This window comes from Ictalurus punctatus, chromosome 27 (assembly GCF_001660625.3).
Source record: "Ictalurus punctatus breed USDA103 chromosome 27, Coco_2.0, whole genome shotgun sequence".
In the NCBI taxonomy this organism is placed as follows: Eukaryota; Metazoa; Chordata; class Actinopteri; order Siluriformes; family Ictaluridae; genus Ictalurus; species Ictalurus punctatus.
Window position 1 is genome coordinate 9,383,028 of NC_030442.2, and position 72,089 is coordinate 9,455,116.

At 38.7% G+C, this 72,089-nt stretch overlaps 4 protein-coding genes across 5 annotated transcripts in view; all 4 read left to right on the forward strand.

Moving 5' to 3' along the window:
- The first annotated feature begins 4,890 nt into the window (after positions 1-4,890).
- hrasb (HRas proto-oncogene, GTPase b) lies at positions 4,891-14,365 on the forward strand. Of its 2 annotated transcripts, none has more exons than XM_017459178.3 (6): positions 4,891-5,171; positions 11,519-11,652; positions 11,777-11,955; positions 12,033-12,192; positions 12,386-12,509; positions 13,146-14,365. In XM_017459178.3, exons 2-5 carry the CDS (start codon positions 11,542-11,544, stop codon positions 12,503-12,505), a joined length of 570 nt encoding a protein of 189 aa, XP_017314667.1. In that variant the 5' UTR covers positions 4,891-5,171; positions 11,519-11,541; the 3' UTR covers positions 12,506-12,509; positions 13,146-14,365. The 2 variants fall into 2 exon arrangements, with proteins under 2 accessions (XP_017314667.1, XP_017314668.1); XM_017459179.3 differs by lacking the exon at positions 4,891-5,171 and adding an exon at positions 5,232-5,430.
- Positions 14,366-14,596: 231 nt separating this feature from the next.
- LOC108259581 (uncharacterized) lies at positions 14,597-21,027 on the forward strand. The gene is made up of 7 exons (XM_017459177.2): positions 14,597-16,530; positions 16,625-16,712; positions 17,813-17,878; positions 18,346-18,509; positions 18,672-18,798; positions 19,680-19,822; positions 19,973-21,027. Exons 1-7 carry the CDS (start codon positions 16,489-16,491, stop codon positions 20,699-20,701), a joined length of 1,359 nt encoding a protein of 452 aa, XP_017314666.1. The 5' UTR covers positions 14,597-16,488; the 3' UTR covers positions 20,702-21,027.
- Positions 21,028-23,694: 2,667 nt separating this feature from the next.
- On the forward strand, positions 23,695-31,870 carry tsg101b (tumor susceptibility 101b). The gene is given in 10 exon segments (NM_001201066.1): positions 23,695-23,828; positions 23,923-24,010; positions 24,437-24,502; positions 25,746-25,909; positions 26,161-26,287; positions 26,482-26,542; positions 26,634-26,722; positions 26,813-27,015; positions 27,868-28,107; positions 31,680-31,870. Coding segments are annotated over 10 exon segments (1,170 nt in total). The 5' UTR covers positions 23,695-23,786; the 3' UTR covers positions 31,770-31,870.
- A 14,444-nt stretch (positions 31,871-46,314) lies between these two features.
- brsk2b (BR serine/threonine kinase 2b) overlaps positions 46,315-72,089 on the forward strand; it is a 177,622-nt gene continuing 151,847 nt past the window's right edge. Inside the window, exons 1-3 of the mRNA XM_053676633.1 lie at positions 46,315-46,430; positions 47,231-47,318; positions 47,795-48,060. Coding sequence (XP_053532608.1) covers positions 47,272-47,318; positions 47,795-48,060 — 313 coding nt within the window. The 5' untranslated portion in view covers positions 46,315-46,430; positions 47,231-47,271. The remainder of the gene's footprint in view (positions 46,431-47,230; positions 47,319-47,794; positions 48,061-72,089) is intronic.

The window sequence follows — 72,089 nt, forward strand, 5'->3', positions numbered from 1 at the left end:
TTCAGTAAGCGCTTTATCCTGGTCAGAGTCATGGCAGATCCAGAGCCTATCCCGGTAACACTGCGTGTGAGACAGGAATTCCCCCTTTTTGGCACACCAGTACATCACAAGGCAACATACACACGCCCTCACACACACACACATTCTTACCTAAGGGCAATTTAGCAAAGCCAACCACCTACTACCAGGTTTTTGGGGGGGAGGAAACCGGCAGAAACCCATGAAATTCTGCCAAGATATAAACTCAGGCTCAGGATCAAACCAGAGACTCTGGAGTTGTGAAGCTCACTGCACCTCCATATTAAGGAAATTACAATTTTAAATACAATACATATGCGATACTACACTATATGCGGTATGCTATAGCGTACATCCTTTGTATTATTTTTAAAACAGGGTACCTTCTATACATTATCTCTGTATCTGTTTTCTCATTCTATCTTTATCCAACTGCTCTTAACTCCATTTGGCTTAGTGGTCCGCACGCTTGCCCCCCGGGGGTTGGGGATTTGGTGCCCGAACGTGCATGTGCAGTGCTTGCATGCACTCCCTTCACAGCAAAATCATCAGTGTTGATTTAACACCCACAGTGTTGAATTCACACGCTACAGTGTTTATATAAGTCCATTGGACTCATATAAACACTCTGGGTGTTAATTCAACACTAGGGATTTTATTGTGTGTGCTTCAGGGGTTTTCTCCAGGTACTCCGGGGTCCTCCCCCAGTCCAATGTAGGCTGATTAGCATCTCTGTTGACTGGAGTGTATGTGAGATTGTGCCATGTGATGGGTTGTCCTCCACCTTGTGCCGAAGTCCCCTGGGATAGGCTCCAGGCTCCCCACAATCCTGTGTAGAATAAGTGGTAAAGAAAATGGATGGATAGATAGATGATTATTTGTTACTTGCTTACTGTTAGTCTTTGTGAATGACCTTGAGTTGGAGAACTTGTTGTTGTTATTATTATTATTACTTTTACTGTATATTACTATTAAGATGTGAAAAGCATGTTCCCTTTGTCCATTAAAAAAGAGGAGCAGTTTTCTCAGAACAAATCATTTAATAATTACACACTGCTGTAGTATTTGATGTTCTTTAAAATAGTCTTTTGAAAAATTATATGATGCAGGCTACTGAATGCTGTGATATTTGGCGGCGCACTTATACTGTAATTTTCTAGTTCCACTAATAAAATATAGAAAAGGTTTTCCTGATTTTGTGTCAGAAGTGATCATTTCACTTGTATTTGATTGTATGCTGTGGACGGAGAGCTAATATACTACTCAAGCCTGATAATAAACTTCTACAGTGCTGACCTAGGAAGAAATCTGAGTCTGCTGTGGTTCAAAAGAGACTTGTTTCCTGTTTGGCCATAAAAATGTGTACTGCTGCACTCTACTGGAAGTCTGTGTACCATGCAACTGGGTCTTTATGATTTATTAAAAATGCATATATATATATATATATATATATATATATATATATATATATATATATATATATATATATATATATATATATATATATATATATACTTTGTACACACATGTAAAATAATAAATCTTAATTGAGCACATTACTGCAGTGCTGAGCTGGCTTTATAAGGAAAATATGTTTACATTCTCAGTAGCCCTTTAGTACCTTTATTCATTCGATATATAATTGTTCATATTTATATTTTATATATTATCATCACTTGGAGCACCTATGACTGGAGCAACTACTTTACATGATTGGCTTAAAGGACAGAAATACTCCTCTGATAAGCTTTTCAAAGGTAGCAGTGTTTAATTCAGCCAGTAAATAACTGTTTTTAAGTAAAATGAAGTGATCATTTCATGCATGAATGGTTTCGGAGTGAACATTAGTGAAGGCCAGAAGAGATGCAGCTCTGAGCTGTTGAGTTTGGGCGTGGGCTGCAGCAGTAGAGACAGGGTTGCCAGATTGGGTGTTTTACCCTATGTTCTGTATATTTTCTATGGCCTCAGGCAGGATAATACAAAAGTACAATAATACAATACGAAAATACCAATTAACAGTGGGTGTGAGAATATCTATTTGAAGGTAAAGCAGAGTGAATAAAATAAACAAAGAGAATCATATCCAGAGCTGCACATGAATTAATATTTATTTTCTCGCTTACTTATGTGATTTATTCAGCAAAATGATAAGAGCAGATAGACACTGTTACAGATTGCTGATATACTGAACCTGTTGGTAGTTACACATGGAGGTATTTAGGATAACTTGAGAGTCGTTAATATTAGGCCCTATTGTTTCAGTGTGGTTTTCCCACTAGTGCATTGTAAGAGTAAGCGTTCTGTGTGCTCGGTCTTCAGTTCATGGGGTTTATTGCATTATATTGAATTCAGAACATGGTAAAAAAAAAAATTTTTTTAAAAAGACAATCCAGGAACAATGCAATGAAGCAGTCACCTAATCACACTTCTCCACTGAACAGCATGGCTCAACAAGGCTTGACAGAAAATGTGAACCCAGGCGTATCCTGGCCAAGTGCGTGTCACGTTCCCACATAACACACATTACTCACATAGCTACCTGTGAAAGTAGGAGGAGTTTCTATGGAGTTTCTCTGCCTGTAGGTCATAGAGCTTTTCTACAGTTCAGTGTGGTAAGGCTTGGCAAATTGCCCATAATCCTCCATTTCTACCATCAAGCAAGCCATGCAATACTATATTACATGTGCCATTTTGAATCTAGTTACCCTTTTTGCCAGGTACTACACTCGCCAAGGGACATGCAGACAGAGTTAAAATATTGCAGACCATTGATTGAACACAGTCATCATCCAGATTAATGTCAAAGTCTGTCCACTCTGAGGCCATCTTGGCAGCCCTCCCAGGTGGATATTTTCAGTCATAAAAGACTGGTATTTTTATATAGCTGAATATCAAATGTCTTTCTACACCATTTGAGGGCACTAAGTAGGGCATTCAGCTTCATGTTATGCCCAAACAAAGCGAATAGGAAGCAGTTTGGGTTCTGCCCCAAGTAGAAGATGGAGGGTTTTGGATCAAGGGGAAGAAATGTAACATACACCTAAACAGTTAAATGAAAATGCTACTGTGGCTAAAAATAATAGTATAAAACATTAAATTGGCATTTAAAACTGTTTAAATTATTAACATTGTTGGCCACCAAAAAAAAGGACTTTTGAAAATAGTGGGCAACTTTTCAGATGCTACACTAGAAAATGTTTGTTCTCATAGCAAAGCAATCCCAGCTAGAGACATTAATCAGGATGATTCTGTGACAATATTTTGATCAGTCTGCACTATGGTCTGTACTATTTTTAGCTTCACTGTTCCAGCTTGGTGCACATGGCACCTGTTGCACAGTTAAGAAACTTGCTACCAAGAATCTTTGTATGTGACAAGTAAAACTAAAACCTTGAATGTTAAATGAAGAACGTCAACCATATTCTGCACACGTACCTAATTATGGCACAGCTCTCTTGGTGGTAGAAAAGCAACAACAAGGAGGATTTTGGGTAGGATTTTGAGCTGAGCTGAACTGTACTGGTGAATAAATGTTGCTATATGAATTGGGAAAGCAAAATGTGCACTCGGCTAGGTTACACATAGCACTGGGTTTGCATTTTTGTCAAGCTGTGGTGGGCCAGTGGAGAAGCACTGTAAATTCAGCACAGATACAACACAAATCACTTGGCAGTGGATATATTACATCAACCTGGAGGATCATGGGTAATTTGATGAGTCATAACACGCCGTCTGGTGGAAAGAGTGCTATAAGTCAGAATCCCTTTTCAGATATGTGGGAAGGATCCAACAGAAAATTGCAAATGTGAAAAGGATATTGTGTTACATAGTGATGATATTTTTTCTGGTGCTTAAGGGAAAGGAAAGTATTGTACGATATTGTTTATGGTGGTGTAGTAATTAAGGTTTCACTGTCTGACACAGTGAGAACATGTGAAACTCCATACACTCAGTAACCCAGGACTGTGTTATTCTTGTTGTTGTTGTTGTTGTTATTGTTGTCCACCCATCCATCCATCCATCCATGTTCTATGCTGCTTATCCTACACAGGGTTGCAGGGAGCCTGGAGCTTATCCCAGGGGTCTCAGGGCACATAAGGCGGGGGACACCCTGGACAGGGTGCCAACCAATCGCAGGACACAATCACACACACATTCACACACCCATTCACACACTACCGACAATCTTGAAATGACAGTCAGCCTACAACGTTTTGACTTTTGGACTGGGAAAGGAAACTGGAGTACACAGAGGAAACACCAGAAGCACTGGGAAAACATGCAAACTCTACACACACAGGGTGAAGGTGGGATTTGAATCCCCCAACCCCAGAGGTGAGAGGCATTATTATTATTATTATTATTATTATTATTATTATTCATCCATCCATTTTCTGTACTGCTTATCCTACATAGGGTCTCAGAGTTTATCCCAGAGGACTTGGGGCACAATGTGGGGGACACCCTGGATGGGCTGCCAACCCATCACAGGGCATAATTGCACACACACTCACATACGCATTCACACAGTATGGACAATTTGGAAATGCCAATCAGCCTACAACGCATGTCTTTGGACTGGAGGAGGAAACCTGAGTACCCATAGGAAACCCTGTAAGCACTGGGAGAACATGCAAACTTCACGCACACAGGGAGAAGACAGAATTTGAACCCCAACCTCAGAGGTACAAGACAGTATTATTATTATTATTATTATTGTTGTTGTTGTTTTTATTGTTATTATTATCATTTTGCCAGCATGATGGATTTTTTGTCTTTTGACCGCTAGTGATAGGTCAGAACACCCCATCAAACAGACCCGCCCTCGCTGTAAACCATTCTTCTCTATTGCTTTTCCTTCAATCTGGCAACCCCTCTGTGTTAACGGTAGATTCGAACCTGGGCGGCAGCGCTCTGTAGTGCAGCCACGGCACAGCGACTACTTCATTTCAAACGCACAATATCTTCCTGGCGTTTATTTATTTTATTGTTTCGTTCCAGTCACGGTGGTATTCTTGACATAAACCAAGCCGTGTTTTTTTTTTTTTTTTTTTTTAAATTATATTCCCCCAGCTGTGGACTCGAAACCTGAAAAAAAGAGAGAAAACATCTCGGTGTGTCGACGGCAAACAACAAGCCGGGACTGGTGTTGTGTAAGTAGTGCAACCGAGATGGCATTTTATTCTGTGTTTAATTAGTTGTATTTGCGTTATAACGACATACATCTTGTTTCTTGTTTTTAACCGAACGGGTTTTGGGATAATGGAGAAAACAAAGGAGTTAACCAAATCAGTGCTGACAGGCTGAATAGCTGTATCCTGTTTGGATTCATGGCTCAAAACAGCAGCAGTGTGGATCCAGAACATTTAGCTCGTCTGCTACATTCATGACCGTTTAACTCCCTGATAAGAGGTTTGTTTGTAAGCTACAGCCATTAGAGCCCAGAACATGAGGCTCATAGTTGTTTCCTTATTTGAAGATATGATTTAATAAGTGATATTTTGGTAAGTCTCGAGCAGTGTGTGAGTATCTTCCAGATGTGTGTGCGGTGTTTACACGGCCTCAGTGAGAGATCAATACAGAGTGATGTCATTCACTGCGGCCTCGCGCCCATCACTGCTGCAGGCTCAGAGCCATCAACACCACGAGGCCTACTGCATCGCTTCTTTTAACACAATCTTACCATAAAATAACATCAAACAGCGCATGTGTTGTTCAAATTGCAGTGCAAACTCGGACAACACCCTCATTTTGCCTCGAACGTCTCGTGCGCGTCTCTTCTGTACAAACTGTTTGTTATTCGAGGGTAACGCCCAGTTATAAACAAACAAACAAACAAGAAAACAAACAAGACAATAGTACTACAGTAGGGGTGCTCAAACTTTCTGCAAGGCAAAGGACCCTTGTGAAATTACTGTAAGATCAATTTAATGGACACCCCCCCCCCCCCCCCCCCAAAAAAAAAAAAAAAAAAAAAAAAAAAAAAACATGCAGCTATACAAATATTTGCCTAAATATTAAAAACATGTACAGTTTATTAAATGGCTATATATTTGAGCCGTAGAGATTTGTGTTGCTGATTTTATCCAGCGTCCGAACTGACATTATGTAAAGGTTTTATTTGTTTTTGAGTTCCTGAGTTTTGGATTAAACTTGTTTAATTCAAGTGATCTGACCAGCCGTTACTAACTGCAAGTCCGTGTGAAATCGGAATGACTCAAACTAAAATGTGGCTTTTAGTGTGAATGTTAGCCTTTGGGTTGTTTATAAGCTAGTGTGCTCAAACAGTGACAAAATTTGCATGTAGATATATGTTTAAATAGAATTGCATAGAAGAGGTATGTTTTCAAAATGTACAGTCTCTCTCTACCACCAATACGGATCAACGTTCTGCACTTCAGCGTCTCATCAGATTTGTGTGTGTACATTGGATTAAAAATAGGTTTGTGATCCCAACACACTCATGTGCAATAGTGACACCCATCCTGATGGAATTAATTCCTTGAAGAATTACAAGAATCAAATTGTTTGAAGACTTGAAGTTTCTCTAGTTGAAGACTCGAGTCTTCCTGGTCAGACGGTTGATTTAATTCTCTGTTATAGCAGCTCTGACAGTAGTGCTGCCGTAATTCAAATCATAGATTTATATTAACGCACTCATTCTAATATGTTATTGTTGTAGATGTGATAACGTAACTGCTCGCAGGAACTACTCTGCATCGTTAGTGTTTTAAACATTAAATGTAACTCTAAATAGGTCAAAAGTATTTGTTGGCAAAATTGATGTTGATTCCCTGCACCATGCCCTGTCGTGGTTTATTCCTTACATAACTGAGTAATAATGTGTGCACATTGCTTTATACCTGGTCTAAACTTATGACTTAATTTGATTTCTTGATGTTTTATGCTGTGAATGCTTGTTCTGTTGATGGACACGGTAACAATCTTGAATGTGAACACAGGACATAAGTTCTTTTGCGGTCTGCCACCGTCTCCGATGTTTTGCATAACTTGTAAAAAAAAAAAAAAAAAAAAAAAAAAAGCTTGCAAACATGTAGAGCTCTGAGTGTTGTATAAAGTTGTACTGGTGCATCCCAGTATATAGTGGATTCTTTGGTTTAAAAAATGAATAATAATAAGGTGCTTATGATTCATAGTATTTAATTTGTATTGTGTGCATTTCACTGCTGGATTATATAACAATATATATACCACAATAAGACATTTTCATAAGAGATTTTTTTTTAACAAACTTTTTTAAATAACCTCATTTCATAATTTTTTAAAGATACTAAGATGGTCAAATTTCAACTAAAAAATAAATAAATGAGAATTCACAAATCACATTTTTAATCAATGAAATTGACGCAAAATCAGAGACACTCTGCAGTATTCGGAGGAGTTTTTCAAAACTACCGCCGATTTTCCACAGATTCAGGCCAATACATGTCGGGATGTCATCACAACACGCATTCAGCCAAAGCTCTCTCTTCGATTCATGAGCCTCGTACGTGAGTACTGCAAAGGGTCTCATTTACCAACAAACTTCACTGCAAAGGACCGTGCAAACCAATTTTGCGATTTCGCCGATTCAGGTAGTTTTCCGCAAAAAAAGCGCGATATCCTGTATGGAGTGAATAAGAAGTCGAGTGACGGATGCTGTATAAAATGCCGTATTAGTTTTTTTTATACCACTCACTCTATTGATTGATTTTCTATAACAACAGGTGACGGTTATTTAACATTTAGACTCGGATGACGGTGCTTTGTAACGGTCAGTAAGTTTTCTGACATGGGAGTGTGTTCAGGACAGGAGTTTGTGCCTTGTGGTTTCTCAGTATTGTGACAAGCTGTGTTTCTGTACTCTTATTAACTTTGAGAGAGAGAGAGAGAGAAAGGGGGGCTGGTGAGGGATTGAATATTTATAGCTGTTATATTCCATAACGGAGGTTGTAAAAAGAACTATCTTGCTGACATTCTACAACATTAAATGTAACTGTAAGCTGATTAAAAAAAATTTTTTTGCTTATCATCCTTTAATTAATAAAAAATGGCAAAAAAACACATCTATACAGTCACACTAACCTGTCATTACTTATTTTCCTATAACAGCATACCCTATTGTGTTTTATCCTTTACATATTATAGCGCTTAAGCACAACGTCTCGAATATTTGACGTAAAGTGCAGTGAAGTGACAATAAATGCAACTGTCGAGTTAAACAAAACTGTGTTTTGAATATCACCGCATATCATAACCATTTATTGGTAAATGGAATAAATAGAATGAAGAGCTGTTTTCGATTATGTATGGAGCTTCTTTGTCTTGATAGAATGAAAGTTGATGTTTGCTGCATCAGCAAAACAGCAGCAAGACCTTCTGGAAGGTGTTGAGTGAGGCTGATTGTATGCACAGAACTGGCTCTTCCGGGAGCATGAGCTACTAATAGATCACTGGCAGGGTTTGACAGGGAAAACCCTGTCACTGATTCTAGGCGAGTTTCACCCGGCTGCCAAAATAGCTTTCTTTTTTTGCTGCATGTACGTCACCACACAAAAGGTTGTCTCATTTGTCATGGCAACAAAAGGCACGGTGGCTGGTTGCCATGCGCTGTTCCGGTAGAGTTGGCTGCGGGAAAGTAGAGAGTGTTCACTTTTAATGGAGGGCAAGGAGGTTTAAACTCGCTGCAGCATGCTGTTGTGTCATTAATTATTTGTGAACTGACCAGAATTGATGAGGACAAACCTTTGATTTCTAGTGTAGTATTCTCAACCACTGCCACTTTAGTTTTAATAGCCATTACACATAAAAATCAACATTTAAAAACATTTTAGCACAGTTTATGATCAGGAAAAAAAAATTGTTTGTAGGTGTTGTTACTAGTCAGGTCAGGGTTTCCTAAAAGCATGGCAGGTATGGCAGCATCGTTATCTGATAGATCAAGCATAGTATCGCAAACCCGACGTATAGCATTCACTAGAATTCGTTGCAGTTTGGCAAAAACTACCATTTAACTGATATTGCAAACAACCAACACAGACCTTTCCCCATAGCTTGTTAGCAAACACATGCAAATATGTCCTTTACTCACCACTAACTGCTACAAACTAAACATTTTAAATACTTTTTAAAGACTGGATGCTGTGGCCTTTTTTCAATACAATGACAAAGCGCTCACTGTGTCACTCTGGTGAAAAAGTATACTTTCCTCATCATACAGAATTGTGGTGAGCCAGTCAACTCACAGCCTTTAAGATTCTGATTCTTGTAGGCAGAGAAGTGCACAAAAGATATTAAGTGTCTGAGACTAGTGTAAGCATGACATTGAACACTCTCTCTCACACAGTTAGGATGGTCTTAACTTTATAAAAGCTTATAGGAAACGTGGCCCAGACCGATCTCTTGAGATGTCTGGGTGTGGCATAGTATTTTTCTGAGCATGCTTGATCGACGTCCCTCTTTCCAAGTCTCTCAGCCCACTGCATCACACAAACAGAATGAAACACAACAGCGAAGTGGAGGGAATTCACACTGTTCAAACTGACGTGTACAAACATGCCGAATTATAGAGTTGGGCTATGCTTGCTATGTTTGCATTCACTCCCTAGGTTGTTTAGACTTGAAGTGACCATTCAAGGGATGCGTGCATATTCTTGAGCTCCAGATTTATTGGCACTCTTGGTAAAGGTGGTTTAAAAAAGTTTATGGGAACAAATAAAACATTCCTAGTAATTGATATGAACAAAGTATAAAAGAAGCAAGCTTCGAATCCTGTTTTACTTTAGTGTTTAGGAACTCTTAAACAGTAATCAATGACTTCCTGTTTCACTGCGGTATAAATATGAGGTGACACAAAAGCTAAATCCCCTTCCATCAACATGGATGATTAGAGATTAGAGAATACACAAATGAAACGAGACAAAATTGTGTTGACCTTCATAAATCAGATGATGGATATCCTCTGTTAGGATAATAAGTTTAAAACAACCCGCGGTTTAATGAGCCGGCCTATAACAGGATGCAAGTGTGTTTTGTGCCAACACACAGTGAGTAGGAGGGGTAGAGAGGCAAAAAAAATTCTCCAAGTATTACCTTTAATTTCTAGAAGATGGGAGCATTTGGGATCACCAACTCTCCAGATGGACCCCACATCCATACTAAAAATCTGGTAGTCATGCCAGAAGAAAGCTTTTTTTATTATTATTATTATTATTATTATTATTGTTATTAAATCATCACAAACTTAGGAGCCTGGAGAATGCTAGATACTAGCACTAAGATGATGTTATGGGGCTGTTTTTTCTCCAAAGACCATGTGAACCTTGTTAGGATACAGGGTATCATGGACTACATGAAGTACCAGGAAATTATAAATAAAAAGCTTTCTGCCTCTGCCAAGAAGCTACAACTTGGTTGTGATTTGATTATACAATGATCCAAAACATGTGCCTAAATCCACACAAAAAATGGTTCAGTGACCAAAGTGTCAAATTTTTGATCTAGCCCTCCCTATCCCCTGACCTAAACCACATTGAAACCCTGTAAGGTGAGCTAAAGAGGAGATGAGAAATGACCTAGGACCATGGATGATCTGGAGCGCTTCTGTGTTGAGGAGTGTTCTCAGATGTGTCCTTGCTGTGTATTCTTCAGTCTGTTCAAGCACTATAAGAGGAGACTCAGTGCTGATATGCTGGCAAAAGAAGATTGGCACAAAAAAGTACTAAATGCAGGTCTACCAATACCTTTTCTTTTTTTATATTTTATATTTTGCTCATATTTTCAATGTGCAGTTAGGCGAATTAACCACAAAAGAACACTCCTCTATTTACCAACAGTGCCAAATAATTCTGCAGCTGACTATGTTGGAGGGACGAGCGGCATCAGAAGCTTATGAAGCTTATGTACAGTTTACTCAGGATCAGCCATGTCCACTTTACACTGAAAGGCGAGAAAGTTTGACAAAGTATGTGTAGAAGTCAGGAAGTTATTCACACTTTTTAGCACATGTTGTCACCCACAAGTGCAGCACAATCCTGATAAGAAGTCAGTTGGCTAGTCTCAGAGACTTTAAGCATAGGGTATGCCCTTGTCAGCATTTCATTATGATAAAGTGAGCTATACATGTGACATGATGTGTGTTTGCTTGCTAGCTTCAAAGCTCAAATGATAGCTAGGGTTTAAAACTGGGTTTGTCTCTCGGTGCAAAGAACAAGCTAACTAACATAGATTAGGTAGCTAACTAATGCAAGCTATATAAGATTTCTGACTTTGTTGGCTAGCTTAAATAAACCATGGAACATTCTTTGCCAGTGAATTAGCAAAACTCTTTACCAAACTATGATTATATCGGAATAATAAAAAGGAGATTATATTTGAATGATCGCATAATGTATGACCATGTGTGTTGAATATTGTGAAATATCATGTGACTTATTATCATACATGCCTGTTAGTCACATTAGTGTATTCTAATTGATACCCTTTCGCTTTCTATTTTCAGATTGTATTGTGATCATTGCGACGATGACGGAGTACAAATTGGTGGTGGTTGGTGCTGGTGGTGTGGGCAAGAGTGCGCTCACAATTCAACTGATCCAGAACCACTTTGTTGATGAGTATGACCCTACTATTGAAGTAAGACTCAACCCAACTGCAGTGTTTTTCCAATAATAATGTCTGTCTTGCAGATGTAATAATGTAATGTCTAGGAAACATTTGGTACGTGTAGTTCATTAAATGTTCTGTTTTCCTTTCTCAGGACTCCTACAGAAAACAGGTGGTGATTGATGGCGAGACGTGTCTGCTGGACATTCTGGACACCGCTGGTCAGGAGGAGTACAGCGCCATGAGGGACCAATACATGAGGACAGGAGAGGGATTCCTCTGTGTCTTCGCCATCAACAACACTAAGTCATTTGAGGACATCCACCAGTACAGGTTAGTGTATACCACACTATATTTACTCAACATCAGACTTTTACTTCCTAGCTTGATTTGGCTGATCTACTTCACAGGGAACAGATCAAAAGGGTAAAAGATTCAGATGATGTGCCCATGGTGCTTGTGGGTAATAAATGTGACCTACCAGCTCGTACAGTGGACACAAGACAAGCCCAGGAACTGGCTCGCAGTTATGGCATCCCTTATATTGAAACATCTGCCAAGACAAGACAGGTCGGGAACATTTATGAAGTGATTATACTGTACATACAGTGTTTCAGCATGACCGCACAACTTTGACACGGTGTATATATAATTAACTTTGAAGAAAGATGTTTATTCGGCACCAGAAAATTGTGTAAGACCGTCAACAACATCATACCTTTTTAGGATGTGTTAATGTACCGTATACTGGTTTACTGTGCAGGGAGTGGAGGACGCGTTCTACACACTGGTGCGTGAAATCAGGCAGCACAAGCTCAGAAAGCTGAATCCACCAGATGACAACGGCCAAGACTGCATGAACTGCCGCTGTGTCGTGTCGTGACCAAGTAAGTGCCCTTAAATTTACAGTTGCACTGTGAATGACGTCCACTGCGATTACAGTTACATTTCATCACTGTGTGTGTGTGTGTATATATATGTGTGTGTATGTATATATATATATATATATATATATATAATATATTATTAGGAGATGATTAGCAGTATATTGGTAAATAATTGTAAATTAGTTATAGCATTAATGGTTTGTTGATCAGTACTGGTATAGGCAGCATTATTAAAATGGAAGGATTGTTTGGCTATGAAATAAATAAGTGTGAATGCTTAGCTGTAGTATATTACGGGCCATTACTTTATTGTTTTTTTCCAAGTTCTCACTGGCCAAATGAAATGAGGCTGTAGCTCTTGTGCTTTGCACTTTGTGCTCTGGTGCAGCTGTAGATAGATGGATAGATAAACAGATTGACAGATGATTTTTTGTTTTTCATGAAGAATGATAGTGTGTGCTTATTTGAACTGTTCTTTAGGTATGTCAATAATTTTTATCGTTTGAGTGGAAAATTCCTTTGAATCCGTGCATGTATGCACGTGTGTGTGTGTGTGTGTGTGTGTGTGTGTGTGTGTGTGTGAAACAATTTGCCTAAAGCAGTTAATGACGAGGTGTCAATGTTCTCATTTCTCAGGTTGCTTGTATAAAATGGAAGAGACTTTTGGAGCGGCTGTACCGCTCCAACACTGCGATGCCTCCACAGGTGTTAGAGGTTTTTACAGACTGTATAAAAGGAAACCCTTAACATTGGCACAAGTGGATTGACTCTCCACATTCGTTTGCTGAGGGACATCTCTGACTCTGGCCTCCACTGGCGAAAATTTACCTCAAAGACTAGTCTCAACACTGGGTTTGCTTGGGTTGTGTTAAGGACTGCCACACTAAAATATGTTATCCCTAATAAAACACTATCTACTCTGAACTGGAAACAATAACCTTGCCTATCACCTCATCAGCTTTGGACTTTTGACCAACATACAGGAGGAATGTAGAATTATTATTGTACTTTGATTTGTGAACATAATGCTTAGATTAGCAAATGTAATGTGGAGGGGGGGGGGATTACAACTTGTATGCCATTTCTGGAGAAGGGCCTAACTCGATATAATGTACATAATTACTGACCTCTTTCAGCAAAATACTTCACTGTTCCAGTGCAATAGTTCATAGTGTTGATCAAGGTACAGTGATAAGGGAACACACTGCTTGGACATCATTGATTTGCACATGGCATAAGACTGTATTTTAATTGTGAGGCCACATTTCATAAGTGATCCTCTTTTTCCTCTTTTATCTGTTGGTCTCTATTTAAATAACAATGAAAATGTAGGATTCTAACACCAAACATTTGACAAGTTTTGTCTGCTTTGTGTTCATTTGTGCTTTTATGGAGCATTAATACATGGTGCCTGTAGGTTATTTTATTTCACAGAGGGCAGACTCTAACTGAATTGCACATACTGCAACCTTCAAAGCCTAAAGCACTTATATTTCTGCCCATCACTGTGCTTTATTGCTGCTCAGGGCACAGGGTTCAGACAGTGTGGTTTGGTTTGGAGTCTCTTGTCTTATTGTGAATGGTTTGACTTCTGATGGTTATGTTCTTTCTACTTATATGAGTGTTTAGAAAGGAAAATGAAGTGCTGATGTTACCAATTCAAGTGCTGAAACATTAAAATCAGTGGTCTTTTAGGGATTACTGTGATATTGCATTGTGTTATAATATCTTTTTATTTTAATCTCGATGTACATTGAAGAGAGAGCCAACTGCTTAGTAAGATGTAAAGTTAATTGATAAATTCACTAGCAACAAAAGTGCAGTAATGATTAACAGCTACTCTATTCAATCCTGAATGTTTTCCTTTCTTTTCTGTCGAATTAATAGGTGATGAAAGTTATAACACTGCTGAAATATTAGATATTATGATTCACGTCCTAGTTGGATTGGTTTTAAACTTTAAACATTTTCCCCATAAGGTAATAATAATGATTTAATGGCTTCTGGACTTCACTCGTTCTTGAGTTGTTCTATCTTAATGAAATATCTCCCCGTTCTGCTGAACTAGGAGGTAAAAAAAAAAATTTATATATGAGTGCTTTGTTTCCTTGCAGACCTGAAGTGCAGAATCTAGGCAGTTAGGTTCCAAAAATGTGAATAACAGAAGTCCTCTAGGTCCATTGAAACAATATTAAACTGCAGTTTATTACGACAAAGACATCCAGACTTCTGTATGAAGCATTTGAACCCTATTAGAAAACCATCAGATGTGTCTATAATCAGTCAGGGGATACTCAACTGTAGTATTTACCTTACACTTACTAAATATTACAAACCACCAAAAACTCAGTGGCCTGTAATGGTTTCCAAGATTTTTCCAACATTGAAATTATGTTAACATAAAATAATTTCATTGCTACAAATGCTAATATCTGCTATTTAAACAACCGGTGGCTTTTACAGTGCTACAAGAAAAATCTCTCCAAAATGTAGCAATATAATGAACGGCGTCTGGACCATTTCATGACATTGGATAGTTATCTGGTTAGTAAGTTCAAGAAGTCACACAGTTATGCTGAAATGCACATATATTTGATATGACTGACCATTAGTTGTGTATTGTGAATATTTTCTCTTTAAATACTTCAATAATCATTCCAGTGGTGCAGAGTCAGTTTACTTGATACCAATTCTGTTGAATGGAACACAATTGCTAAATCTTAAATGATTCATATTGTAACCATTTTTACACTCTTATTGCAGTGGGGTATGGGAAGCATAACATGGAGGTCTGTGAGGTTTTTTTTTTTTTTTAGTGGTGTCACAACCCATTATTATCGAAGTTATTATATTTATCATGTAGGTGTTAGTTATTAGCTGAATTGATCAGTCACTTGAATTTCCAGTTGAATGAGTTTAATTCAAACCCTAATAACTCAAAAACAAGTATGAATACTACTGTATAGCATAAATATTATAGTACTATATTATAAATAGTAAAAAAATAAATATAATACTGTAAATAATGTGTTCAGGAATAAAAAGCTGTATGATGGAGTTGCTGGAATTTATTTTACAGTTCAGAGTCCCTATCTCCAAAAAGTTGAGAATTTCTGCTTTATTGTTATTAAGTAAAGACAAGATAGTTGGGACTGTGAGCTTGAAAATAGCTTCTTTTTTTTTTTAAATCTTATTTCATTTATTAATTTTTTGGCAGACACTAAACACTTCTCTGGGTCATGGTATTAATGATCATATTTAGTTGTAAGTTAAATTATTTACCTGTCATTACATATTTGTGGAATAATTTATGTGGAATATTTATGGACCTCTACAATTCCTATTCAAACAGCACCATTTTTTTTTAATGTCTAAATGATTTGTGCATTGGGTCTAAACATCTAAGTAGCTCTTGATCTCGAAGAGGTCTGCTGCTAGTTGGTTAATTTTATTGACTCAAAGCAAATTTGTTCTCAAAAAGCGTGTGCTGTCTCCACAAACAAACTTTCAACACAAAAATATATACATTTAGAAGACGTAATGAACTGTTTGTGTACAATTTATATTCAGTTTAGTTTAAATTATCTTTAAACAATATCAATAATAACAAACACTGTACATTTTTTCTCATTTGTTGAAGAGATAAAAGTGTGAAATAATCCAGAGGCATATTATTTATTTAGTTATTTACTTACTTAGCTACTTGTCTATTTTTCTTAGACTATAATGAGGAACCATTCACAGTATAACTACATGTTTCTACCACAAGCACTGACTATAGGTTATACTATATAAGTTTTTGCAGTGGAGACCTGTCTTGTTGATCATTAGTCATCTGACTGGAGATAACACAGGACTTCCTCATTGAGAGACTCTGGATGTCAGTGAGCATGTGCAGTGTCATAGAGAAAGTAAAACTGAATGGTGACTTGTTTTATCGGGTTGGAAATGAAATAAATGTATTCTGTTTATTAAAATCATGGCTGTAAACGAAAATGCTCTCTGGAAAATGCTGGCTAAGGTATTTAATGTTGTGTTCGTGAAACTCTTTCGAAGTGTGTTCCTGTTATTATTTTCCATTTGTTAAAACTGAAAGGTTTCTTTTTCTTGTTTAGAGTTATAAATACAGAGACCTGACCATTAGGGATGTCACTAATGTGACAAATCAGTACAAGGACCTGAAGACTGTGATGGACATTTATGGTAAGTTTAAGATACTGATTAGTAGTTTTAAGTAAGATTAGGCTAGTTATGGCGGTGAGAAACTATGTAAACTATGAGACAGGTTATATTTAACCCTTGTGCGTCATTAAAAAAGTTACACATATAGTTACACATATCCATAGAGGACAAAAATGTCCATGTCCAAAAACTGTCATAGAAATATTCTATATTAATTTTATGCTCCACTTTTACTGATGTCGGTTTCTTTTACCAGCATCAGTTCTAATCATAATTACCAAACATTCATTTATTTTCAGAATTGTGATCCTTTAAATGCTGGTTTGTTTATATAATGCCACAGATGTTATTTTATGAAAAAAATATATATATAAATGCTAAGCAGAATTATTTTTTCATTATTGCAGTCTTTGATATGTCAATGATTAACAACAACATTAATTTTGATGCATTCATATTTTTATGCAGTGTCAGATTTTAAAAAAAAAAAAAAATTGATTTCCAGTACACTATAATTTATTTCTTTCAAACGGTTCACACACAAAATTTTCAGTACACACATACAATTCTGATTTCCATACATACACACACAATTATACTGTAGCTGCATCATATATATATTTTTTTATATATATATATACACACACTGCATGTCAAATTATGTCATTATTTAATACACTATTAAACTACATTGTATTTTAAAACCAATTTTTTTCTAGAAAAAAAAGACGTTTCTAGAAGATCTGCATTTAATTCATGAGTGGAATGATATTCCAGCAAACTTTTCTGTTAGTCTTCCTCTGAACAGTGACTTCAGTGTGAAATAAATATAAATGTAAATATAATTTTTTGTAACATCATCAAAAGACAGAATTTTTGCTTTTATGTAAGCATATTTATGCATGTTTAATTAGCCAAAGCCTCGTTTGCATAAAAAAATGATTTCTTTTTTAAAACGTTACAAAAAATAGAAATAGAAAAATCCTTTGGCAAAGGTTGATTCACCTATAGTGACATGCCTTAAAAGAATTTACAGCATTAGGTAAAAGCAGATGTACAGTACATATTTATTTTTGGTTGTGGCTGATTTCTTTTCTGTCTTACAACACAACTTTTCACAGTGTTCAACGATGGCAACAACAGAGAGTTACTGAGTCTTACAGGAACTGTACCAGTGAACTTTAAAGGTGAGGAAAACAAGAACGTACACATGACCTGATGGTTACATGAGCCCCTACAGTCATTTAATAAATCATTGTCATGTTAAATGAACACGTAGAGGTCTGTGTCCACTTAAGCCCATATATATATATATATATATATATATATATATATATATATATATATATATATATCCATTTAAAAGTGGCTGATTTTGATGCGAGTGTACAATGCATAACTAGTTGGATTTGATTTATTTTACAATCCAATTCACTGGCACATTTTATATGTGAAAGCGTATGATGTGTACTGGCTTGCATGCGAACATACCGCATATCTTGTCTTAACGCGCACTGTCATCACATTACTGAGAGCTTGAAAATGGAATAAGTGGGTTCTATGCAACTATGGAAAGTCATGGGTTCTGTTGTAGTCGTTGGTGAATGTTTGGCTTGGCACTTTTTCTTCACCTTTGCTTGTTTTCATTTTTTAGGAACTGTATACAACATTCCCATTTGCCTGTGGCTGCTAGACACCTATCCATACAATCCTCCCATCTGCTTTGTCAAGCCCACCAGTGCCATGATGATCAAAACAGGGAAACATGTCGATGCCAATGGAAAAATCTACCTCCCGTATTTGCATGAATGGAAATATGTAAGTTGGTTAATTTTACACATAGGCAAGTTTTTTTTAAACTTTCTTTCATGCTTTACCAAGGTGATATGATTCCATTGTCATTTTAAAGGATCCACTTTTCATGCAGGAGTTAATTATCTTTTTTTATTTTATTTTTTTGTTGTTTTTCTGTTGGTTTAGCTGGAGTCAGATTTGTTTGGGCTGATCCAGGTGATGATTGTGGTTTTTGGAGAAGAGCCACCAGTTTTTGCCAGGCCCACCACACAGACGGCTTATCCAGGATTCCAAGCTGCTGGTCCACCTAACGGTGTGTTGAGATTTTTACTGTTGATTTGAAGCAGGTAAGGCTCATACAGGCAGTTTAAAACTCTTTTAAAATTCTGTTGTTTGCTTTTTTTCATTTTCCTTTATTTTATAAGCAGGGCAGTGTTTTCTGATCTAATTTGTGTATTGCAATAGATTTCTGGACATGTTTGAGTTTTTTTCTCCCATTTAACATGTTACTTACTATTAGAGGGCCAAGCACCCTATTGTTATTATACCTTTTCTTATTAGGGGACCAAAGACCGAAGGTGCATAGGCACCCTATTCTTACCTTCTTCTGGCTAGGCAGCCCATAGTACCATCTGGTAAAAAGCACACTGATTGGGGAGGGTCTAAGCTGCATTCTGACCAAATCTGGGCCAAGTGCTGCCAATACCGCTACGATCAGGTCAAATTTGGGCCTAAATTGGAAGTATGTTTTTGGTCATAACTTTGGAACCATGTCAAAAGCCAGGCATCCCTGGATTCCCTGGGTCGAGACAAGTTCAATGCACCCTATGGTAGTTAGTCAAAAAATATATATTTTTTCGCTACTCCTACTAACTTGTCTAATCATCACCAGATTTGGCACACATCATCGTCAGAGTAAAATAAATATTGAATACTCTTATATGTTGAATGTTGAATGTAAATTGTTTGTACAAAAGTAACAATGGCATGCTTAAAAATTATTACATCTAACTGCCATTTCTGCTACCCCTTCTCCAAATTTTGTCCAGTCTTCACCAAATTTGGCTCACATCATCCTGAGACCTATCTGAACAAACTTATTAAAAAGGAATATTGATATTCAAAACTGCTCTTCTGTAAGGGACTGGCAAATGCGTGAAGCTACAAATCATTCTTGAATCTCTTTGCCTGTAGCTATGGCTCAAAACAGCTCCGATATCCAGGTTAAAAAGACATCGGGGCTTCAGGAGACAGAACCGACGTTTCAGCCAGAAGAGGGACATGAGAACCACGAGTACACAGTGGCAGAGGTCAAAAAGCTTGGGCCAGGACAAACTGTAAGGACAAAACACACATTTGTGAGAGTTGAAAAGCAACATGTGTAATTCAGAGTTCATGTTGTTTTGGAAGTTGCCATGGTGCTGTGTACACATAATTTTATTTATTTATTTATTTATTAATTATTGTAACATATATGCCTGCTTCAGGTGGAAGTTGTGAATCTGAAAGTCACCCATGTCAAGCCCACTGTTGCTGTCTTTGTCAGAGGTGTGGAGATGGACCTGTGCAAGGTGTATGGGAGCGATCAGACTGGGAGCATAAAGGTTAATCTGTGGAATGATGCAATTCTCTCAGTCAAAGCTGGATGCAGCTACCGCCTGACCAATCTAGAAACAAGGAAGAAGAATGGTAAAGTGTTGGTGACCACCACAAAAAACACGGTCATTACTGAGATCACTGATATGAGAGTGGTGCATGCAGATTATAGGGATGAAATGTCAGATGAGGAGGGTTCGTTGGTTACCATTGACACACGTGTTACCGGCATAAAAATTGTGCAAACGTGGATGTGTGCTATGTGCAATAAGCCACAGGCGACTTTCGATAGGATGTCCACCATTCACAGATGTGAACATTGCAAAATGATGCAAAAGACATCAGTATTCAGGTGTGCCAGTAGAGGCACTCTGTGCCTTGGAGATGGTAGTAAAGCATCCATCTCAAACACTGTTCTGTCCACTTACCTTAAGAGGGAGAACATAATGCATCTGAGTCTGGATGCAGAAAAAATAGAAGAGCATTTTTTAGTTGTGGAGCAGTTTCAGATTACAATGGCAGATCAGTGTGTTGTGGATTTAAAGCCTTTAGGCTCTCCTTCTTGCAGTGGTGCTGGGGATCTACACAGTGCTGAAGATCCTGTGTCTCAGTGTAAGTAACGCCACTAGACCAAGTTCCACTTCCTGGTCGAGATCAGACGAATTGGTGGATAAAAGTGTAACAGGTGGTGGTGACAGATCTGTTTGATGATGTGTTGTTTTCACAAGTGTTTGTAATCTGTGGTTATGTCGGTCATTGTTGTAGTTTTGCCTATCATTTTGTTCATATTGTATATTTGTTCAGTTTTCTCTTCTACTTTTACTAATGTTTTTTCTTTCTTTCTTTTTTACACTGTTAAAACATTTTAAGCTACCTGTATGAATTCTAACCAGTCTTGAACTTTTTTTTTCCATCTTGTGCAAATAAAAATGCAACTTTAGATTAATCGCTGTCACATATGTGTTGTTTTTTATGTAATATGTTGCATAACTAGAATGGCAAATGAAAGCAGTAGACATTTTGTCATTCATGAGTTTTCTTTTTTTTTAAAAAAAAAAAAATACTGTTTTTAAGTAGTTTTAAAGAAGGGTGCATGTTTATGTAATTTTCAAATGCTGGTTTAAAAATAAGTTTCAGACAATAATAATGCCATTCCAGGAGGCTTAATGCAATGTAAAATAGCACTTTTTAAAAGAGATTTAATTTTCATTAATCTTGTCAATTGGCAAAGGCAAGCATGGGTTACTGCGATCAAGTCCAGTTTCAACACAGGAAGGGACCTGAGGCACATGACGTACGCATCAACAGTGTGATGGTCAGGAGCAGAACCGAGAGAAAGAATAAATAAATAAAAAGTCATTAAAATATATTAAATCATTCACAGACACTAATATTAGTCCCAATTGAGCTCCACATCTCCACATCAACATCATAAAAGTTCTTATTGCTTTTAAGTTTCTGACTCTGCAGTAGACACAAAATAACATTTAAGCTCACATTTGAAGACCAAAAAGAAAGGTTTGCACTTTGAGACTTTACATTTATGAATATGGTACTTTGCTAATATATGAGATTTAATATTTATAATTATATATATGAGATTTATGAAGAAAAATGTACCATTTCTTCTTTCATATTCCAGATAAACAAAAATAACATTTCTATAAGTAAAACGAAAATTGGGGTTCACATAACCCTGAATGAATTCAAGAATATCATACCAGAATTTAGCAGTGTGGGTACAGCACCATAACAAATGGAAGTAAACCAGTAAATTACTGTTTTGTCACACTCTCTCTCTCTCTCTCTCTCTCTCTCTCTCTCTCTCTATATATATATATATATATATATATATATATATATATATATGCACAACTTTGTTTTGAATTTCTACACTAAAGATTTTATATAATATTTATATAATATTAAATATATAGCTTAATATACTCTCTTATAAGCAAGTTGTAACAATAAGCAGGACCCATTTAAAGTGTTGAAAAATTTGTTTTTTTGCTTGAGTCAAGAAGATGGTTTGCCAAAAGCACTCGATAACAAATAAGAGACACGACTTTATACACAGACTCTCTTCATATGAGTCATTTATTTTTTCATTTGTTGATAGGTTTTGATTGATACCCTTGCAACATGGTACATTATGTAATATAATATATGTAAATAAGGGTAACTTTACCAGTTGTTCATAGACAGAAAGTGTTGTACCAGTTTGAATTATTATAAAGACAACCAGTATAGATACTGCACGTGAACATCTATTTTCCTCTCGCAGTTGTAGTTTACCACATGCATCTTTCTGTGCACTCAAAATATGTTCTTCCATGTGCAGAAATCTGGCACAAAAATAACACCATACGTTACATACAGGAAGTGTACTTACAATAAACAGTAGATTTTCAAACAATCAACCATACATTCAAAAGTAATTGGATTAAGAACTTGTATTTCTATTAATGACTTACCCTGGTTCTGGACCTAATCTGGTGACCTTAAATTATTATTGTCTTGTCATCTTAAATGTTGTAAACTACATATCAACTTCTCAGATTTTCATAAACAATCTCTTGATTCATGGAAGATTGCATGCAAACATAATTTTAATATTACAGATAGGTGCAACGATTTCCATAATAGACTTTATTAAGTTTGCCAAAAGTATCCTGTCAGTTTAAAATCTTAAATTGGAGCACAACTATGTTATGTTATTTTGTCTAATCACATTCTCATACATTCAGTTAATGGTGTTAATATTCTAGACAAGAAATGTAATAATCTGTTCATTAGATATGCTCTTCTTTCAGATCAAGTGAATTTAACTAGAGTACACTCTAAATGGAGTATTTGTTATCCGAACTCTAATATAAGTAATTTATGGTGTTCTCCTCACAAACTTCTTATCACAAATAAAATTACTCTTACAATAATTTCTTAAGCTGTTACTTTGAGCGTGAATCTCCTTTGTGCAGTAGAAAACAGTAGAAACAGTTTTGCATTTGTATTATCATGGTCTCTACTCTAAATCTTTTTGTATTCCATATTATTATTATTTTTTTTATGTTTTAACAAATTGGTACAGATTACAGGAACTATGATTTTTCTTTCAGATATTCATTCAAATGATGTTATTTTTACTACACTTTATTATTACTTTGTCTTCTGGGTAAATTTCATCTTCACAAAAACAGAGCAATACAATCTAATTATAAAATGTTTTCTGCTGATGTAAAATACATTTTTGCCTCATTTGAGAATATGTATAAACCTCTGAACAACAAAACATCTAAAACATATAATATTCTTAAGACTGTCATAATAATAAAAATGTGTTCAGGTATTGCTAATTAATGTTTTGTGGTTAACTGTTTTATGTATATTGTGCCTTATGTTCCTATTATTGTTGTACATTGTAAATGGTTATCACTTTATATAACAACAACAACAACAATAATAATAATAATAATAATAATAATAATAATAATAATAATAATAATAATAATAAGGCTCGTCTTGTTGATCATTAGTCAGCTGACCGGAAATAACGCAGGACTTCCGCGTTGAGTCTCGCTGGATGTCAGTGAGCATGCGCGACGTCATAGCGGAAGTAAAGTAAACTGGTTATCACCATAAAATTGGTGACTTGTTTCGTCGGCTTGGAAGTTGAAATACATTAATTATCTGTTTATTCAAATTATGGCTGTAAACGAAAATGCTCTTCGGAAAATGCTGGCTAAGGTATTTAACGTCGTGTTCGTGAAACTCTTTCGAAGTGTGTTCCTGTTATTATTTTCCATTTGTTAAAACTGAAAGGTTTCTTTTTCTTGTTTAGAGTTATAAATACAGAGACCTGACCATTAGGGATGTCACTAATGTGACAAATCAGTACAAGGACCTGAAGACTGTGATGGACATTTATGGTAAGTTTAAACTATTGATTAGTAGTTTTAAGTAAAATTGGTGTATAGCGTTGAGAATGTAAACAACGATGACATCAGTTAAGGCAAGACACTACAAGTCAGGGGTTTATTTTATTTTATTTTTTAGATTTGATAAACTGCATATGTAACACGTCTTCTCTTAAACTATCAAAACTCAATAGAAAAAAATGTTTATTTCAATGTTTATGTCCACTCACGACTTATTATCTGAAACTTGGCAATATCGATTAATAATTTAAGCTCCGCCCACTCGCGCTATTCACATCATATATCCCTGCCTATATATATAAATAATTTGCAGCATGCGGTAAAACCAGATGTATATAACATGTTTATATGTAATATATTTCTTTTGGTTGTGACTGATTTCTTAACTTTTCTGTCTTACAACACAACTTTTCACAGTGTTCAACGATGGCAACAACAGAGAGTTACTAAGTCTTACAGGAACTGTACCAGTGAACTTTAAAGGTGAGGAAAACAAGAACGTACACATGACCTGATGGTTACATGAGCTCCTTCAGTCATTTAATAAATCATTGTCATGTTAAATGAAAACGTACAAGATATAATTAAGTGTAATTTGTGTCCATTTAAAACCATATACAGTATACCCAACAGCGTCTGATTTTGATAAGAAGGTACAATGCATCAGGGCACTATTGCTAACGGGCTTACGCCACACACTAACTTATCTATCTATCAATCTATGCATTTATTAATTTATTAATTTGCCTTGGAGATCTTGATAGATTTGTTGTGTGTAGATGGACTTTTAAGGATGTACCAGTCTGATCCTGAGTGTCAGTATCAGGGCCAATACTGGATCATTAACTAGTTGGATTTGATTTATTTTACAATCCAATTCACTGACACATTTTATGTATGAATGTGTGTGATATGTACTGACTTGCATGTGGTCATACAGCATATGTTGTGCATCCCAGTCAGTTTAATCACCGTTCTAAATTAATGCGTTGGGTATAAACGGTTGTAACCATTGTAACATACAGTTACCGTTGCATACAGTAGTTAAACTCTGGTTATTCTCTCACTCTCTCTCTCTCGCTGTAATAGCTACTTATTATAATTCTTTCAAATAAATGTAATCCCATTTCACTACAACTTTATCTCTGTGTTCGATTTACAGCAGGCAGAATTATAGTTCGAATGACCTGTATATAAAACAAGAAATGATAATAAACCATTATTTTTATCCTTTCAGTCAAATTTTGCACTGCAAACATCAACGACAGTTTTAAACAGAATGGTATAAACAGAATAATCCATGGCCAGGTGTCCGTTACGCAATCTTAATGCACATCTAGAAGGAGAAGCAGAAGCCTTTATTTGTCACATATGCATCACTGTGCTGTAATATATATCAAAGCTTGTTGGGGTCAGAGTACAGGGTCAGCCATGATAAGGCAGAGAGGGTTAAGTGCTTTCCTCAAGGGCCCAACAGTTGAAGCTGGGCTGAATGCCTGACCTTCTGATCAGTAACCCAGACCCTTAACCATTGAACCACCACTAGCTGTGGATTATCCATTACTTAAAGCGTTCTTTCATCACAATACTAAAAGATGTGGTAGAGTATTGAAAATGGAAAAAGGGGTTTCTATGCAACTATGGAAAGTCATGGGTTCTGTTGTAGTCGTTGGTGAATGTTTGGCTTGGCACTTTTTCTTCACATTTGCTTGTTTTCATTTTTTAGGAACTGTATACAACATTCCCATTTGCCTGTGGCTGCTAGACACCTATCCATACAATCCTCCCATCTGCTTTGTCAAGCCCACCAGTGCCATGATGATCAAAACAGGGAAACATGTCGATGCCAATGGAAAAATCTACCTCCCGTATTTGCATGAATGGAAACATGTAAGTTGGTTAATTTTACACATAGGCAATTTTTTTGTAACTTTCTTTCATGCTTTACCAAGGTGATATACCTTGGTATAACAAAATCTAAAAACTTTCCAGAAGTGATGAGAGCAGTAAAAAAATCAAAATTATGCTCTGATAAGTAGTATATTAAAATATTTGTGGGAAGTGATGCATTGTCATTTGTCAGGATCCACTTTTCATGCATAATATTTCCAAAAAATTTTTTTGTTTTTCTGTTGGTTTAGCCGGAGTCAGATTTGTTTGGGCTGATCCAGGTGATGATTGTGGTTTTTGGAGAAGAGCCACCAGTTTTTGCCAGGCCCACCACACAGACCGCTTATCCAGGATTCCAAGCTGCTGGTCCACCTAACAGTGTGTTGAGATTTTTACTGAACATCATATTATTATTACTATTGTTATCAGGGGTTTTTTCAGCATTTGGTGTTTGGCTCTTTTGGTCATCAAAAATTTGTGATGCAGATTAGTGCTTCTTAAGTGTTTTTTTTTTTTCACTGAAAAAGTCATCTAACTGTTGTGTTGTTCGGATGTTTTTATTTTTATTGTAGCTTCCTACCTGCCAAACACACCAAATACTCCATTTGGCCAGAGTTACTCTCCTAACCCAGGGTAAAAAAAACTCTTTAAAGTTTGTTTCTTGTGCTTATATGATTAAATCTGATTGAAAGGTCTACAACCTTCTTCTTAATGTTTCTTTTAGAGGGTTTCAAGGTTATCCCTACCCTGCTGCCACTTCTGGATACCCAGCCACATCTGGAACACCACACTATACTCCCACCACAGCTGGAGGTAAGTTATACAAACCCTGAGCGTACTTTTGCATGCCGTCCAACCTTCAGAAATGACAGCTGGCAAAATTAACTCGTTTACATGTCCCAGGTCCCAGTCGTGATGCCACCATTGGTGAGGACACAATCCGAGCATCTCTGGTGTCTGCAGTGAGCGATAAGCTGCGCTGGCGGATGAAGGAGGAGATGGACCGATCTCAGGCTGAACTGGATGCTCTCAAGAGGACCGAGGAGGACCTGAAAAAGGGACACCAGAAGCTGGAGGAGATGGTGTCCAAACTGGACCAAGAGATAGTATGTCCTTTTCTGTAGTGCGCATATAAAATAGGCACACCTGAATATATTCATGCATTTTCCAATCAGCCAAGCATGTGACAGCAGCACAATGCAAATGCATAAAGTCATGCAGACACAGATTCAGTTAATGTTCACATTCTCAGAGTCAATGCATTCTCAGTGACGTTGACCATGGCAGGTTTGTATGATGGGCTGGTTTGAGTGTTTAAGAAACTGCTGATCTGAGATTTCTACACACAACAGTGCCTATAGTTTACACAGAACGGTGCAAAACAAAAAACATCCACTTAGAGGCAGTTCTGCAGACAGAAATGACTTGTTGATGAGCGAGGTCTGAAGAGAATGGCTAGAGTGGTTCTAGCTGACAGAAAGGCTAATGTAACTCAGATCAGCACTTTTCTGGTGAGCAGAAAACTATTCCAGAATGAAACTATTCCAGAACTATTCCAAAACAAGACATCAGATCTTCAGATGGATGGGCTACAAGAGCAAAGACCACATCAGGCTCCAGTCCTGTCAGCTACGTACAGGAATTTGATGCTACATTGGGCACAGACTTACTTAAACTGGATGGTTGAAACAACTGTCGCCTAGTCTTTTTCCAAACTTCAGCTGCTCAGTTTTGGTGAGCCTGTATTTGCATGATTTTATTCATTGTGCTGCTGCCACATAATCGGATAATTGCATGAACGTACAGGGGTACAGGCATTTCTATAAAGCTGTAAAATGAATGGTTGTAGACATAATGCAGCTCTATTACTAGATTATTTTCTCTTTAATGGTTTAGGATTTATACTCTTGTGATCTAGCTGTATTGGAGAATAGTCTTATTTTCTCTTACTTGTCCAGGCTGATGTGGACAGAAACGTAGAACTGCTGAAGAAGAAGGATGAGGAGCTCACAGCTGCTCTGGACAAAATGGAGCAGCAATCAGAGAATAGTGATATCGATGAACTCCTCGTACCCACAGCGCCGCTATACCGCCAAATTCTGAACCTGTATGCTGAAGAGAACGCTATCGAAGACACTATCTTCTATCTGGGTGAGGCTCTACGCAGAGACATCATCGACTTGGACGTCTTCCTCAAGGTCAGTCCTTCTGCTGTCATCTCCCCTTTTAATGTTTCTTTATGTTGATAGTCTTTGCAGAGGTCAGACTTTTGGTTGAAGTCCAGTAGTGTTAGTCTAGTAGTTACTTTGAAGATCGTCGAACATCCACAAGACAAGTTAGTTCCTTTAATTACTTATTTTATAGTCGTTCCTTCACCTCACCACCTTCTCTTTTTTTCCTCTGCAAAGTCCTGAAGACTCCCATGAGCAAATAGTTACTGACTGGAGACTCCTTCCATAAATCTCCTTACAATAAGCTTTGCCAAAGCAACCATTAGACATTTTCCTTTGTTCAGTAACATCACATTTTTTAATCAATTCATATGTGGAACATAAGAGTTACTGTGAATGAGCTATTACTGTGTAGAAACTATAACGATATTAGAACAAGTACCTTAAGTAAACCTGCGATTTGCATTGTAGCCAGAATTCCCATTAGAGCTGCTGTTATAAAAAATAAATTAATTAATCAACACTTTTTGACCAATCAGATTTGAGAATTCAGCAACATCATATTATAGTATTTATATTACAGTGTGTTTAAATTCTCAAAACTGATTGGATGTGCATTATTTTCATATAACCGCATGACTTGGACAGCAGTTCTGACTGTAACATGAATGATAGGTTTATATTAATGTGCTTTCTTCTGATATGTTATTGTTGCTATAGTAACAGCTCATTCACAGGGATAAAGAAAAACATTTTGTTCTTTAAGTTTTTTGTTAGGAGTCTTGGGCGTCAGAGCTTGGTAACAATCTAACTTCGGTTACAAAGTTTGCAAGCATGGGAAAGTCTTCAGGACAGAGCTTCTTGGGAAAATGACAACGACTGATTATCTTGATTTATTGTTAATAAATTGTTAAAATGTGCAAAGTGGATTTTTAATAAACAAAACTTTGTAATCGTTTTCAAATTGCTGTAGTACAAGTGTAATAACACGCTCCAGACCATGCAGTTATATGTAAATAGTCCACTTCGGGCAGGTAACAGTAACTCCGCTTCACATCGTTCTGGATCACACGCGTGTGGATTATTTTCATATAACTGCAGGTATGGTGTGTGTTATTCTTTATATACAGTACTGTGCAAAAGTCTAAGGAACATGCAAAGATGCCTTCAAAATAATTCAAATGAAATGTTTCTACATTATTTCTTTTGTGTGGTTTTATTTTAAGGAAATTAGCTGGTAAGTTTTCCTAAGCAGCCACAGTTCTTCTGGAGATTTTAACTGTCGCACTTGCTTCTTATTTTTGTAGCAAAACCCAACAGCCTTCATTATGTTTAGTTGTTTTAGTTTAGTTTTTTTTTTTTAGTTTTTGTTTTTGTTTTTTGTCTGAAAAGTGGTCTCTTACATAATATTCTTCTTTCTTTACTGACATACAAACATTTAAGTTTGTGCTGGGAAACTAATGTTTGGAAATCTAAAATGTTTTTGTACTGACTCCTTAATATAGAAGTCATAAAATAAAAATGTACAGCAAAGTTTGAAGTAAACAAAAAAATAATAACGATAATAAAAAAATCAGGTGCCTAAGATCTCTGCACAGCACTGTATGCCACCGCAATATACAATCAAACAGACAGTTAAACCATAGCATGGGAGGTTTGTGGTTGGGGTTCACCAAAGTCAATAAACACACCAGAGTCAATGTTATGCAATTAGATATCAAATTTGAGCTAAATTATTTAGTTTATTTTTATTTATTCGAGGAGGCCAAAAATTATGATAATGATTAAAACAGTGAATTGTTCCACACTAATATTGATGGTCTCCTTTATTTCTGTTTTAAATCATTTGTCTTCGTTGTCCACAATGTGTACATATTCATCTTTTACAAATTGTTCAGGATAATATTAGAAGTGTGATTGTCTTGACTTACTGATAAACTATACAAAATAGCTTACATATTAAGTGTGTGTATATATGTGTATATACAGTATCTCACAAAAGTGAGTACACCCCTCACATTTTTGTAAATATTTGATTATATCTTTTCATGTGACAACACTATAGAAATGACACTTAGCTACAATGTAAAGTAGTGAGTGTACAGCTTGTGTAACAGTGTAAATTTGCTGTCCCCCCAAAATAACTCAACACACAGCCATTAATGTCTAAACCGCTGGCAACAAAACTGAGTACACCCCTAAGTGAAAATGTCTAAATTAGGCCCAATTAGCCATTTTCCCTCCCCGGTGTCATGTGACTTGTTAGTGTTACAAGGTCTCAGGTGTGAATGGGAAGCAGGTGTGTTAAATTTGGTGTCATCGCTCTCACACTCCCTCATACTGGTCACTGGAAGTTCAACATGGCACCTCATGGCAAAGAACTCTCTGAGGATCTGAAAAAAAGAATGGTTGCTCTACATAAAGATGGCCTAGGCTATAAGAAGATTGCCAAGACCCTGACACTGAGCTGCAGCACGGTGGGCAAGACCATACAGCGGTTTAAGAGGACAGGTTCCACTCAGAACAGGCCTCGCCATGGTCCACCAAAGAAGTTGAGTGCACGTGCTCAGCGTCATATCCAGAGGTTGTCTTTGGGGAAATAGACGTATGAGTGCTGCCAGCATTGCTGCAGAGGTTGAAGGGGGGGGGTCAGCCTGTCAGTGCTCAGACCGTACGCCACACACTGCATCAAATTGGTATGCATGGCTGTCCTCTTCTAAGATGATGCACAAGAAAGGATGCAAACAATTTGCTGAAGACAAGCAGACTAAGGACATTACTGGAACCATGTACTGTGGTCTGATGAGACAAAGATAAACTTATTTGGTTCAGATGGTGTCAAGCGTGTGTGGGGCAACCAGGTGAGGAGTACAAAGACAAGTGTGTCTTGCCTACAGTCAAGCATGGTGGTGGGAGTGTCATGGTCTGGGGCTGCATGAGTGCTGCCGGCACTCGGGAGCTACAGTTCATTGAGGGAACCATGAATGTTAACATGTATTGTGACATACCAAACCCTATTGAGCATCTGTGGGGCATCCTCAAACGGAAGGTGGAGGAGCACAAGGTCTCTAACATCCACCAGCTCGTCGTCATGGAGAAGTGGAAGAGGACTCCAGTGGCAACCTGTGAAGCTCTGGTGAACTCCATGCCCAAGAGGGTTAAGGCAGTGCTGGAAAATAATGGTGGCCACACAAAATATTGACACTTTAGGCCCAATTTGGACATTTTCACTTAGGGGTGTACTCACTTTTGTTGCCAGTGGTTTAGACATTAATGGCTGTGTGTTGAGTTATTTTGAGGGGACAGCAAATTTACACTGTTACACAAGCTGTACACTCACTACTTTACATTGTAGCAAAGTGTCATTTCTTCAGTGTTGTCACATGAAAAGATATAATCAAATATTTACAAAAATGCGAGGGGTGTACTCACTTTTGTGAGATACTGTGTGTGTGTGTGTGTGTATATGTATGTATGTATATAATATAATACAATATAATATAATATAATATAATATAATATTAAATGTGTGTGTATATATCTGTGTGTGTGTATGTGTGTGCGTGTGTGTATGTGTGTGTGCTGTATTTATATTGTAGCATGTGAGACTTCTCTCACGGAAGCAGTTCCAGTTGCGTGCTTTGATGCAGAAAGCCAGAAAAACTGCAGGCCTCAGCGACCTCTACTGACCAACTCAAAGCTCAACACTTCTCTCCTTTTTCTCTCTTCTATTCTCTTTCTGTTCTATCTAACCCTGCAGCCAGTGCATTAAAAACACTTGAACTACAAACAAGTACCAGGTTTCACTTTATATAACAATCAAATATCAGCACACAGATTAGTATAGTGATGTTATTTTGTAGCATCAATCATGTCCGGACATTGATTTGAAGAGTAAAGTTTACACACACACAAACACACATTTTATTTGACCTACCACTAGAATCTTAAGGGCATGGGAATCAAGAAATGATTAACACTGATTGTGTTTATTTAAAAAAAAAAAAAAGAGAACACTTTATTATTATTATATTTTTTTGCATTACTATGTGAAGTGACCTTTCCAGATGATTTGTAGTGATAATTTTGACAATCACATGGGAGAGGGAAGGCAACTGATTGCAACTAATGTTGTTAACAAGGGTGTAGACATTTTTACCTTTTGTACTTTCTTTTTTTTTTGTCTATAACACTCAACAATCGTTTCAGACATGAATCACAGAAGATTTCCTCCTATCAGTTAAAGCACTTAAAGTTCTGATAGATTTAATAAGGCTCATGCTTAATCCATCCTTGCTATGCAAATGGAAAATATACAGTACATTCCAAATCTTGTGGGGTTTTTTTTTGGTTTTGTGTGTGTGTTATTTTATTTGCTTGAATATATTTGCACCCTTTTTGCATGATTTATGTCATGTAAACAAAATATGAAAAAGTTCATGCAAATTCTGTTGCTACCCGGGATTAATTCGGCTGTCTGATATTTACTAGTATATTTACAACATATAAATGACTCAGATCCTGTAAATGACTTCATGAGTTGCATGTTAATGACATCGCTTGAGCTTTATTATTTTATATAACTCTACACTTTGTCCTGCATTACTACTACTATTAGTATTCTTACAGTATCAATTGTAACATGAAATGATATTTTTCTCTTATTGCATTGTGTATATTATTTATGTTTGTTTTTGGGCTTTTTATTTTTGTTATATTATTATTTTTTCTATATACGTGCATACTTGAAAATAACATGAAAAGCACTCACACTTTACTCTTGTGAAGGGAATTTCCAAATTCTTATTACGTCCTTACTGTATGATGTAGTGGTCTGAAGAGATTTAATTAAACTCATGAAGCTTGTATAATTGCTGTGGTTCTTGCATCGTGCAGAACACTTTCCTCACAAATGTGATCTCAAATGCATCATTATGCATCGTTTGTGTGATTTGAAAAGAAATCATTTGGGCAGTGCGTCAGGTGAATGATGTACATATGAACATATCACAGAGACAGACCGATAATAGCTTTCAACCTTGCGGCATCGTGTCTCTCTAGTTTCTCAAACGTTTCTGTTTAAGATCGAAATCCCCGGAGGCGATGTGATGACTCGTAGACCTGTGAGTCTCAGAAATCTAGAGCTATGACACCGGCTTTACGTCTTCCCCGATGGGGGATCAGATGGTGAGGGTGGGAGGCTTTGTCCTGCTTTGAAGGGATTTATTCTTAGGGTGCATTTAATCAGGATACCGGGAGGTTCGCAAGTTCACTAGACCTTTAGCGCGTGATGCATGTGATGAAGTTGTGAAGCCCCTGGCTCTGGTATATAGTATGTCTATAGCTGTTTTTAATGCACATTTAATGTTTGTTTTTTGTTTTTTGTATTAGATAACTTAAAAAATGATTTCCTGCTTGGATGAATCATATGCATAGAGAGAATATTTTAAAGAGATCATTTTGGAAGAAACGATCTGATGGTTGTAGATCTAAAACAGACTTTATTTAGCTGAAGCTCTTTTGATGACATCATCTTGCAGAGCGTCTTCCCAATATCCTGAGCAAATGATGAAGTAAAATTAAAGTAATTATTTACAAATTATTTAAACATTTGATTGAAAATCTACAGTTTTAAAACCAGTGTGTCAGAAATCGTTCTTTAGAGCAATGCCACTGAAGAACTACTTTAAGTTCCCTGTTCATAATTAACGTTTTGTGTTACTGCCACAATAAAAATTAATGGTGTTTTTTTTTTTTTTTTTTTTTTTTCTTCCTGTGGCAGAACCAAAAGTGGTTAAAGATCTAGCACTTAACACATTATATTTGAACACTACAAGCTTGAGGGTATGGGAATCAAGAAATTATTAACACCGATTATGATCAAACTTGAATATATATGTGAAGTGACTCTTTTTCAGATAATTTATAGTGTTTTTGACCTTTTATGTTGAGGAGCAAACCAAACAATTGCAACTGCTTTGGTTAAGAAGGCTTTAAACAGTTTTGCCTTTTGTACTTCTTTGTCATTCAGCAATCTTTGAATATTTGGATTACTGGAAGCCCCCCCAACCCAACCAGTTTAAAGCGTTTTGATTTTCTAACCCATGCTTTTCTTACATTCCTCGTTACATGACCTCATATCAAAATATCAAGAATTGACATTATTCTGACAAATGTACTAATTGCATATTTGCATACAGTAATTAATTTTGGCTATTCAAACTGAAATATGCATTATGTGTTTTATTTGTATTTAAATGTTTAAAATCAATTAAAAAGATTCATTATGAAACAATCAACAACAATAAAAGCAGTAGAGCAAATCATTAGAAACATACATAGCTTAGAACATAATGAAAATTCCTGCTATCAGACTATCAGTCTTAAGCATTAACCCCGACAGCTCATAAGCATAAGCTTAGCCTAAGAGGCGGGGCTGACTATACGGGTTTCATGCCATAAAATATATTCATCCAATATCTGATTATATACTGAATATTATATATTTAGAGTGAACCTTTAACCTTCAATCTGCCATCTTGCAGGCCTTCTGTTCAAACCCCTTTCCCCCTCAACACACACGCACACACCCACATGTGGCCTCTCCCCACTCGGCCATCCAAAATTTCATTTCACAGATGACAGGCTTCGGCCTCTAATCCAGCAGCTGTGAAGGAGGGGACGACCGGCCAACTGTTTCAACTTTAATCAGCTTTTATTGCACGCAGAAGGAGGAGAAAGGCCCCCCTGCTACTCTAAGCACGACTCGGCATGGGTTTGAAGAAGCTGCTGACTCTAATTCGCTCGGAGCTGGTGGACAGGCCTGTGTCAGCAGAGCCGCTGCTGCTAATGGGCCTGTCACTGCTCATGATTTCACCTTACAACCTTCAGCAGCTTTAACACCGTGGTCTGTGTGCCATTCAGTCTGTTCATCTGTCCTTTAAACACCAAACTGCAACTGGTTGGTAGGCTGAGCAATTAATTGTAGTTTATTTCTGATGTTGGTTTCCTTAATTAATTCAAAAGAAAGGATCAAATTATTAGAGGAGGCAGGTGATATTTTCTAATGGGGTAATATTAGAGAATGATATTTATTGCCTTAACTCTTTTTCTGGATGTGTAATTTGGTGGTATATTTATTCACATACATTTACACATAAATGTATGTGTGTCATTTCAAAGATTAACACTCCATCCATTTTCCATACTGCTTTCCTACACAGGGTTGCGGGAGACTATCCCAGGTAACTCGAAGCACAAGACAGGGAACACCATGGACAAGGTCTCAACCCATTGCAGGGCACAATTGCACACCCATTCACACGGTACAGATAATTTGGAAGCACATGTCTTTAGACTGGGGGAGGAAACCAGAATATCTAGAGGCAACCCCCGAAGCACTGGGAGAACATGCAAATTCAATGCACACAGAACTGAGGTGGGAATCGAACCCCCAACCCTGGAGTTGCGAGGCAAACGTGCTAACCACTAAGCCAGATTATTTACATATGTAATTTATATAATTACACTCAATTATTGTTTTTTTTCCCATTCAATTATTTACTTTAAAGGAACGTAGGCTAATGTGAAATGTAAAAGACAAGGCTGTTTCAGTAACTGCTTTATCCGAGTCATGGTCTAGTCGATCCAGAGCAATCCTGATATAACTGGGTACAAGTATGCAGATATACTATTGATGAGACACCAGCCTATTGCAGGGTACCATATACTCACACATTCATACCTAGGGGCAATTTAGCATAGCCAATCCAGCTACTGGCATGTTTTTGGGAGGTGGGACGAAACCAGAGAACCAGAGGAATCACATGTGGGCATGGAAAACATGCAAAACTCCACATAGACAATAACCCAAGCTCAGGATCGAACTGGAGACCCAGAAGCTGTGAAGCGGCAACTGTTTCCTGTTGGTTTAAAAATCATAAAATAAATGTACAATAATGTGTATGTACAATAATGTACACTTACATGCATAAAAGTAATGAACAATAATATTAGCTAAATAACTGTAACAACTAAAAAGTAATTGCAATATTGAGGAAGAATAGTGATGATCATTTTGGCCATTACTCTTCAGCCCCACTGGTTAGTATATATTAGTATTAATGTTTTGCTATGTTTTTATTTCGATTTTTATTCAATGAAATTTGTGTTGTTTTAGACCACACATTAATCTATTATCTGCCCTGCTTGGCTTTAAAAAAAAAAAAAGAAAAGAATAATATATAAAGCAGATTACAACCCTCCTGGGTGTGCACAGAACATTGCTGTTTGGTTGGGACTGCTGTGTGTTTGATATATTGTGCTATAGCACATCAGGCTTGTAAACGCTCGACAGAAAGCTCATAAATGTAACACAAAAGGCCATAAAGGCATTTACGGGGTTTAATGTTTGGCCGTGGCCTTGTCGATTTTTACTGGCCTCTGGGTGTGAAGCCGAGAAGCCCGGTGAACGGGTTTTTCAGGTGTCGGGTGATTGGCTCTCAGAAACGAGTGACTGACGGCTGCGCAGCGCCTGTAACTCCTTCTTGTCCCCCTCAGTGACACTTTACTGACCTCAATTGAAGAAAGCTTTTTCAGGAAAACACCCAGGTCATATAGATTTGACCAGAGTGACCAATTTGTATCCCTGGCGAATCCATGTGTCTGCTCACTGCCGCTAGGGTCATTGTGTTGGAGGATTCGGCTTAACCGCCACCATATATCATCTACAGCCAAAGCCTCAGGAGTTGAAGTCACTTATAGGAAGCCAAGAACAAGTGCACTGTACAATGACAGGTTCCATTATAGTGGCAGGATGGGGATTGCTGTTTGTTCCCACGCTGAGTCAATATTGTCCCTTAAAGGAAACCTCCATCTTGAAATGCATTTAATATGTTTCTACTAAAGTATTTGTGATGTGCATAGCTATTCTGGTACTATCCATCCATCCATTTTCTGGTACTATCCATCCATCCATTTTCCATACCAGTTATCCTACACGGAACACACCCTGGACAGGGTGCCAACCTATTGCAGGGCACAATCACACACTACAGACAACTTGGATATGCCAATCAGCCTACTTGGATATGCCAATCAGCCAACAACGCATGTCTTTGGGCTCAGGAAGAAACCGGAGTATCCAGAGGAAATCCCCAAAGCATGGAGAGAACATGCAAGCATGCAAGTGCGTGGAAACCCAGGGCGTGCCATTAAGCCATCATGCCCCCGATTCTGGTACTAAAATTATGAAAATACTGGTGCTATATTTTCATTATTCCTATCAGAAGTTAGTAGTTAGAAGTTAAACGATATGTACCACCCTGACATCACAAAGGGACAGTGCTAGATCAGTTACAAAGGCATTGTCAAACATAAGGCATAACGGTCAGGCTTCACTGTTTGCTCCTAAAAACAAAAGAGCGTGAGCTCCTTTTCTCTCACACCAATTTTCAGTGACATTCCATTTCATATAATGTAGAAGCAGTGCAGAGGATTAAAAGTTCCAGAATACAATGCAGCAATACAACACAGTTGCTCTGAGTTATAGCAGAGAAATGGCACGGCTAGTTAGTGACCTTGACGGTGGTTTGAGCATGAAATGTGAAGCTTTGGAAGCTGATTTGATTGAGCAGAGTGTACAGAGGATGAAGCGAAAGAATTGCACTAAAGAACTGAAACACTGCTGCATAGCTCTCTTTAGGTACAGATGAAGCAAGGTCTAATTTACCGGCACCACTATCAACAGGTTGTATGGCATTGTGGGTAATGTAGGAAACCATGAACCGGTAGGTCATTGAAAGAAACCCAAATCTCATTACAAAATAAATCATTTGCACAACTGAACAAAATGTGTTTATCATTATGAATATCGCTATATACAAGGCGTTTCCTATAGAAGTTGTTTCCCCTTTACTGAAAGTGCATTCAGTATAAGCCACTGCCTTCGAGAATGGCTAATTAAAGATGGCAATAACAAACAAAGAACACGAAGACAGTAATGAACAGCATCCTAAAATCAAGATGGAATGATGACTGAGCGGGCGGTGTGTGCCAGAGGCCTGGAAGAAAGCTCTGTACTGCTGGATTGGGGGTAATTACGAGAGCCTGGTTAATGTAATTGCTCTGATTTGCAGGGACTAGAATTGCAACACAGCATTCTGCATTAGCCACTGTGCAATTATTCAGGCAGCGCATGCCTAATTATCCCTGCCAGCATTTTAGTCTTCTTTTGATTGCTAACAACTTGCGCCTTAGATGCTAATTGTTTGCCCGATAATCATGCATATTTAATAAGAATGAAAGACAGGACATATACTGTACACATACATTATTTTCTGACTGACCTCTAGCGCATGGAGGTATTTTATTGAAGAAGTGACAAAGAGATGGATTTTGCTTCTACGTATCAGAAAACGGACGAGACAGATTAGCGTATGAGCACTGATTACAGGATCTCAGGCTTATCCTTGTCTGCAATGTTTGGCTAAAGTCTTTCAGTGCTTCAATCATGTATGAAGTCTTGTGATTATTTTGTAGCATGGCATAAGGTGAAGAGACATGGCTGCTTGCCTCCAAAAAGCTGAGTAAACACGGCCACAGATACGGACGTTATTCAAACACAGGCTAGTCAGATTCCTGCATACAAATACTCTTCTGTTCTGTTCTGTCCTGTTCTGCGGGAGTGTTTTTATTTGACAGAACTTCACAGTTAAAATTCAGTTTAAAATCTGCTTTATCTCACTGCCACTGGAGAGAGAAACATGTCCTGAAGAGGGCAGTGGTAGAACCTCAAATGTTGCATGAAGGATGAAGCAGCAATCAGAGGAAGTGATGAGAGTCTGATAGATCTTTATGATGGGTTAACGACTGCCCCGTGCTCCCCTGGTTTAGTGAAGCCTATGACATGCTATACAGTATTACCCAAACTGCCTATTCTTCCTGTATATCATCATATCATTTCAACAGCAGTACACACACTATCAGCTGTCTGTCACCTGAGCAAATAATGATCGGGATATGCTGTAGGAGATATGCTTGGACTGCTGAACAACTGGAACACTGACTCATCTGGTCACCGAAGTGATAAACTGACAGAAAGAGAGGAAGATTAACTGGCCTCATTCTATGAGGTTTACCACAGAGCTGAGAGTGATGACTGCTCTAAAGTTATACAAGCCACATGAAAGTGTACAGCTTCCATCCATCCAACCCATTGCAGGGCCAAAATGTACAGCTTGTTCTGGGATTACAATGTACACAGAATTCCTAAAGTTACATCAACAAAATATATTCAAGTGTTTTTCAATCTAATCTACATTCACTGCAGTAATAGCATGTGTCCAATTACCAAGGATACGAATTTTGATGCAGAGTGTGGCGGATGTTTCCACTGGATTTCCTCCTGAATTGGCTAAATTAAAGTGCCCCTAGGGTGTGTGTGTGTGTGTGTGTGTGTGTGTGTGTGTGTGTGTGTGTGTGTGTGTGTGTGTGTGTGTGTGTGTGTGTGTGTGTGTGTGTGTGTGTGTGTGTGTGTGTGTGTGTGTGTGTGTGTGTGTGTTGCTCCAGCGATGGACTAGGTTATTACTAGATTATTGACTTGCAACCGATAGTGGTTAGCACGTTTGCCTTACACCTCCGGGGTTGGGGGTTTGAATCCCACCTTTGCCCTGTGTGCATGGAGTTTACATGTTCTCCATACGCATTGTGTGTTTCCAAATTCTCCATAGTGTGTGAATGTGTGTGCCTGTGATGGGTTGGTACCGTGTCCAGGGTGTGCCCCACAGCCCTGTGTAAGATAAGTGGTATGGAAAATGGATAGATTGACTTGCACCCAGCATTCCCAAGATTCACTGCAAACCTGTCTAGAATAAACTGTTAACTAAAAAAGAGCAAATGAATAATCTATATGATGCAAACTCAAACTTACAGTCATGATCAAGGTCTCAGGATGAAACTAGCATTGATCAAATATTAATGCAAATGTTATACTAAAATATATATCAGTCTGTAGACGAGTTTTTTGTGATTGTTGAGGCCAAAAATGCTTGATTTTGCTGTGGAGTTTTCAAAATTTGCGATGCAATCCATCCATCCATCCATCTTCTATACCACTTATCCTTCAGGGTCACAGGGAACCTGGAGCCTACCCCAGGGAGCATGGGACACAAGGCAGGGTACACCCTGGACGGGGTGCCAGTCCATCGCAGGGCACACTCACATACACATTCACACACCCATTCATACACTACAGACACGTTAGATATGCCAATCAGCCTACCATGCATGTCTTTGGACTGGGGAGGAAACCAGAGAACCCAGAGGAAACCCCCACAGCACTAAGCCACCGTGCGCCCTGCGATGCGATTTGTGCATTTTTTTTGTTTGTTTTAGAGGGTTTTTTTTTGCAGAAAACTAGAATTGGAGAAATTGCAACTGCACTAAAGAGTTTTGCACGGTCTTTTGCAGTGATGTTTGTTTTTAATGAGATCTTTTAGCTGTACTCATGTTCGATGCACATGAATCGAAGAGGGCTTTGGCTGAATGCAGGTTGTGACTTGGCCTAAATCTGGAGAAAATCTGTGGTAACCTTGTAAAACTGCAAGCTCCTGAAGAATATTGTGGGGTTTTGCATTCATTTCTATGATCACAAATTCGTGAAATCCTGGAGGGACTGATATATATATATGCAGTGGAATGTGTCAAAAATCTTGGCAGTGTTATTGCATATAGTACGTTACAGATAATAATAATAACTGTGATAATAATTGTAATTATAATAATAAAATGAGCATTTCTTTAATGTATTCAGGGCTGCTTATTTCAGTTACTCCCCCCAAATATTGAATTACATTGTATAACACAGGGGTTCTCTACAGTCCTCTTACACACTTGGCTCAACTCATTAAGGTATACCAGCAGTAGGGAAAAACCTTAAAATGTGCAGGGCAGGGGGTCCCCTGAACTATCATTAGGAATCACTTATATAATCTTTTTATAAGATTAATAATAATACTTAGATTCCTCAAACTGATTAACCCTAATAAAAATGATAAAGAAGTGTCTGGAGACGAGGCATTTTCATACTCATTTTCTTCTGCCTCATACGATGGCTCCTGGTGGCCATTGTAGCTTATTGACTTTTAACATATTTTTGAGCTGAACAGCATGGTGATGGAGTGCATAATGTTGCTGCCTCACTGGCTCTGTGGAGTTTTGAAAGTTCTCTCCATGCCTGTGTAGCTTTCCTTTAAATTCTCTGGTTACCTCCCCACCTCCAAAATCAAGCCTATAGATAAGTTCTATATTGCCACTATGTGTGAATGAATTTGTGAATATGTGTGTGCATGTTGCTCTGTGATGGATTGGTGTCCCATCCAGGGTGTATTCATACATCACAAAAGGCTTTGGATCCATCACATTCCTGACTAGGATAAAGCTCTTACTGAAGATGAATGGTATTTTTGAGGTGACATACAGTAATGCAAATACACTGAATGAGTTACTAGAAAGAACTGAAAATATGAACTGTTTTCCTAAAGGCAAAGTGTCTTGTTGCAGTTTTATTCAAAGAGGTCTTTTTTTGTGTAGATAGCAACTAGGATATGTTAGCCAGCTGGCCAGGGTCAACTGTGAAGATCAAGGATATTTAGAAATGTAGAAAAGTCTCTAAAAAATGCTGTCAAGTTTGCTTTTGTTAGCTATACATAATAAAACACACACACACACACACACACACACACACACACACACACACACACACACACACACATACATGCACACACTAATAAAAGGGAAAGCTAATGCATAGAAGAAGCCTTGTGTTTGTCAGTGCTGTTCAAATATAACATAAATTCCACTAGATGCATAGGAAACCGTCCTGGTGGGAGTCCACTCAGTCGGTCAGTAGAACCATTGGTAGAAAACTGGTTCTACATAACCATCCATTTTCCGAAGCTCTTATTATATAATTATTTTTGGGAGTTGGTCCAAATAGGTAAATAATTTGTATAGAACTTTTAAATGTGTATCTTTATTATGCTCAGCAAGCAATCCCTGTGAATGTCTGTCTATCCATGTTAGTCCTTTAGCTATGACCTTAGATATTTTTGGTCACAAGTAATCAGAGTTATGCCATAGCATAGCTGTTGAATTCTCAATTTTGATTGGCCAAAAGGTATTGACTAGGTGTTGTTTCTATGGTAACAGCTAACAAAGGGATTATGTGATGCTCCACATAATCTAAGGCTAAAAATAGATGGGATACAAAAATCATTATTTAACAAAGAAAAAAACGATAATTGTTGATATAGTGAAGTGTACTGGAAGGAGATATTTTATTCGTTTAACATTTATAGAAGGAATCTTCAGTGTCAGAGCTTTGTAACAGTCAGTAAGTTTTCTGCCATAAGAAGGTCTGTAGGACTTTGAGCTTCTAGTTTTCTCTGTAACATGCACAACATTAAATAAAACTATAAATGGATAAAACACAAGACATAAGATTTTAAATCAACTTTTTAAAGAGGAATAAAACACTTTGCAACATGCTTTATCACACTGACCCGGCATTGAGCATGTCTCTATAACAATGGTCACCAACCCTCTTCCTTGAGATCTACCTTTCTGCAGGTCTCATCACCAACCACAATCCAACACACCTGTTTTAGTTCATCAAGAACTTAAGGCAATGATTAGATGGCATGTGGGCATGATTATAGTTGGAGATAATGTCTTCAGGTATAGGAAGATCTCCAGGAACAGGGTTGGTGACCACTATGTGTCCATACACAACAGGATCAGTCCCATTATTCTCTGTCATGTTTACAGCAGCCATATATATCATAAAATTCACATTATACCTTTAAACGCAATATATTCATGTACAGATGATCCCCAAATTCTCATTGGAAATGTGCTGTAAGGTATTTATCATTTGTCTGGCCTTTTCTTTTAGTTATTCCAGACATGAAGGCACTAAATTGCCAATAACTTAATCAAAGCCTCTCTTTTTTCTCAATCACCCATTCCCCACCTCATCAATTTAATTATTCAGTATGTTCTACAATGGAATAAGATTGTCCACAATGTTTTTTTTTTGTTGTTTTTTTTTTTTTTAACGGCATGACCAAAAAGCCATGAAGTTGTTACACAGTCTTCAGTCTGGTTTATTTGACAGTGGAAAATGAGTTTTTGAGTTCTCGTCTATGAGCAAGCTAAAGAGTGACACATTTCACATAAAAGAACGTCATGATTGATTGCACTGGAGTTGTGTATTTCAAAGCTGAAACAATAGATGAAATGTCACGGATAATGGAGATGCAAATAATCAAGAATTTACTTGTAACTAAAAGGTCAAACTACAAATACTGACACACCAACCTTTGAGAAGCCACAGAGTGTGCCGCATGTTTGTAGGTGTGCCTTGGGAGTCAGAAAATCATGACTCCATTTTGACCCCTGACTTAATCACGAGTGTCCTCTCATATGGACAATTTGGAACACTCTAGTGGTGAAGATGTGCCAAGCCAGTAATACTCGTTCACTAATGGAGTCATCTGTTGAGTGTACTGTTTCCAGAACATGCTCAAACTGTTTTAACAGCACTGCAGTTGTCCACACAGTGCCTGTCTTACCCCTTTAAATAAAATCTTACAGTATGCTTATCTAGATCACAGCTTTTCTTAGACAAGAAGTTGAAAGAGAGAAAGGAACAGCATGGAACCATGAGCTCCAACCTGAGCAGATGTTTGCAGTGACTTCAAAAGAGTACAGCAGCTCTGAAGTGTGTTACTTTGGAATCTGGATTTGAAACAGATCCAACATGATCTCTGTAACATCTGACTGTCCGTGTGTCAGATTATAGAGCCAAGAACCACTAGAGCTGCATTTTATTCTGATGGCAGCTGCTTTAATAGGCACGTCTTTCGAAGGTACCATTGGGCAGAATTTTAGCCGAAACGGTCTAAGGCAGGGATTGCGTTTGGGCACTGTTTAGTGGCACCATATGCCATAACTTCCAGCGCATTTGAAAACGCTAACAAAAAAGACACTTTTGACAAATACACCAATTAGCCATAATGTTAAAACCATCTGCCTAATAGTGCCTTTCCATAGTGCATCCTGGTACCATCTCTCTCCCACGTAAGAGTCGCAGATGCACGCAGCCATACACATGATGTAAAAGAAAATGTGATTCATCAGACCAGGCCACTTTCTTCCATTGCTCCATGGTCCTGTTCTGTTCACTGGTAATCCTTCCTTGGACTACATTTGGTAGGTACTAACCACTGCATACCAGGAACACCCCACAAGACCTGCCGTTTTGGATATGCTCTTACCCAGTTGTCTAGCCATCACAATTTGGCCCTTGCCAAAGTCACTCAGATCCTTACGCTTGTCCATTTTTCCTGCTTCCAAAACATCAGCTTCTAGAACTGACTGATCACTTCTTGCTGTCAGCGGTTATATTATTGCTGATTGGTGTAAGCAAGTTATCTGTGTAAGCAAGTCATGTTGAAGGTTACGAAGCAACTTCAGGTGATCTACAACCACAATTATGAACACAAATATGACTGTTAGCTATGTAGGACACAAACAATTGGTTGGAGTGAAAGTTTGGTCTTGTTTTTTCTTTACAACCTCAGAGGGCAGCGACTGCCAGATGAGACGTCCTTTATCCCAGAAGCGGTTGATGGTTCCTAAAAATTCTGCCTAGATACTCCCATCACATGGGAACAACAAACATGATACCACCACCATGCTTCACTGTGGGAATAGTGTTCTCAGGGTGATGAACTATGTTAGATTTCCACCACAAGGCCAAACAATTCAATTTTCAATTTTGTTCTCATTAGACCAGAGAGAACCTTTTTCCACATGTTTGCTGGGTCTCCAACATGCTTTTTTGAAAAACTCTGATTGGGATTTCATATGCCTTTTTTCAGTAATGGCTTTATTTGGACACTCTTTCATAAAACCCAGACAATGGTTGTCCTGTGAACAGCTTCTCCCATCTGAGCTGTAGATCTCTCCAGCGCCTTCAGAATTACACTTGGCTTATTGGTTGCTTCTCTGACTAATGCATTACCTTCCTAGTCAATGACATTTGAAATATTTTTAAACCAAACCCTGATTGATAACTTTCAAGAATTTGAATTAACATCAAATTGTTTTGATAGCTCATGATGTTGTTTGTTGAGCTGTAACAAACTTTGCGGTTTAATTGCACACAGGTGAACTTTATTCAACCAGGTATGTGACATCTAATAGCAACTCTAATTTTAGCACCAGATCTAATTTTATGGGTTTCAGAGCAGACTTTTATTTATTTATTTATTTTGTAAATAGTTTATGATCAATTTCCCCCCATTTCAGTATTATGGGCTGTTTTCTGTAGATTCATCACATATAATCCAAATTAAGTTCATTTCAGTTCCAGGTTATAACACTACAGAATGCAGAGACGTTCAACGGGGTTGAATACTTATGCAAGGCACTGCACTGCATTTTCCAGTTTATGTTTTGGTTTATGATTTCTATTGCGCCAGAAAGAAAATCAATTTTCTAGATCTATCACTAACATATGCAGTAATATATGAAATCAGAAAAAATGTCAATCCGTGACTGCAGAGATACATTTCCGATATGGATATGGATTTCAGTAATGGGATTAGAAGCAGGCTCTATTTGAGCCAGCACAAATCACGCTCTGTGTGTTTGCAGGGTTGCCAGAGTGCTGCTTTCAACATCTCTTTTTTTGATTAATTATGGGCCCTTCATTATGCAAGCCTAGGGGTGTCCAATCTTATGTGCAAAAGGCCGGTGTGGATGCAGGTTTTCTTTCCAACCAAGCAGGAGCCACACCTGATTCCACCTGTTTATTCAGTTGTGCTTGGCTTTCAATAGACTCAGGTGTGGCTTCTGCTTGCACTGAAAACCTGCACCCACACCGGATCTTTTCGAATAAGATTGGACACCCCAGAAAACTACTGGTTGCACTTGTAAATCAAAATCTAGAATATATATATATATATATATATATATATATATATATATATATATATATATATATATATATATATATATATAAATAGCAAAAAAAGCATTTTCGGTATTCGACAGAATAGTGAAAAGGCCGAATAAATTTGACCGAACAATGACATGATGATGACGCGTCCAAATAGTCTAGCAACCAGAGTGAGTCGCGCGCATAACACGACCTCGATGAGGGGCCGTGCGCATGCGCGAGCTACGTGCACGACGCACGTGCTCTTCGGATGTTTACTTTTTTGTTTTTGTTCCAGAGTATTCTGTCACGTCGCGAGACGTAAGGGAGTAGAGTACGGAAGCAGGTAAAGACGTGTTTATTTAAGGGCAGGCAGATAAATCCAAATCATAATCCAAAAAACGTAGTCAAGACAAGCAAAGGGACTAAATGAACTAATCTATAGTTTAAACTAACTAAATCTATCAATGAACATAACATTAACAACATATCTAACTATCCTATATCTCCTATAATACTCCGCGAGTGGTATATATCCCCAATATAATCAGCCGTATAGAACCCAATAGAACCATTTTCTGCACTCTTGTCAATGCACTTTTTTGTTGTAGGCTTCAGAGTGTTCCATTCTTTCAGCAGTCAGTTATAGAACTAACATAGGCTATTCAAGGGGCTCAAAGATGACCACATCAAAATATTTTTATTTTATTCATTTATTTATTTAAAGTTATACTGTGCCTTGTTGGTAGCCTATGCCTGCTGGAATGAAAAAAAAAATGTTCAGTGTTAAATAAATATTTTGAAATTGTAGTTTTTGTGATTTATTTTTTTCTTTGAAAAGCAAGACAAAATAGTAAAAAGCACATTTTGACTATTTAATTTATGCAATGGTGAAAAAAAAGGCAAAATAAATGGAAAAAAACATGGAAAAAAAAGGGTTTGGTTTTGGCTTTCGGCCAGGTTTTTCATTATATTCGGTTTTGTCTTCGGCCGATTTTTCATATTTGTGTGGTGATCTCCATGGTTTCATTAAATAAACAATAATACTATGAGAATTAAAACATACAAAAATACACTATAGTGGTCAAAGATTTATAGACACCTGACCATCACACCCATATGTGCTTGCTGAACATCTCATTCCAGATCCCTCTGTTGCTGTTACAATGATCTCCACTCTTCTATGAATGCTGCCTACTAGATTTTGTAGCTGGGCTGTGAGAGCATTAGTGAGGTAAGGCTTTAATGTCAGGTGAGGAGGCCTGGGGTGCGGTCAGTGTTCCAATTCATCCCAAATGTGTTCACTGGGGTTGAGGTCAGGGATCTACACGGATCACTCTACTTCTTCCACTCCAACCTTGGCAAACCATGTCTTCATCATGGAGCTCTGTATTTGTGTACAGTGTCACTGTCATGCTGGAACATGTTTGGGCCTCTTAGTTTCAGTGAAGAGGAATTTGTAATACTACACATAAAAACATTCTATACAATTATGTGCTTCCTACTTTGTGGAAAGTGTTTGGGGAAGAACCACGTAGGGTATGGGTGTGATGGTGAGGTGTCCAGGGCTTTGTGGGTCCACATTTCATTTCACAGGTGGTCAATATAATTCATACATGAAAAATAAATGGACAACTATTAGACATGACTATGGAGAGAAGCAATTTGGCAACCCATGCGCGCGTGTTTGCTGTCTTGCGCCATCTGCAGGAGGAGAGAGGCAGAGCAGTGCACCCCAGAGACAGAGAGAGAGAGAGAGAGAGAGAGAGAGAGAGAGAGCTGGGCGGGGAAGGAGTTGCTCCTACTGGCCTTGAGAAAGCCCCACATAGCGGACTCGCAGCTGATCGCTGAAGCATCGCTCCTTTTTCACTCTAAAGCCAAAATGTCCTCTTTATCGGGGAAAGAGAGCAGCGCTCAGCACGCCTCCTACGTGGGACCGTACCGGCTGGAGAAGACGCTGGGCAAAGGACAGACAGGTCCGTGCGCTTTTGTGCTTCTGTGTGCGTGCGTGTGTGTCTGTGTGTGTGTGTGTGTTAGGCACCCTCGTTCTGATCTGCACGCGCTGCACTGATGCTCGTCCCCAGCTGTGAGCATCACGCACCGGCTGGGCTGTGTCTCATTCCACATAGTGACAGTAGGCTCTAGTTGGACAGTTTGGACAGATCTGTAATCTCTAGTATACTTTTGCACTCAGTTGCATTGGGCTGACATTCAGTTGTCTATATGACGAGACATTTATTGAAGTTAGCTCTCTGCATTTGTCACTTCATCTGTCAGGTTCTGGTTAAAGCGTTAAATCCGGATTTAGCGCCACACGCGACTGCAGCTGGCACGGGAATAAAATGTGATTTGAGATAAAACGGTAGGCTATGGACTGAATGTTCTGCGAGTGTGTGTGTGTGTGTGTGTATGTGTGCGCGCTTGGACGGATCTGGTATCCTGAAGCAGCGCTTCTTCATCATTCTGTGCGTGACCGAGCGCCCCCTACTGGCCACCTGCAACGTCAAGAGGAAAAATTTCAAACGATTAAAGGGCATTTTAGTGTGTTTGTGCTGTGGCTTTAATTTGCTTCAGCTAGTATTTGGTGTGCTAACTTTAAAAGCTACTCAAAACCTGTTAAACGCAAAGACAAAATGATCCAAACAGGTGGTGTAATGGGACGCATTTCCAACTCACACCGCCGTGGTCCCTGGTTCGATCCTGAGCTTGGGCTTTGTGGATTTTCACGTTCTCCCAGCATCTGAGTTGAGTTTCCTCAACTTTTTTAAAAAAAAAATCATGGTAGTAGGTGGATTGCTGACTGTAACTTGGCCCGACATGTGAATAAGTGTGTGAATGTGTGTGCATGGTAAATTGCGATACACTGACGTCATATCCAGGGTGCATTCCCACCTCATGCCTAGTGTTCCTGGGATAGGATTTGAATCCACCATGACCCTGACCAGGATAAAACCGGTACTGAAGATGAATGAATGATTCTCATAATTCATGATACATATGACAATATTTAGAAGTTGATACAAAAATAGATTAGAGTGCCCAGTCTGCTAATTATTGTGAGTAAGAAATACGTTGGTTGGTAGTTAAATTGACCACAGTGTTATTTTGATTGGTCAGAATGTGTTGATTCATTTTCTTTAGCAGCAGTTCTGACAGTAGTTACAGCTTTTACAGCTTTATATTAATCAGCCCATACAGGATTCCGTGGAGTTTTTTATTTGATTTTGCTGGGGTGTTTTTCAAAATTCGCAATGCAATTTGCTGAGTTTTGTGTGTGTGTGTGTGTGTGGTTTTTTACTTAAATTGCATGGAATTGTTTTGCACGGACTTTCGCAATAATGTTTGTTGGTAAATGAGACCGTTTAGCTGTACTCATGTTCGACGAGCGCAAATCGAAAGCGTCTTTGGCTGAATGTTCGTTGTGATGACGTCACACTGCACTTTGTGATGAGATCACACAACGCATCTTGGCCCAAATCTACGGAAAATCTGTGGTAATTTTGAAATATTGCAAGCTCCTCTGAATAATGGAGTGTCCTTGATTTTGCATTCATTTCTGCGATCGCAAAATCCTTCAAGGACTGATTCATGCACTCGTTCTAATACGTTATTGTTTCTGTAGTAACAACTTACTTGGGGACTTGTATGGCAGATGGTTCACATAAACAGATGTGTAATTGTTGCTGTGGTGAAGTTTCCTGTGAGGCATTTATGGAAGGAGTCTCCATTGTCAGTGCAGTCACGTTTTCTGAACACAGGAAAGTTTTCAAGACAGAGGGCGTTGCGGTTTCTCTGTAATGTTGCAAATTGCATTTTTGTCTTGTTCACTTATTCGAGAGAGGAAAAATGCGAGCCTGGTAAGGGAACAACTACATAGAGCTGCTGTAACAGAAGTGACAGGAACTGACTGCTTTCTTGAGCCATTCAGAACATTAAACATATCTATAAAAAAAGTATGATGTGCTTTGTTCTTCACCATGCCATTGTTAATTATTTTCCTATAACAGCACTTCCAACAACACTGGTGGGGTTCAACATAGTACTGTTAAGGGTTCGCCTAGTGAGGAACCCTCTAGGCTTGTACATTTATTTCACATTGCACAGTTGTAGGAGTATTTGTGTGAATTGATGATATGTGATTGTACAACAAATGCTCTGTGTGAAATACTTTTTTGCTGACTGTTCATATACTTTTTAATATCAAGGGCTCTTTGGATAGTTAACAATTCTATCTTTCTAATAGGGTTCTACTTCTAAAAGAGACATCCCCTGTGTGAGGAAGGGACAACCTGTTTAGGACTCTTATGATGGTAGACTTAATTTGTAGAGGTGTGCAATATGGCTATATATATATATATATATAATAAAACACAAATGCTGTGCATGCTAGTACAAATAGGTCAGGATCTAATTATACTAGCATGCTAATGCCCTGTTAGTGAGGAGTTAATATGTTGAGTTCCCAACAAAATGAGTTAAAAAAAAAATAAATGAATAAATAGTGCTCATTTAAGTGTTCGCTGAAGAGCCATGTTTTTAGTCTTCATTTGAAGACAGTCAGTGACTCAGCTGTTTTCCGACAGCCACTGGAGTTCATTCCACAACATTAGTGCCAGTACAGAGAAGTCCTGAAGCATGTATTCCTTGTTCCTTGAGGAGTGGTAGGTCAAATTGAGCTGTACTAGAGTCTCAAAGGGAGTGCAGTGCTGATCAGTGTGATAAGTTCCTTCAGGTAGGTCCATGTTTCTCTTTGTTGGCAAGCATCAGTGCTTTAAAACTGATGCAGGCTGCTACAGGTTGCCAGTGGAGGCAACACAGCAATGTGGTGATGTGGAGGAGAACTTGGCAAGATCTAAAACACAATATTTTGGTTTACTAACCAAGGGTGCTAGATGGAACCGTTTTTCTTCCAACAAGTGTATAGTAATTTTTTTTTACAAGTGTATGGTTATTGATCTTGCTACAGTTCATTTGGTGCTCAGTGTGTTATGAAGCCCTGAATGACCGATGGCCTTGTCTTGCCTGGAGTTGATTGAGTGCAGTCAGAGTTATGTGTGAAGTTAGGAAGGATTTAAGCTGCATACATCCGCCTACATGCTCATACCAAAGTCCATACATAATCAGTAAACCAGTCAGCTGTTGCTATGAAGGTCTGACAGACCGCTGCAGAGACTTTGGTGCTGTAGTGTTTGACATCAAATGGATGTGAGCATGGATTAGGTTGACTGCACGAAATGTGTTAATGTGCATTATTAAGCATATTTATTGGAGATAACTCTGGTTTCTAATATGTGAGTTAGCTATGGCCTCAGAAGTACAGAAGCACACTGTAACCCTAAAGAAAGGAATAATGAATTATTCTCTAATGTCTCTCCTAATATCTTGCATGGTGAATCCTGCATGTATTCCTGCACACACCGTATTTAAAATACAGAGACATACAAACTAGATTTATACCACAGCATACTTGAATCTGATTGATCGGAAGTTGTTGATTGTTCCTAATCCTGTATTAATCCTTTATTATTCTTATAGTAACAACTAATTCACATGGACTTGTATAGCAGACACTCTGCGTAATCAAAGTTAGTAAAAAACAGATTAAAAAATGTGTTATTTTACAAAGGAAGACATATAAGTCAGTCCATACAGGATTTCGCTGAGTGTTTTTGTGATTGTTGTGATGCAACTTGCGGAGTTTTTGTACTTTTTTGCAGAAAACTATTGACTTGGACTAAATTACAATTGCACAAAATAGTCTTTCGCAGTGATGTTTTTTGGTAAATGAGACCTTTTAGCTGTACTCATGTTCGATGCACGTGAATCGAAGGGGGCTTTGGCTGAATGCTTTGGCGTGATGACATCACATGCCACGTTTTGGTCCAAGTCTGCGGTAATTTTGAAAAATTGCAAGCTGCTGCAAATATTGTAGCGTTTCTTTGATTTTGCTTTAGTTTCTGGATTCACAAAAAAATCTAAATCCTGGAGGGACTGATAAATGTTGAGTTGGTGAAGTTTTCTGTAGGATGTCTAACATTTATGTCAGGAGTCTCATGTGTAACCGCTTTGTAACAGTCAGTAAGTTTTCTGCCACGGGAAAGTCTTCGGGTCAGCGCACTTTGCACTTTTCTCTGCAACAAGACAAGCTTCATTTTTTTGGTCGTATTGACTTCAAAAACTCGGAAAAAATAGACTATTGAGAGACCAGCTGTTTATAGTAAGTGGTAACAAGAACTAACTTGCCTCATGGATCTTCAACAACATTAAATCTGACTATAAAGGGTCAAAAAGCACAATGTGTCAGCCAGAAATAAATGAAAAATTCAGTTGTTGACATATTGCTGTAGTATAAGAGGAATAAAACACTTTGGGATGCGCTGATAGTGGAAAATAATGAATTCAGAGCGGTAAACAATAACTCCGTTTCGCATCAGGCCACCATTGATTGTTGTCCTATAACAGCATCCTCTGTCGTGTTTTATTCCTTACATATTGCACAACAAAAGGCCGAGCCTGTGTGGGGCTTGGCTGAATACATTAGTTTAGTTCCGACTGAAACTCGTCATCTCTAAATGAATCTTACTGTAGCTGGAGGCCTCTGGTTGGTTAGCGGCAGGGATTTTAGTGCATTCTGCAGCCGTTGGCATAGCTGCTGAGAGTAACGCTGCACAATAAATGGAGCCGCCACCACAGAGGATCGTCCATATGTCACTAAAGAGACTCATACAGTGAAAGCAAGTGATTGGGGGAGGGGACGAGATAGATGAGGAGGGGGTGGGGGTGCATACGAGAGTTCTCAGTGCTAAAGCAGGACCACTGTTTGAATCAAGCAACGCAAGTATTTAATTTCACAACCTCCTTCCTCTGAATCGAATTGAACGTGCAAGTCTGCATTTTCTTTCCTTTATTCACTGTACGTAATGAGCTATCTATACAACCTGAAGACATCTCGTAATGTGAAATCATGCTGCTTGGGTCCTTTAGATTTCCCCTCTTGTCTTTACTGTGTCTTATTTCTTCTCGTTCCTACCCCACTCGCTCCTTCAGCTAGACCTCCCAAAGGTGGCTCTCTAATGAAGCAGGGAAGTAGCTGAGCCACGCAGCCTCTCAGGCCCACAGATGGAGGCAGAGTGCCAGGTCAGGGCTTCACGCAATGCCCTGTGAAAGCTGCAGGACTCCAAAACACTTCCCGGCAAGACAGGGACATAATCAAACCGTGTACATTCCACTCCTGAGCCACAGAACGTCTGCTGGCAGAGAGGCGCTGATGTATAGCACCTGTAAAGAGCTACTGGCAGAGTTCCACAAACAGCCGCAGTGCGTGAAACAGAGCGATCGTGCAGGGCTTGGTGCGATCCACTGGCCTCCATAAATAAAACTATTTTGTCAGGAAAGAAGACAAAATAAATAAAGACTTACTTAAATGACTGCATCACGAAGATGGAGCTCTGCGTACTTATTCTGAGTTTACCTTTAAATATGTCGAGTTATAACATAAAAACAATTTATGTAGGCTAATAAGTTGTTTAAAATGTTTTTAATGTCTATGAAGCTACTAAAGTTGACTAGAAACATCTAAGAAAAATCTGTACAAATGTGTGATTTCAGCTATTCCTAATAGCTAGCTGGCTGTTTAGTGGCTACTTAACTATCTTGCATTTCTCACAAGTATATGCAGGTGGCGTTTTAGTATTGAAATCTCAATTTAAATTATGATTTATTTAACCGTAGACAATCCTGTCAATATATACCATAAAACAAAATTTTTTTTCATTGCTAACATTTTGTGAGGTCAGCTAGCTAGTTTAGCAAATGCTCTGTGGCTAAATGTTTCAGGGTCATCCTCTAATATTTTCCTGAGCAAATACATTGTGTTCTGTGAATCCATATTCATAAAAGTACTGAGAAAATCGACATTTTAAAATGTAATTTAAAGTGCATGAGTACTATCTAGAGTTTACTATCGGTTTTCCCGATTAATCGGTGCCAGTAACCGATTGCTGGAACTATCAGTTATCGGCAAAAATCCACACGTGAGCGGCCTCTAGAGGCAAAATAAAAACTGTCCATCACTGACAGATTTTTGTTGTGTTATTTGAAGTGTTTTTTTCGGGGTTTTTACATTTATTTTGGATGTTGTTTTTGTATTTGTCATTTGGAATGGTTAATTTTTGGTTCAGTTTGGATGCATATGTTCCCCGTGACCCTCAAAAGGATAAGCGGTATAGAAGATGGATGGATATATTAATATTTATATATTTATTTCATTTTAAAAAGAGCAGCACATTTTCGTGGCACAGTACTGTTTATGTATATTATTGTAGTAAAGTTCAGTAGTATTTTATTTTGAGTGTTAAGTTTTCATTCGGTATCAATTTTAAAAGCGGTTAATTAATCGGTTATCAGCAGGTACTGCCCAACTTAGTTATCGGTATTGGTAAAATCCACCATCGGTCGACCTCTAATATTGCTATAATAAAATTCTTCTCAGTGATGTCGAAATTTGTGAAAAAGCCACAAAGAAAGCTTTGTCTTTCAGCCTGTGTGAAGTGTCAGTGGCTGACTGCCTTGCTGCACTGACTTTCAGAACAATTTGTCTGTGTGTTTCTATCCGAGGGGGTTGAAGTCTTCTTTTTTTCCCAGCGTTCAATTGGCTCTCGTTTGTAGAGTGCTGGGTAACAGTGGCTGGTTGTCATGGTTGCACCCCCTTCCCACAAGGCTCTTCTCACAATGACCATGCTTTCTGTCTTGGAGATCACAGGGAGACAGCAACAGCCTGGCTTTGAAACCCACTTTGCCTGTTAGCGCTCAGAAAATCCTCAATTCAGCACAAAACACTGGTGATTTCATTCTGAATTCTGAATCTGCTGATAAGAAAGAATCAGTAGTCTAAATTGTTGGAAATGTAACTTTTGGATTATTAGTGTTATATTAGTGTTCGTATAAAAAATATAAATGTGTCAGTAGTTTTATTTTTTTTTTTGCGTTTGATAAAGATTTAAAATATAAAGTGAGGAATTTAAATCCGTTACAAGGTTTGTTTGCGATCAGCTTCACAGATGAAGATGCTACCCTCTGAGATGCACAGGTGGACTTGCCACCTGACAAAGTAACACACATTACAGTCATAATGTAAGATTACTCTCTATATTTTTTAAATGTTTTTTTTTTTTTTAGAACAGCTGCTCTTTGTTTCTGTACTACTGTTGATTGGCTGTTCCATGTTCCTGATGGCTGGTCTCAATGGTATTGTCTCCGTGTTAGCCTCCTCTGGTCCTCCCTCCCCCTTCTATAAGGCCTGCTGCTGTCTCTGTGTTTTTTTTTCTTTATCACAGAAACACAGCAAAGCCCAACAACTCATCATGCTGCCCCTCCATGGTGTTGTTCTGTCTATCTCCAATGCTCCATCCCCGTCCTCTCTGTCCCACCACAGCGGCTTTGTGGGATATCCTCTCCATTAACTGCTCCATTGGGATTACGTCACCGAGGATGGACTCAAAGAGCCCGTCAGGACAGCTGTATATTGATTTTCAACACGTCCTGCACGACTGCTTGTTTTCACATCTCATGACAAGCATTAAGTACGTTCGGTACTGCAGAGCCAGGGTGACATCTCAAGGCAGAAATAATGTATTAATCACATAGCTTTATATAGATCTGTATCCATCCATCCGTCATGAACGCCCTGGAAGCTAAATATTACGTTTCTAATAAAACCAGAACACTGGCTGTGGTCAATAGCTCAACAGATGGGCTTATTTAGGGTTTAATTAGGAGAAGCACTCAGCCTAGGGAAAGTGCTTTGCTTGATCTGGGAGCAAAAAGGCCAGATGGGGGGTGAAAGTGTGGAATAAAGTCTAAGGGACAGGTCACTGTCACTGCTGAGAAAAACAGAGCTACACACATACACACATACACACACACACACACACACACACACACACACAAGTTCTCACACAGTTGAATTGAAAGCCTCACAGTCTTCAAGCCTCAGCTATAAAAACCTTGAGGCTACGGAGCCATCATTTGAGAAATAATATTTTTGTATTAATGTATTCACTTAGTGTGTGCCAGATGAATACATTAATAACGGTTCTTCTACTGTATGAATGGAATGACATTCTGTGTCATTTTGCATGCGTGATTGATTGGGTAAAGGAACCGGAGGGGGTATATCCTCCTCTCCAGATGGCTGGGTTGTGCAGGGCTGGTCATTAGTCCCATGCCTGGTGGCTCAGGCTCTATTCAGAGATGGGGAAGGGCCAGGGTGCTTTTACTTATGGCAAGGAGATAAACATGGAAATGAGGGATAATAAAGGGTGCGATGAAATGATTGTAAAGGAGGCAGCCTTGAGCCAACAAAACATTTAAGACACATTGTGGAGGAAAAGAACCTAAAGCGAACGTCAAATGTTTATGAGTAGATCCCAAATGTTCAAATTATGATTGTTTCCCAAGTCATGTTTTCATGGAGCTTGTGTCTGATGGACATCCCTCCATCCATCCATTTTCTGACCAGAGACTGGCCATAGGGTTAGACACATTACTGTAGCTCAAAAAAGGGAGAGTTTTTACAGACTTTTATAGATTTCGCATTTTGTTTGCTCTCTCTGGTTTGATTAGTGAACTGAATCCTACCTTCATCCCTAACTGTAACCTTTGTAACCTTTCAAACTAATTGAATTGGGCTCTATTACATATTTGCAAGGATTAGAGCATATTGGTCTTGTCAGATGTGAGATAAGAGTTCTAAGAGTTCATAGGTCTTTCTATAGAGTTTCCCAGAATCACACTGAACACACTCTCTAGCCAGATTATCTTATCTTCATGATGCTTTTGGGAACCTGGGCTCAGATCACTAAATGTATTTTGTAAAACTTGTTGCTACTCATACACATGATGGAATACTCTCTTAACTTTGAATTTGCAGACTTTGGGTTTCTGATGTATCATTTGTTTAAGTCTTCCACCCTGCTTGGGGCTGGGTTGACAAGAAACGGCCAACAATATCGTTTCTGCTATACACATCTCATACTCTTCAGCAAAAGGCATGTTGGGCGTTTCCATAGCAACCACCCACTTTTCTCCACGTGTGCTGTGTAAGCCTGTGTCGAGCGCTTCCTTTGCCACTATCGATCAGACCGGAGCCTCCATACCCGAGCTATTAGAGTGGATCTCCCCCATCTCTTCTCGTGGCTGAACAGTATCTCCAAAGGCTGAATTAGTCATCAGACTTATTACGATCTGATATCTGCAGTACAATGGTAATTTCATATGCATTGATTCGATGGGTCACACTAGTCAGAATGTCTGTCGGAATGATCAAGGGGACAAAATCAAATAAAGTGCTTTTATTGTTCTTTAACCGTCACATTTTGCGCTGCTGAAGCCTACAAGATTGCTTGATATGGCAGTATCCTTTGAAAGAAGAAACTAGAATAGCAGATATCTGAAGGCATTTCAAATGCTGAGAGATTTGAATGGTCAAGATGTCAGCTGGGTACGTGCCAGTGATTTGAACGCTTTGGGGTTTAGAACAAGCATGAACAGTAACTCTGATGGTTCAATCAAGCTTTACTACTCAATACATATAACAGGTCATGTTATTTAAAGAACCTTTTGACAGAAATGTTGACATCCTTTTCCTCTAGGATCAATCTTCTTTTTATGTTTGTGCAAACCTGTTTTTTTTTTCCCATCTGTTTTGCTATAGCTTTTCCTCGTTAATTCCTTCCATCGCTCACTGCTAATATGGCCATAATGAGGAATTCAGCCATTGAGGCGACGAGAACTTTTAAGGCCTGTTACTTCTGTTCTCCGGAGATATCTATCAGGCCGGTCTGCCCTTTAAAAATCCATCACATAACACAGACCAGCAGAGCCACACGCCCATCCATCTCCCCGGCTATTATGCAGCGATGACATTAACAAGAAGCAAAGCGAGTTAGAACCTCCGCTCGCTACTGGGGCTTTTTTTAACTCACAAATTAAGCATTTTTCTAAACTAGGCCCAAATTTTAGCCTTGGAGAATTGTTAACTTTGGCACTCTCATGAAATGTACAACAGACTGTATGTACTGACGTAAAGGGAGCGAGATGACAGTTTAATTGTTGAGAAGAACTTAATGAGAGTTACGTCAGTTTTGTTCATGGTCAGGTGAACCACAAGATTTGGTTCAATTATCACTCGGACATCTTCTTGCTAGAAGACTTGACTAACTGTTGGAGCCGCAAGTACGAGTTCTAATAGATTGTTAGGACGTCTTTGAGTGCTTGTTTAACACACTAGATGCTCTAATGCTTTGTATCATGTTGAATCTTTTCTGCTGGGCTTAAAGCTGAAGGAATTTCTTTTCAGCATCTCTGAATTGTGTTTTTTCGTGGGCCAGAGCTGATCAAATAACCCTTTATCTTCTTTTCTTCATTAATGAAAGCTATAAACACATTGTATTCGGGTGAGTTACCATTTTAATGGAGTGATGAGAGATTTAATTGACTTGCATAGATGGTGGAAGGAAAGCTTAGATAATTATGACTTCAGAGTAATGATCCTGCTGCAGTACTGACTTTGTCTTTTCCTGAATATACTCAGAAATTGTTAACGGCATAGAGGACCAACTTTTCATTTCCACGTGACCTGAGCGACCTGAGGGACTTAAGAGGAGGTTAGGTAACCGAATGGATCACATAATAGTCCTTACTAAGGGTGTCACGTGGCCACTAGAGGTCTGAGGGAACTTCCGCTGGATGAAGATCTGGGCCGAGGCAGCAGCGACGTGATCTGAGAAAGAGGATCTGAAGACAGCCGAGCTCTGCTACATCCTTGCTGTTTGGTCAGTGCATGACACCATTTACAGAGACCGAATTCAATTTTGTGAGGTGGAGATGTGAGGTTTATGTTTTCAGACAGACTTTCATATGACAAACGTGGTGGATGGTGAATCAATCAGGCCTGCTGAAGCGGAACATGAAATATAAAGGAATAGTAAGAGATTCTCAGGAAGAGATTTTTCTAGCGCACAGCACTATGAAATGGCTCACTGCAGATGAAGGCATTTAGTCTATTTCTTTGAACCAGGTCGTGCATGCGTTTTCAAAAGCATGAAAACATTTACGTCAGAATATTTGGATGGGATTAGTTCTGTATGAGGGAAATTAACACTTTTACAGGTTTTTATTTCTGTCCTTAAAGAGAACTCTCAGCCATAATCCCATCATGAATCCCAACATTTTGATGACATAAGAGTGGTTGATCATTAGTTTCTTACAGACAGACATCTCTGTGATTTTTAAACGGTCCTTTACATTGTAAAGCGTTTGCATTATTACAATGCACATTTAGTTCTCGCTTTAAATTCTTCATTTTGCACTTTAGTACCTTTAGTAATATTACCTCAGTAGGTCATTTCTTTACTACAAATGCCTTCATAAGACAACGGAGACATAAGAGTGGCGTGATATCATATAATATGTATGGCTATTAATAATTTCAAGTAAAACAAGCAACCTTCAGCCTTCTTACATGCGTCATACATATGTACACTCACTGATCACTTTATTAGACACACGTAGTTTGTTAGCTTGCGTACTCATCTACTATTATTGGCCATTTGATCAGATTACCTATCATAGAGATCAATTTGTATAAGCATATACTACAGGGTGTCCCAAAAGTCTCCATATGTAGGGGACTATGTACACCAGCACCATGTCGGTCGTGTTTTCATCAGTGGATGTTCGTGGATGTCTACGTCTCGGTTGGTCTGCAACACTTTTCGCGTTTGTTAATAAGTTTCCGCAACAGTGTCGTGTGTGTGTGTGATGGGATCTGAAAAAACTATATATATATAACATAAACTATTGAAAAATTTTGGAAGACATTTTGATAAAAATGGCACCCTGTCCAGGGTTTACCCCGCCTTGTGCCCGATGCTCCCTGGGATAGACTCCAGGTTTCCCCGTGACCCTGAAACGGATAAAGCGGTATAGAAGATGGATGGATTTTGATAAAAAGTGTTAATTTCCCATATATATGGAGACTTTTAGGACACTATATATGTGGGACTACATTTATACTAGCGTATCTAAATGTATGAATACCTTGGGTTTTTATACTGATATAGCCACATGTTCTATCACATGGCCATATATACTGTGGCACAAGTTTATAATCATTCCTTCCAGGATTTCACGATTAGCGCAGATTTTCTGCAGATTTGGACCAAGACGTCATGTGACGTCATCACAACATGCATTCACCCAAAGCCCTCTTGGATTCACGTGAGTCGAACATGAGTACAGCTAAAAGATCTCATTAACAAGCAAACATCACTGAGAAAGACCGTGCAAAACAAGATCGAGCAATTACAATTTTGACATTTCAAGTAGTTTTCCGGGAATAAAAACCTTGAAGTTTTGAAAAAAGTCGCAGCAAATTCAAGCGTTTTGGACGATTATTAAAAAAAACTCCATAAAATTCTCTACGGGCAGAATAGGAAAAGAAACCTGAAGAAAACTGGTGTTAATTCATAGATGAAAGAGGAGGAAGTAGGCCTGCAAAATCTGAATTAAAAAGATACCGTGAGAAGTGAATGCCAACTGAATAAGGCTTTTATCTCAATTCTGAGGTGATGTGTAGCTGTTCCTGAATCAGTTCTGGCTTGTTTTTGGATGCAGCAGGCAGCTTGTGAAACAGATGTAGAATTAATATCCTTTGTCGCAGGCAAAACTTTACACACTATATACAATAGTCAGTAAAATGATCTTATATAGCATTATAGTATTTCATTCTGGAATCTTATAGCCACACGCTTTTTTCATTTACGCATGCTCAAAGCAGGATAAGAAGCTAAGCTAGCACACACAGCAATGCATTGCCTCGGGTTCCGTCAGAACTGTGATCTTTCGGCACTGTCATTGTCCTCGCACCTCACAGAGCACACACAGATGGCCTGCTGACTGCTTGTGTGTGTGTGTGTGTGAGAAGTCTGTGTGAACCTCTGCATCCTTTAGCCTTGGCTGAGGCATCCAGTCGTGTGGTATAATCAGATTAGGGAGGTGAGGAGAAAAACTGCCATTATTTCCACTTTACCAACAACAACAACGGCAGGTCACGCATTGGAAGGTAATAGATATAGGAGAGGGAGTGAAGTAGGTGTGTGTGTGTGTGCGTGTGTGCACGTGCTTGCGGAGTCCCTCTAATCTAACTAGGCGGTATTCCCAAGCTCAGCTGATGGAGTCCAAAGCAGCGATGCTGCATTACACCACAGCAACGGTTGCCGGCTGCGTATCCGTGGCGACAGCGAAGGGCTTGTGTTGGGCACATCTGGCCTGGGCGGGCACTGCCTGGCTCAGCATGGCAACAGCATCACCCAGACACACAGCCTCTCATCAGGAAGCCTGCAGCAAGAAAACCTACAAACGCACACACACACACACACACACACACACACACACACACACACACACACAGACACACACACATGTACACACACATACATTAGGTACTCAGCAGCACAGTGAACAAAGATTTTGATATACTTGTTTTATTGAACTATTTCTTTTCACTCTTAGCCCACAGTGTCAATATTAACATGCATTTATTCCCTTTTATCAAACTGTTTTAATTAATGATATGTTCCTTACATTTCTAATACAATAGCAGTATAAATATATGTATATAAATAGACAACCAAGTTTCACATTCTGCTTTGGGGCAGTATGTGTACAGTATGTTTGTGTGTGAGTGTGTGTGTAAAGATAGGAGTGGAAATATGTAGATACTGTGGATGTGACAGCAATTAAAATCACTTTTTGTTTCATATTTGCTACTCATACTTGAGTACACTACTCATACTCATACTACCCCATGCTTCGGGGCTTGCTTCCTGTACTCCGGTTTCCTCCCCAGTCCAAAGACATGCGTTGTAGGCTGACTGGCATCTCTAAATTGTCTATAGTGTGTGAATGGGTGTGTGAGTGTGTGTGCGATTGTACACTGCGATGGGTTAGCCCCAGCCCTAACTCCCCTGGGATAGGCTCCAGGCTCCCCGAGAACCTTTTTAGTATAAGCGGTAGAAAAAATGGATGGATGGATGGATGGAAGATTCATTAGTATTCTTCCCCTTTAAAGGATTACTCCAGTACTTTTCAGCCTCCACATACACAGTCTATATGTAGTGCATCTGTACCATATGCTGAATACAACTAACAACAATTTCAACACATTCAACTCTACTAAAAAATAAAAACCCCCAGAAAATTCATTTACTCAAACCTCACTTATCATGGAGGTCTAAGGGCAGTTGTTGGGCAGTGAATAAACATTTATGTGCAAAATAGTGTTTACATGATGTCTTCAAGAATTTCTGTATAATTTCTCCTTTGTGGAACTACATGGATGCTTGAAGAGTTTGTAGTCATGTCGAAATATGCACACATACAACTAAACTTTCAGGAAAGCCTAAGTAACTGGACTTTTTACTGTATTGTTGGATGGAGTTATGAAGTAACTAAAGTGTGGGAGAAAGACCACACCTGAAGCTTTGCCATTTTCCTAATTAACGTCCTTTAATTTCCAGTCTCTCTCTCTTTCTCAACTAGTCGTGACGTTTCCTCCCCCACCGCCTCCCCACCTCTTCCCTGCAATTTAACACCTACCCATACGTCTTTCATGGTTGGTTATACTATTTATTGCAAAGCAGAAACTGTGCAGAGCTTCAGTCCTCAGAAGTTCTCGGAGTTCTCCCTACTTTTTACCTTCTACAGTCACTCATGTCGTTTAGTGGGCGTGGTCTGCACTTGGGGGAAATAAATAAACACTTTAGAATGAACGACTGCACAGGATCTTTATGGTAATGGATTGTAAGTGTGGTTGTGATTGTAAATTTGTGTAATATAGTCTCATTTTTAACTTTCATTTAGGGAATTCACAACTGCCCTTAGACTTACATTATAAATGAGGTTTGCATTATAAATGAGGTTTGAATAAATAGGGTTTTTGTTCTTTTTCTCAGCATAACGAAATAAATGCTGTTTCAAAATGTAAGTGGTGATTGCTCATATGCTACAGATGCAGTGGTTCTTAGAGGTAAGGGTGAAAATGCTAGAGTATCGCTTTAAGCAAAAGAAGTAAATCAGATGAGACCCAAACAGAGCACAAGGATCATGTTTTTCCAGTACTGTATATGGAATTAATAACTGTGGCTTCTTTAGTTTTATTGAAACTGTCATATAATAATCTTTGAGTTTTTACCATGACATTGTACCTGCATATTCCTGTCTTTACCAGCTGTGTTACACCTCTTCCTCCTGCTCTCCTAGTAAATCAGCTTTCTGCATTAGCTATGGAGTGCTCTGTGAAAGCCATTGTGTTTTTCTGGCAGCTATATGCGGCAGAAAAAAAGGCCATGATTTCAGTGCATTATATGTGTCATGTACTTCCTGCATTTGAATCAAATCACTATGGTTACAGCATTGACTGTATGCTTGCATGCGTGCGTGTGTGTGTGTGTGTGTGTGTGTGTGTGTTTCCATAGGGTATGTCGATTGTTCTGTTCTGTTATGAGTATGTTTGAGGTGACTGTTGAACAGTGTCATGGTTAGACGTCTGGGATGAATCCATAAGTGGATTGCTTAGCATATTTTAGAAAAAGACGTCATCCTTGTTGACCTGAGGCTTTTTTACAGGCATTTTTTGTTGCAGAAGGAAAATTTGTGCTGAAGCCATCAACAAATCTCTTGTCAAAAAACAGTGTGTGACCACAGAGACATGCTTCAGTCGTGTATTTTAAGATTCTTTTGAATGCCTTTCAAATCTGCACTCACAGCAACGGGTGGACAAATTTTTGTTTGTTTGGTTTTTTTTGGTACCTACCCTGCTGGAAAAACAAAAAAACAATAGAAACCATCACAGAAATTGTAATGGTCTCTACTACAAATACCATTACAAACCATCAGTTAACCATTAACACCATATTGGTCCTTAATGGTATTCACTAGACATAACGTGCCACAAATAGAAGGCAACAAATTACCAGTAGAGTCCTATAGGGACCATTATAGTTGCCATTAAAACCAATACATTCCCATTAAAACCCTCAAGTTCTATGAAATACATTTTTTCAGCAGGGTGCTTCACCAGACACATGGAAGCTTGAATATGCTGCCCAGTCCTACGGGTTTTTATTTATTTATTTATTTTACCAGAAACCTCACTGTCAGGCTAAAAGTGGTAGAGGTGATGTAATAACATATGGCTAGCTACCTAGCTAGTTAGAACATAGAACTGAATGACTATATGGGTGCCAACCCATTGCAGGGCACAATCACACACACATTCACACACTATGGACAATTTAGAGATGCCAATCAACCTACAAGTCATGTGTTTGGACTGGGGGGAGGAAGCTGGAGTACTCGGAGGAAACCCCCGAAGCACGGATAGAACCTGCAAATTCCACGCACAGCCAGGGGTCTGTCACTCCTGTCGCATCTGTTAAAGTAACTGTTTCTGTTAAGATTTTCGGCTCCGTTAAGACTCTGTTAACTTACCTGTTACGGTCTGATCGGTCATGTGAGGACGCGCACTGATAGAGAAGCGTTCCCATTGGCTTCAGCCTGTAGGTATTATGGCCAATCATGAAAGCCAACATTGCGCAACCACACGCAGACTAGCTGCTACGCTTATGTGCGGAACTTTCGTTCATGTTGAGCCACTCTCTGAGCCGTGCAGCTCTACAAAAAATAATACGCACCTCGTGATCAATCAGATTTCAGAATTCAACCATGCTGTGGTTATAAAAATATCTAAAAAAAAAAAAAATCTAAATGATAAGAACGTAGATGTTTAGTCTTGGAATACCTCAGTATTACTGTATGAAAACTTGAAGACTATTTGAACTGTGAAATTTTGACAGCCGTACTGTGTGTTTATCTTGAGGCTTTCAGAAAGAGATGAGACAGTGTGGGTGTGTGGAAGTGTGTGGAGATTGAAAGTCCAGACAGACATGTTTCACCCTCATCTATGTCTTCTGAGAGAATTACACAGCAGTTATACTACACCAGGCTCTCACTCCATAGAGAGCTTGTTGTTGTTTTTTTGTTTGTTGTTTTTTTAGCCTCCCACCATTTTCTACCATTGTAGCTGTTGTTGATTGTGTCATGTAATGCAGTAATGAAGTCAGGGTGGTTGCCATGTTGCAGCTAGCTTGTTACTGGCTGTGTGTAATTTTCTAATCCAGTAGTAGGTCAGTGTATTATTCAGTATAATGAGGAGTTTTCAGATGATATAAGGTCAGGTTTGTAATTATCACCCGTCGTAATGCTGCTAGATTGCATTTAGATTGCAACAGCTGCACGTTATCTTGCTTTTTGGTATATTTTAAAAAGCTTGCTGAAGTTGAACTTAGCTGCATTTCAGTAGCAATATGACATGCAGCTAGCTATACTTTGCTTCATATCAAATTTTAATATACAGACTATGAGCAAACTATGACTACTAAACAATCCAAATGGTCTGGATGCCATAAAACCTTCACAGACGTCTGCTACGAGACGCTGAGTAAATAAGCGAAAGCCGGTCATGTTGCCCTTCGGCTGAGGGTCGCACCAGATGAGGGGGTTCAGGGATTAGAGTCCTGACTCGAACAGATGGCCATACCTTTTGATATCTTGGACGCATACACACACAGACCCCAGACCACACCTGTTTGTACACTTCCCCATGCATTCATGCATGCACACGAATGTATTTGCACATAAATTGAGTGATAAATCATCTTCTGCGGTAAGCTGTACTCAATGAGTAAAGGCGCTTGACTGTAAACCATCGTTTCAGCTGTGGGCCCCACTGAGCCACGTGCACATGGAGACACGCAGCAGACGCTACGGATTGGTCGGGGTCACCGTGCCAGCGGCTCAGGGCCAGAAACATTCAAGGGCGCAAGGCTGCATGATGCGCGCACCAGGGAGAGAAGCTACAATAACACGCACAGCCTCAGGCATCGGACATCAGATTACTGCATCACTGTACAGCAGCTGACCATAGAATGAATTTTACGCCTTAAACATCTACTAATTATGAATATCAACTCTTTTCACCACTTAGAGCTCAAGAAACATTTTGCTTACACAGCTGATAAAGGGCTTTGTGTACTATGTAGTAATTTTACAGTGTACATCAGTGATGAACCATGTATTCGACAAAAAAAGAACTTTCTGAAGTCAATAGATGATTCACTTATCACTTATCAATGATGTGTTGGTATGATGCGTTATCAACCTGAGTGATTCTTTTCCCACAGCAGCACACTCTGAAGTGTTTTATTCCTCTTATACCACAACAATTTGCCAATGATTACATTTATATCAATTTAGATTTCTCTCTCTTGAAGTAAATAAGACAAAACGATGCAGCTTGACATGTTAGTGAGAAATCAGAAAGTCCTGAAGACTTTCCTCTGATGGAAAACTTACTGATTATTACAAAGTAATGACACCTGTTAAATAAACATCTCAACCAGTCTCAATGACTATACATTTTTCCTATACATTTAAATAATTACATATTTTGAACCAGATTATTATTAGTCTTATATTGTAATAATACATTTTATAATACAAGTGTCTTTCACGTGTCTTTAGAGAAATCAATCAACACATTCTGACCAATCAAAAACGAGAATTCAACAGCACTGTGGTGTAAACCTACAATCAACCACTGAGAAATCATGTAATACTATGTAGGAATGTACATCTACACAAGTCACTATCCAGCCATTGTGGGTACCACTCATCATACACAGGGTCACGGGGAGTCTGGAGCCTATCCCACGAGGCTCGGGGCACAAGGTGGTGGACACCGTGGACACTCATACATATTCACACTCCAACCAATTTGGAAAGGACAGTCAGCCTACAATGCATGTCTTGGTACTGGGGGAGGAAACTGGAGTACCCACAAGGGCGGAGGCAGGATTCAAACCCCCAACCCAGGAGGTACAATGCAAACGTGCTAACCACTAAACCACCGTGCCCCCCCCACAAGTCACTCAACTTCCTGTCTATTCAGTTATATATATATAACTCCATCTCCGTCTCTATAAATTATTGATGACTTCTTTCCAATCATTAAGAAGGGCAACAAATGAGCCTGAATAATATTATTTCAGATTTGAGCAGCAGTTAAAACCTCATTAACGGATTATTCAGTAATACTAGCTGCATAAATTATTACACGTAGTTGTCTTTCTATGTCTGCCAATAGCTTTATTAATGTTCTGGAAACAGTTCAACTGATTTTGAGTAAAATTGTTACCTCTCTCACTCTATCTCTTTGGTGTTTGTGCATCTCTGCATTCCTCTCTCTCTCTCACCCCCCCCCCCCCCCCCCTTTCAGTGTGTAGATCATGTGACTGTCACTTCATAATTGGCCGTGTTTCAACCATAATCGAATGCTAATGGAGAACGGGTAACAATTACAGATTACGTCATTGTGATTCGCCTCTAGGTTTGGATGTCATCCCACATTTCACGAGACCCGAATAAACGGCGTAAAAAATCTCTGCCTTTCTCTGACTGCCTCTCCCCCCCACTCTCTCTCCATCTCTCCCACCTCTCTTTTGTGTGTTTGGCTAGAGAGCATGGCTGCATGTGACTCATAGTTGAGCAGGACTGTATTTTTAGCATCGATTCTCCTCCTCACTGTGCAGCTTCCTTTAGGGAGAAGAAAAACCCGTAAAGCAGTTTTCATGTATATGTCCATTATGGAGCGTCATTTAATAACGGATAACTCAGTGCTAAAGCATTATGCCCTCCCACTTATAACAGAAACAGCAGGACAGCCGATAGGTCCAGACACAGTTCCGTTTTGTTTGTCTTGGTTTGTCAGTTTGTCTCAAAGCAAAAGCGAGGAAAAGGCTGAACATGTTGATACAGCAGACAAGAACTTTTAACTTTTGTTCTCATTTCCCGATTCTGTGATCTTTTTAAGTGACGGAAAGAGTTCTCTCTGTCTTTTTCTCTCCGCCTCACCTCTATTGTTCTTTAAAACTCAGTTTCGGATTAAAGCAGATTAGCCGAGGCTCTGATTGCTGTGTGTGCTTCTGCCTCCCTTCCCCCATCGCTCTTTGTCCTGCCATCATGCAGCTCCCCGAACAGTGTAAAAAATGCAGTATCGGGATATTTTTGAAGAAATGGTCCAGATTTTAAGCATGGCTATGCAACTACACACTGTTTCAAAACAAAATTTAGAGTGTTCTGTCATGTCCACTAGCAGATTTACTATTTAATATGAATGTACACGGAAGTCCACGAAAGCTCAACAGTTCTAAGTTTGTAAATCCTATACTGTATATTAGAGCTGTACTTTAACATTATGTTATTTTCAGAAAACATACTTTTGAGATAAATACTGCATTATTGTTTTCTTTATCCCTTTACAACCCTGTTTCTTTGTTTAAAGCAGGATAGAAATTTCCCAAAGGGTTTTTATGTGTCAAACCGACAGCGAGTCAGCTTAAAGGTAATTACACAAAATGGCTGGTGTGGGAACAATAAAAACAGTGATGTAGTGATAATTGTGTATCAGTCCATCAGTAAAAAAGACTCTTCTCATTTTCTATTAGCTGAGTGTGTGTTCATGCTTGAAGCTCTGTTGAGTGAGATATCAAATGTGCTTCAGGAAAAATAAACATAGTTATTTGACTGGTTTATTTAACCTTTTAGACTCTTTTACCTTTCTAAAGACTGAGGCTTATTTGACAGGAAATGCAAGAAAAACAGCTAATATTATGTTATAAGAGGAAAGGAAGAAAGTGTGGAAACTATTTACGGTTCCCTGGAATTTATGTCTGTCATTTTGTATACATTGTTTTGTTTTGTCATTTTTGACAGGATATTAAGAATGAAATCCCCAGATTCAGTACAACCACAGCTAATGAGAAATGTCACTCAATAAACTATTCACTCCTATAAGTTACAGCAGGACTTCAAAATAAGAATGTGGTTCAACCTGCCAAAAAAAACAACCAAAAGTCGTCTCTGTGTGTATGACTCACAGATATGCCGGATGTAAAGTGATAAATGATAAGCTAGAACAAGCAATACATCACACAGCACGACAAACTCTCCAAAATCTCTACAAATCTGCAGAGTAGTTTGATGCTGGAAGGAAATTCTCATTTTGACAAATTGGCGCTTTTCTAGTTTCACACTGAAAAAAAAAACAAAACATGAAGCAGCGAAGCTCTAAATACAATGTGTAAAAGTAGAAAGTTCAGCTCCCGGCTTTGACAGACATTTATCACTGTGTATGTACTCTTCTCCTCGATCACAACTCAACCCATTAAACCCTGATGCTCTATCAAACTCTGCTGTTTTGACTATATTCTGAGGGCTGCTCACCTCTCTTTGGACCTTTTGGTCTACCTGCCACGTGGATTAAAACTTGGCCGCAAATGGAAAAGAAGACTCAATAAAATTGTTTGAAGCTCAGAGAGAAAGGCTTGAAGACCCCCATGAGCGAGCACTTTCTGAAGAATGAGGCCGTTTTACAGCTGTTGTCCACGGATTTCGCTCGCGCGCCTTTGCCGTTCTGTGTGAAGAATGGAGTCATTTCATGGTGAATGCTCAGTGACACCAAAAATAAAGAGAGAGATTGTCAGGACTCATTGATTTTTTACGACAGTGAAAAACATCAACAACAATGCCACTTAGCCATGGCTGTGAGGGCTGACATGGGCGACACACTGACTGTCTCAGAGGGATGCTCAGAGTGTACTGGCTCGATTTGGTATGTTTATCTGGCAGTGCTTGCATGGTTTCATAAAGCAGTAGCAGTATTACTTTTCTTGGGAAATAGGAAATGCTCCCTCATATGTGGCTAACAGCCTGTGGGGTGCTGAATGGCTGATTCCTGGTTTCAGGAAATGGGAATGACTTTCAGAAATCTGTAGTCACTCTGTATAAATCTGTATTCATGTAGCGTCAAGAATGCACCTGCTACAAATGTCTATTAGTAGCCTTAGGGCTAGTGGAAGAGCTTTTCTTGCTGGGTTTATAGAGTTACAACAGTGCTGCTTTTGGGAATTGGCAGTGCCACATTCTTGGCTTTGTTTGTGACTTTAAATGCATTAAGATTATGACTTCTGTGGCTTGCATAGCTCAGATATGTCTTGCTTTTGTTGGAGCATTTGCTTTCCTTACTGAATTCCCCAAGCCCACCTTATGGATATGAGCTATATTGCATCCATATGGCACAAACAGTTTGCTGCATTGTTATTATCCATAGTGTATTATTGTCTGTACATCTTTAACCATGCAAAGGTCCCAGCTATTGTTTTCCCCTGAAACAAACTATTCATTATCTATTCTGATGTATTCAGGAGCTATAGGAAAGGTAAGTGAAGAATGTAAAGGTTTCAGGGGTTAATATCTGACTTCACAGCACTTCTATGGCTTGCCTTTCCTTGGTACATATGTGTTGTTTACAGCAATGAGAACAATGGAAGCCTGTCACATTGGGGTTTTCTCCTTCTCTTGCGCATAACATCATTCAGAGATGTATAATAGCACTGCTGTTCCCCATCTATGGACGATCAGTGCTGCTGTGCGATGTTACACAGTGTGCAGCATGTTTGAAGTAGCAGGACATCCATTGAGGGTGGATAATAATGGGGAAACAACACATTAATGTGTAGCAGTACTTAATTATATATAGAGCAATGCAAAGCTGATTCACTAAATTGGCCACCAGTGACCAGGTCACATTACATGTTCTAAGATCACCACCGTGTCACAACTCATGACCAAAGAATTCTTGTGGTTTTTGTCTGCGACAGCAAAATTGAGCTGTACAGTATAAACCTGGCTTAAATTCATGTCTAGCATTTGGGTACTACATCAATGAGTGGTCGTTCCTGTGAAGTTTAATTGGTTTTCTAAAACTTTACAGGGTATATATCTTTGCTTAAAATCTTGTACGACACTGACATCATTTCAGGTCACTCCTGCCAATAGGCTAAGCTCATCAAAGGCTCAGCTGTTATAACAGTTGACAGTTGGACCTTTCCGCCTCATCCAAACTCGCTCTGTCATGTCCTCTGGGGTGAAAAACATTAGGTTACTGTGGCCTTTTCTCTTCAGCACAATATTGGAAATACTAATGAGAACCTATTAAATGTCAGATCATCAAATCCATTCATTTTGGAACTATGTTTATAATGATCGTTTATGCTGTCCCTGCAGAATATTTCCTATTTTTTTAAGCAGGTCAGGAGAAGGCATATTGCACATTGAATATTGTTAACACTTTCTGAGCAGAAGGTGCACCTCCAATAACCTTTGCTTAACAAATGATCCACTTTTTTTCACTTTGAGGTTTAAAACTGAAGCAGCAGAGAGGACTAGGGTGCTGAAAGTTTGATAAAGCACAAGATCACACAGTGCCTTTAGGTGAGGAAAGGGGATAATAGTGCCTCCTTCGATCCTAGCTTGCACATACTCATCTGTTCCCACGCACAAGGTCATTGCTGCACCCATGGGCCCGAGTATGTAGGAAATTGCTGACTGAAGGAGAGGAAGTATTTAACACGTGGTCACCCCTCAGCAGGCTCCGCGTACAATCGGGAACGGTGAAATTACTTTTCTGCTGATGCCTATCCGCCCTCTCTTGCCGATAAGTATTTCGGGATTTACTTAATTATTTCTCCTTGATTTGCTTCTTATCTTTTCCTTGCCAAAGGCTGGCTGCATTGAAATACATTTTTGGCTGTTTTCAAGATCAGATATTAATCTGATCTCAGGCTCTCTGAAAAGTAAAACAAGAATATATTTCGTTGCGCAAAGTTCTGCACGGTTATTCTTAATCTACTGCTTGGCCTGCATGAGTTACACTACTCCACCTTCACCTAGCCAGAGTGAGATGTTCAAGGAGCTTCATAAACTTCTCAGGGATGGAATTAGAGGTCACATGATGCATCTTAAAGTCCAAGTTGATTCTAACTCA

Coding starts and splice junctions, on each gene's coding strand:
- hrasb (XM_017459178.3), top strand. CDS start 11,542: ATGACGGAGTACAAATTGGTGGTGGTTGGTGCTGGTGGTGTGGGCAAG. Junction 11,956..12,032: donor GAGGACATCCACCAGTACAG/GTTAGTGTATAC, acceptor TCTACTTCACAG/GGAACAGATCAAAAGGGTAA. Junction 12,193..12,385: donor CATCTGCCAAGACAAGACAG/GTCGGGAACATT, acceptor TTTACTGTGCAG/GGAGTGGAGGACGCGTTCTA.
- LOC108259581 (XM_017459177.2), top strand. CDS start 16,489: ATGGCTGTAAACGAAAATGCTCTCTGGAAAATGCTGGCTAAG. Junction 16,713..17,812: donor GACTGTGATGGACATTTATG/GTAAGTTTAAGA, acceptor AACTTTTCACAG/TGTTCAACGATGGCAACAAC. Junction 19,823..19,972: donor AGCTTGGGCCAGGACAAACT/GTAAGGACAAAA, acceptor TGCCTGCTTCAG/GTGGAAGTTGTGAATCTGAA.